The sequence below is a fragment of the Moschus berezovskii genome, chromosome 5 (genome assembly GCF_049115385.1).
Source record: "Moschus berezovskii isolate FMDL1 chromosome 5, NW_MosBer_1.0, whole genome shotgun sequence".
In the NCBI taxonomy this organism is placed as follows: domain Eukaryota; kingdom Metazoa; phylum Chordata; class Mammalia; order Artiodactyla; family Moschidae; genus Moschus; species Moschus berezovskii.
Window position 1 is genome coordinate 99700690 of NC_142464.1, and position 72089 is coordinate 99772778.

Sequence of the window (72089 nt, forward strand, 5' to 3'; positions counted from 1 at the left end):
ACAGGGAGGCCTGGCGTGCTGTGATTCATGGGGTCGCGGAGAGTCGGACACGACTGAGCGACTGAACTGAACTGAACTGAAAAGAAGCTTCAGGGATTTCCCTGGCAGTCCAGTGGAAACAGGACTCCATGTTTCTACTGCAGGGGGCACAGCTTCAGTCCCTGGTCAGGGAAATAAGATCCAGTATGCCATACAGTGCAGTCAGAGATAAAACAAAGTTCCATAACCACTAAGACTCACCCAACACGTTCCCAGCCCCTTGCAATCACCAATCGACTTTCCATCTCTATGGATTTGTCTACTCTGTACATTTCATATAAATGGGACCATGCTATAAGTGGTCTTTTGTAGGTTAATGTTTTTAAGGTTCATCCATGTTGTAGGACTGGTCAGTACTTCATTCCTCTTGATGGCTGCATAATATTTCATTACATGGCTATGCCACATTTTGTTTATCCAAATGATAAAATTAGGCTGTTTTCAACCTTTGGCTAATATGCATAAAGCCACCATGAACATTCACATACAAGTTTTGTGTAATACGTTTTCATTTCTCTTGGGTACACAGCTAGGAGTGAAATTGCTGGGTAATATGGTAGCTCTATGTTCAAACTTTTAGGCAACTGCTAGTCTGTTTTCCAAAGCAGTGGCACCATATCACATTCCCACCATCAATGTGTCAGGGTTCCAATTTCTTCACATACTCACCAACACTTTTTGATCATAGCCATCCTAGTGGGGGTAAGGAAGTGTCTCATTGTGGTTTTGATTCTCCTTTTCCTGATGGTTTATGATGTTGAGAATCTTGTTATATGGCTGGCAGATTTAAACCAGCAGACTCACTTTTGGGCTCTTTTCAGAACTTTTTTTTTAAATATTTATTTAATTTTGGCTGCACTGGATCTTTGTTGCTTTTGTGTGGGTTTTCTCTAGTTGAGGCAAGCAGGGGCTATTCTTCATTGCAGAGTGGGCTACTCTTCATTGCAGAGCAGGCTTCTCATCGCGGTGGCTTCTCTTGTTGCAGAGCAAAGGCTCTAGGTACATGGGCTTCAGTAGTTGTGGGGCACAGGCTGTTGCCTTGTGTCATGTGGGATCTTTCTAGACTGGAGGCCAAACTCATGTCCCTTGCACTGGCAGGCAGATTCCTATCCACTATGCCACCAAGGAAGTTCTAGATCACTTCTTTTAATTCTAAAATACTTGTTCTCTCTTCTACCAATAGAATATTTGCACACTTTGGTATCCTATTTTCTGCTTCGTCTTTGTTCTGCATACTTCCAACTATTCCAAACTTAGTCTCTAGCCAGACCCCCACAAACAGCTACTGTTTCTAAAGTAGCCCTTCCACGCTATATTTTCTTCACAGTATTGGGTTGGCCAAAAAGTTCACTCGGGAAAACCCAAATGACATTTTCAGCCAACCCAATATTTATTAGTGTCTTAAATTATCACATTTACCTGTTTATCATCTGTCTTTTCATACACACTCTGAAACTGTCAATCATCCCTTGGTATCTGCAGGGGTTGGTTCCAAGACCACCACCACCACCCCCACTTCATGGGTACAAAAACTCATGGGTACTCAAGTCCTTTATATCAAGTGGCATAGTATTTGCATATAACCTAAACACATCCCCTCATATACTTTAACTTATCTCTAGATTATTTGTAACAACTAATGCAATGCAAATGCTATATTGCTGTTGTTATTGTTTAATTGTTAAGCCATGTTCAACTCTTTCTCAAGCCCAAGTACTGTAGCCCACCAGGCTCCTTGCATGGGATTTCCCAGGCAAGAATACTGGAGTGGCTTGCCATTTCCTTCTTCAAGGGATCCTCCGGACCCAGGGAATGAATCCTCATCTCCTACATTGGCAGACGGATTCTTTATCACTGAGCCACCTGGGAAGCCAGCAAATGCTACATAAACAGCTGTAAATACAAAGTAAACGCTATGTAAATAGTTGCCAGTGTGCTGCAAAGTCAACTTTGCTTTTGGCACTTGCTGGAATTTTTTTCCCCAAATATTTTTTATCTGTGGTTGGTTGAATGCAGAACTCATGGATACGGAGGGCTGACTTGTATTAGCCCCATGAGAGGAAGAGACTGTGTCTATTTGTGAAGACACTGTATCCCAGTGTCTGGAATAGAGACATAGCAGAAATTCAATAAATATTTGGTGATTGAATGAATAGTTAGACTGTGGAGTTCCTATTTGATTTTGTTATGCTACATTGCACATAAACTTTTTCACAGCTTTCTGAAATAAATTGCATTTCCAAAGGACAGTCTCAAATACAGAGAGTGAAATCCATCGCTCTTCATCACACACTTACAAAATGAAAAGATATCAGCAACACTCTAAATGCTTAATGTCTATAAACTGAAATGTTGTGCAAGACTTTTAAACGATGCTTACAGAGAGATTGTACTACTTACTACAAGCCTGTTTGTTCCATTGCATGAAAAAGAGCAGATACAAATATACACGACACTATGGTTACAGAAAGGGGTCATAACGCCTGGAGAAGAGGATTGTGCGGCAATAATCCAAAATGTGCACAGGCTGGTCTTTGGGTGACATAATTCAAAGCCACTGGTTTTCTCTCCTCTTCTTTCCACTTTTACCTATTTTCTATCATGAATATGTGTTATTCTTATGATAAGAAACAAAAGCAATTTTAAGAAAAACTATGATCTGAATAGAAAACTCAATATGAAAAAGGAGACATTTTTACTGATTTTTATACAATTTTAAAATAGCTTAAAAACAAAACACCCACAATTGTTATTTACATTACCAAACTGAGGGGGCGTTTTCTCCTTATAGTTATGTTCAGGCTAATAAACAAACCACAGCACGCCAGGCCTCAAGATTGGCAGGAGAAATATCAATGACCTCAGATACGCAGATGACACCACCCTTATGGCAGAAAGTGAAGAGGAACTAAAAAGCCTCTTGATGAAAATGAAAGAGGAGAGTGAAAAAGTTGGCTTAAAGCTCAACATTCAGAAAACTAAGATCATGGCATCCGGTCCCACCACTTCATGGCAAATAGATGGGGAAACAGTGGAAACAGTGTCAGACTTTGTATTTTTGGGCTCCAAAATCACTGCAGATAGTGATTGCAGCCATGAAATTAAAAGACGCTTACTCCTTGGAAGGAAAGTTATGACCAACTTAGAGAGCATGTTAAAAAGCAGAAACATTACTTTGTCAACAAAGGTCCATCTATAGTCAAGGCTATGGTTTTTCCAGTAGTCATGTATGGATGTGAGAGTTGGACTATAAAAAAAGCTGAGTGCAGAAGAATTGATGCTTTTGAACTTCAGTGTTGGAGAAGACTCTTGAGAGTCCCTTGGACTGCAAAGAGTTCCAACCAGTCCATCCTAAAGAAGATCAGTCCTGGCTGTTCATTGGAAGGACTGATGTTGAAACTGAAACTCCAATATTTCGGCCACCTGATGCGAAGAGCTAACTCATTTGAAAAGACCCTGATGTTGGGAAAGATTGAAGGCAGGAGGAGAAGGGGACAACAGAGGATGAGATGGTTAGATGGAATCACCAACTCAATGGTCATGAATTTGGGTAAACTCTGAGAGTTGGTGATGGACAGGGAGGCCTGGCGTGCTACGATTCATGGGGTCACAAAAAGTCAGTCATAACTGAGCGACTGAACTGAACTGAACCAAATAAGCAAAAGATGAATAATAATCTTCAAGCCCTAATATATACCGGATCTAAGACATAACACTGACTGTCTATTATGTGTCCCCTTATGACCAACCTAGATAGTATATTAAAAAGCAGAGACATTACTTTGCCAACAAAGGTCCGTCTAGTCAAGGCTATGGTTTTTCCCGTGGTCATGTATGGATGTGAGAGTTGGACTGTGAAGAAAGCTGAGTACAGAAGAATTGATGTTTTTGAACTGTGGTGCTAGAGAAGACTCTTGAGAGTCCCTTGGACTGCAAGGAGATCTAACCAGTCCATTCTAGAGGAGATCAATCCTGGGTGTTCATTGGAAGAACTGATGCTAAAGCTGAAACTCCAATACTTTGGCCACCTCATGCGACGAGTTGACTCACTGGAAAAGACTCTGATGCTGGGTAGGATTGGGGGCGGGAGGAGAAGGGGACGAGAGAATGAGATGGCTGGATGGCATCACCGACTCAATGGACATGAGTTTGAGTGAACTCCAGGAGTTGGTGATGGACAGGGAGGCCTGGCATGCTGTGATTCATGGGGTCTCAAAGAGTCGGACACGACTGAGCAACTGAACTGAACTGAACTTTATGGAAAAACACAACGTAACGTTCAAGTAGTCTTGACAAAAATTTAGCTTAAATCTGATCAAGCTTCTAGATTAAGTGAAGTGTTAGTTGCTCAGTCACGTTCAACTCTTTGAGACCCTGTGGACTGTAGCCCACCAGACTCCTCTGTCCATGTGATTCTCCAGGCAAGAACACTAGAGTGGGTTGCCATTCCCTTCTCCAGGGGCTCTTCCCGACCCAGGGATCAAACGTGGGTCTCCTGCATTGCAGGCAGATTCTTTACCATCTGAGCCACCAGAGAAGCCTAAAATCTATTAATCTTTTTATTTTTTTAACCATAATTTAAAATTCACATGTAGATTGTGTTTTATTTCTGCGGCAGTACTGATATTATTGGGGCTTCCCAGGTGGCGCTAGTGGCAAAGAACCCCCCTGCCAATGCAGGAGACACAAGAGACATAGGTTTGATCCCTGGGCTGGGAAGATCCCCTGGAGGAGGGCACGGCAACCCACTCCAGTATTCTTGCCTGGAGAATCCCCAGGGACAGAGGAGCCTGGAGGGCTACAGTCCATGGGGTCACAAAGATTTGGACACAACTGAGTGACTAAGCATGGCACAGTTCATTTCTCATTGCTTTAGGTATGACAGTAGCATTACGGTTATGTTTTTAAAATAGTCTTTATCTTTTAGAGCTATATCTGAAATATGTAGGGATAATATAATATTGAGTTTCCCTGGTGGCTCAGATGGTAAAGAATCTGCCTGCAATGCAAGAGACCCAGCTTCTATCCCTGGGTCAGGAAGATCCCCTGGAGAAGGGAATGGCTATCCACTCCAGTAATCTTGCCTGGGAAAGCCCATGGACAGAGGAGCTTGGCCACCTACAGTCCACGGGGTCACAAAGAGTCAGACATGACTGAGTAACTAACACACACACAGTATATCTTGACTGAGATTTGCTTCAAAATAAAGTGAAGGGGAAAGTAAGTCAGGATATAAAGTTAGCCATGAGTTGGTCATGGTGAAACTGGGCAATGAATATGGGGTTCAACTGCTTCACTTTTACATGTTTTAAATTTTCCACGATAAAATGTTAGGAGTGAAGGCAGCTACAACCTTAGCTTACTGGCAAGAAGAGCAGGATGGTGAGTAGTCGGCCAGGTCACAGACCCCCTCAGCAATCATGCCTCATCAGACGCCCTCATTACCCACCCCCACCCTCCCTCCGTCTTCATCCCTCTGCGATGCTCACACTCCTTTCCGTTGCTTACCTTTCACTTTGGATATTCAACCTTGACTTAACTCTCCTATCCCAGATCCTCCGGCTGATGGACCTTAACTTTATAATTCAGTTACTATTGTTGGGTAACAAATCACCTCAAAACTTGTATTTAAACAATTATTTTCTTATCTCTCATGGTTCTGGGGTTTGACCAGGTTGAACTTGGCTGTTCTCACTTACAGTCTGTCACATAGTTACAATAAGTTTCCCTCATTCCTAAATCTGGCAATCAGTGCCAGCTGGTTGTTGGCTGGGATGTCTGCGGAGGTTGTCAGCCAGAACAACTACACGTGGGCTCTCATGGGCTCACATAGACCCATAGCATGGTGGTGAGGTTCCCAGAGCGAGCATCCCTATAATATCCCAGGTAGCAAGTCTATCAGCTTTTTGACCTAGTTCAGGAAACATCACTTCAACCACAGTCACTAGTCACACACGTTCAAGGGAAGAAAACTAGGTCCCTTGTCTTGATGAGAGGAGTGTCAATGTCACATTGGGAAATGAGCATGTGGAATGAAGATTTCTGTTGCAGCCATCTTAGAAAATTCAATCTGCCATACTTTGGGTCCCCCTTGGCATGCACATTTGTTTCTCTGGCTCTGATCAGTTCCCAATTACTAGCAAGCCAAACGGCACTTTGCCACTCAGAGGGCTTGTCCATCTGGCCCTACTCAGCTTGCAGATTTCCCTTGCCACCAAAATTTACATCATTCCAGCACCAGTGTTACCTGCTCCCAGATTTCCACCTCCACCCCTTACTGCTCACCATTCCGCCTCCCTCCTCTCTTGCCCTTTCCAAAACATATAGGGACACAGCTGCAGATAACACAGGCTGTATACTCTTGAAAATATTCCACCTGTACAAACCTGGCCCAAGGAATACAAACAGATATGAAGTATGATGGTAACAGACATGCTTAATTAAACTTTAAAACTATTCAAGACTGTGCACTCTTGTTGGTTTGTGTCATTATTATATAATAGATAATAAAAGGCCTCAATGTCAGTATCCTGAGAAGGCTCTTATTTTAAGTACCAGGTAGAAGAAAAATCATTCAGCACAAAACATTCCTATCGCCAGAAACATTGTGGCACCCTCTGCTGTCAGGAAACAAACTTGAAGGTACACTGGGCTAATTCTTCCTGCAGGCTTCTCCAGCATTTTTGTACCAAGGCTGCCAATCATCACAGGCAGATGTGAAAGCATAAATCAGAGAAGGGAAGAAAATTATGTGGTTTAATTTGAGCAAAATAGTAAAGAATGAAAATCCAATCAGGGTGTCTAGCTGGATGGTAATAAATAGGAAAGGGAAAAGGAAGCCAGGCAGAGAATCTCAAGAGGTAGCCAGGACATCATAATATAGTCGATCTTTGTTTAAACCCTTTACGGAAGTAAGGTTACTCTCCACAAATAACCCATGAAACACAGAGAGGTTAAACAAGCTGCCCAGGGTCACACTGCAAACAATGTCAGAGCCAGGATACAAATCCCAGTGATCTGTCTCCACAGTCCATGTCCTTAAACACTCCGCTCTACTGCCTAAGATACAACTGTGACTACTGTGGGGAAGGAGGGCAGGGAGAGTTATTTCTTTAAATATATCCAGAATTATTACTAGATGGTAGCTAAGACAGTAAAGAATCTGCCTGTGATGCAGGAGACCTAGGTTCAATCCCTGGGTTGGGAAGATCCCCTGGGGAAGGGAATGGGAACCTACTCTAGCATTCTTGCCTGGAGAATCCCATGGACAGAGGAGCCTGGCAGGCTACAGTCCATTAGGTCGCAAAGAGTCAGACACAACTGAGCGACTAACACTTTCACTTTCATTATTGCTTTTACTTAGGAGAAGACTGATTGCCAGGAAAATTACTTGTCCCAAGCTGAGCAGAGAAATTAAGAAGCAATCTAATCTCCTAACCACAATAAAATCATTCTGAAGTTTAGAAGATTCTCTCCTTCTAAATTTAGGGCTTTTTTTTCTTTTGACTAATCAGCATATATTACAATGACCCCAAAAGTAATGTCCCTCATCACAACCTCACTAAAACTCATCAGCTGCTTTTACAAAGAGAATGGATTTCCCCTATAACAAGTTCAAGGCCCATGCAATCTGACTGCTTCATGCACCAACCAATAAATCAGCTGAGCAGAGTCACTGAGTGTTCCAAATCTGAAGACTGGTTTACTTGGCAAGTGAAACCTGTATGGTGGGAAGAGGAGGAAAAAACCCTCCCTCAGAAAGGACAGAGCAAATGTATTCTTTTTGATGGCTGAGTAATACTCCATTGTGTATATGTACCAAAGCTTTCTTATCCATTCGTCTGCAGATGGACATCTAGGTTGCTTCCATGTCCTCACTATTATAAACAGTGCTGCAATGAACACTGGAGTACATGTGTCTCTTTCAATTCTGGTTTCCTCGGTGTGTATGACCAGGAGTGTGATTGCTGGATCATATGGCAGTTCTATTTCCAGTTTTTTAAGGAATCTCCACACTGTTCTCCATAGTGGCTGTACTATCAGTTCTAATGAGGTGGATGAAACTGGAGCCTATTATACAGAGTGAAGTAAGCCAGAAAGAAAAACATCAATACAGTATACTAATGCATATATATGGAATTTAGAAAAATGGTAATGATAACCCTGTATCAGTTCAGTTCAGTCGCTCAGTCGTGTCCGACTCTCTGCGACCCCATGAATCACAGCACGCCAGGCCTCCCTGTCCATCACCAACTCCCAGAGGACAGCAAAAGAGACACAGGTGTATAGAACAGTCTTTGGGACTCTGTGGGAGAGGATGAGGGTGGGATGATTTGGGAGAATGCCATTGAAACACGTATATTATCGTATGTGAAACGAATCACCAGTCCAGGTTTGACACATGATACAGGATGCTCGGGACTAGTGCACGGGGATGACCCAGAGGGAGGATAAGGGGAGGAGGGAGGTGGGAACGGGGTTCAAGAAGGGGAACACATGTACACCCGGGGCGGATTCATGTCAACGTATGGCAAAACCAACCAATATAATAATTAGCCTCCAATAAAAAAAATAAAGTTTTAATAAGTTCTAAAAAAAAAAAGGACAGAGCAACTCGGTTCCAGTCACAGGAGACTTGGGGATATTACTACAGTTCACTGGGAGCACATGCTGGAGATCATCTCAATACTGCAAACAGGAAGGGTATGAGCCTGGATGTCTACTGAAAGCCCAGTACACACAGGAACTGTTCTTAGTTTTAGACTTTTTATCTTATTTAAACCTCACCACACAATCCCTATGAGGCTGTCATTCAGTTCAGTTCAGTTCATTCGCTCAGTTGTGTCCGACTCTTTGCGACCCCATGAATCACAGCACGCCAGGCCTCTCTTTCCATCACCAACTCCCGGAGTTCACTCAAACTCACGTCCATCGAGTCAGTGATGCCATCCAGCCATCCCATTCTCTCTCGTCCCCTTCTCCTCCCGCCCCCAATCCTTCCCAGCATCAGAGTCGTTTCCAGTGAGTCAACTCATTGCATGAGGTGGCCAAAGTATTGCAGTTTCAACTTTAGCATCAGTCCTTCCAATGAACACCCAGGATCGATCTCCTTTAGAATGGACTGGTTGGATCTCCTTGCAGTCCAAGGGACTCTCAAGAGTCTTCTCCAGCACCACAGTTCAAAAGGATCAATTCTTCGGCAATCAGCTTTCTTCACAGTCCAACTCTCACATCCATACATGACCACGGGAAAAACCATAGCCTTGACCAGACGGACCTTGATTGACAAAGTAATGCCTCTGCTTTTTAATATACTATCTATTTCACAGAGAGTAGTATGTCTGGGAAGAACTGACCCAAGGTCACATGCAAGTATCTGTTAGATTGACAGAATGTGAACTGCTTTGTTTCTGCTTTCAAAGTTCAAGCCATTTCTTCTTTCATCCAGCTACTCATGCAACATACAACATAGAATTCAAGACATCAGACAACTAAAGAGTTGTTTCTGGCCCCCTCCCCAAAATTTTAGACTAGCCTGAGTTGTTTGGATATACCTAGACTTCAATGCCCACTATGACACTGGTTAAGTACAGCTTAGAGAAGATGCTTTGTTTATTCCTTCACGTTTCCTGTCCTCCGATATTCCTCATGTCTTACTTCTCCCAACCCAGATCATCTCTCCTGGTCTATATGTCTTGGGTTGGTGTTTATCAAAGAGGACAACCCTATTTATTACTGCCTCCAATGATGTACATTATACATAGCCTCAGAAGAAATACTGATGCAGAAAATAACAAACTTCTCCTTTGCAGGCCTTCATGGAAAGCTTGGGCAAGTAAACTGAAGTTTGCTGGCCTTCAGTTTGACCAAGCAAAATAAGAGTGGGCTGGACTATACACTCTTCCAGCTCTAAAGGCTATGATTTCACATTTAAAAAAAAAAAAAAAAGGTATTTATCTTTACAATGAAATAGCCCCAACAAGTACATAAACTCACAAAGAAGGTCAAAAGAAGGAGACAGACTAATTCTAATACTGCTCTTTGCCTAGAATAGCAACATGATTTGATTGAAAAAAAGAAAAAGTGCACAGACATTCTGTAGTAAGCACTGCTTCACTCTCAAGATGAGTGAAAGGTAGGTCTTACCTGGTATCACAGCCCACCATCCCTGGAGGTCAGGCCAATGGTGGCTCAGACAGTAAAGATTCTGCCTGCAATGTTTGATCCCTGGGTCAAGAAAATCCCCTGGAGGAGGAAATGGCTACCCACTCCAGTATTCTGGCCTGTAGAATTCCATGGAGAGAGGTATAGTCCATCAGACACAACTGAGCGAACAACACTTTCACTTCCCCTTTTTCATAAGAGGAAGAGGTTATTTATCTCATTCTCTACAAGTTCCTCCTTCATGGATCACAGCCTTGTTGTGAAGGGGTGTATGTAACTTAATGAAGCTACCAACCATGCCGTGCCAGGGCCACTGAAGACAGACAAGTCATAGTGAAGAGTTCTGATAAAACGTGGTCCCCTGGAGGAGGAAATAGCAACCCACTCCAGTATCTCGCAGTGATGAACAGATGTAGGGGTTAGGTGTGGTAGAGTGCCTGAAGAATTATAGACAGAGGCTGGTAACATTGTACAGGTAGCAGTAACCAAAAAATATCCCAACAAGACAAATGCAAGAAGGCAAAGTGGCTTTCTGAGACTTTACAAATAACTAAGGAAAGAAGAGAAGCAAAAGGCAAAGGAGAAAGGGGAAAACACACCCAAATGAATGCAGAGTTCCAGAGAATAGCTAGGAGAGATAAGGCCTTCTTCCATGAACAATGCAAAGAAACAGAGGAAAACAATAGAATGGGAAAGCCTAGAGATCTCTTCAAGAAAACTGGAGATTCCAAGGGTACATTTCATGCTAAGATGGGCATGATAAAGGACAGAAACAGAAAGGACTTAAAAGAAGCAGAAGAGATTAAAAAGAGGTGGTAAGAATACACAGAACTATGCCAAAAAAGTCTTAATGACCCAGATAACCATGATGATGTGATCATTCAATAGAGTCAAACATCAAGAAGTGTAGGTCAAATAGACCTTAGGAAGCATTACTATGACCAAAGATAGTGGAAGTGACAGAATTCCAGCTTTTTAAAATCCTAAAAGATGCTGCTGTTACAGTGCTGCATGCAACATGTTAGCAAACTTGGAAAACTCAGCAGTGGTCACAGGACTGGAAAAGGTCAGCTTTCATCCCAAGGCAAATGGGGAAATGCCAAAGAATGTTCAAACTATCACACAATTGCACTCTTTTTACCAGCTAGCAAGGTTATGCTTAAAATCCTTCAAGCTAGGCTCAGCAGTATGTGAACCAAGAACTTCCAGATATATAAGCTGTGTTTAGAAAAGGCAGAGGCACCAGAGATTAAATTGCCAACATTGCTGGATCATAGAGAAAGCAAGGGGAGTTGAAGAAAAACATCTACTTCTGCTTCATTGACTGTACTAAAGCCTTTGACTGTATAGATCACAACAAACTGTGGAAAATTCTTATTAAAGAGATGGGAATACCAGACCACCTTACCTGTCTCCTGAGAAACCTGTATGCGGATCAAGAATAAACAGAACCAGACAAGGAACAACTGACTGGTTCAAAACTAGTAAAGAAGTAAGACAAAGCTATATGCTGTCAGCCTGCTTATTTCACTTGCAGGCAAAGTACATTATACGAAATGCTGGGCTGGGTCAATCACAGGCTGGAATCAAGATTGCAGGGAGAAATATCAATAACCTCAGATATGTAGATGACCCCACTCTAATAGTAGAAAGAGGAACTAAAGAGCTTCTTGATGAGTGAAAGAGGAGAGTTAAAAAGCTGTCTTAAAACTCAACATTCAAAATAACTAAGATTTGGGCTTCCCTGGTGGCTTAGCTGGTAAAGAATCCACCTACAACGCAAGAGACCTGGGTTTGATCACTGGGTTGGGAAGATCCCCTGGAGAAGGGAAGGGCTATCCACTCCATTATTCTGGCCTGGAGAATTGCCTGGACTGTATAGTTCATGGGGTTGCAGAGTTTGACACAACTGAGACTTCCACTTTCATACGGCATCACGTCCCACCAATTTATGGCGAATAGAGGAGGAAAGAGTGGAAGCAGTGACATTTCATTTTCTTGGGCTCCAAAATCACTGTGGACGGTGACTGAAGACATGAAATTAAAAGACACCTGCTCCTTTGAAAGCAAGCTATAACAAACCTAGACAGTGTATTAAAAAGCAGAGCTATCACTTTGCAAACAAAGGTATGGAGAGTCAAAGCTACAGTCTTCTCAGCAGTCATGTACGGATGTGAGAGTTGGACCATAATAGAAGGTTGAGTGCTGAAGAATTGATGCTTTAGAACTGTGGTGCTGGAGAAACATCTTGAGAGTCCCTTGGACTGCAAGATCAAACCAATCAATCCTAAAGGAAATCAGTCCTGAATATTCATTGGAAGGAATGATGCTGAAGCTGAAGCTCCAATACTTTGGCCACCTGATGCAAAGAGCTGACTCATTGGAAAAGAACCTGATGCTGGGAAAGATTGAAAGCAAAAGGAGAAAACAGGTGGCAGAGGATGAAATGGTTAGACAGCATCACTGACTCAATGGACATGAATTTGAGCAAACTCCAGGAAAAAGTGGAGGACAGAAGAGCCTGCATGCTGCAATCCATTGGGTCACAAAGAGTTGGACACAACTTAACTAACTTACAGGACAGGATGTTGGCTCTTTACTACTTGCATTTATTTTGGTTTACAACCAAAATTTTTCAAATTAAAAGAAAAATATGTGTACAATATGAAAATAGGTTTTAGAAAAAAAAACTGAGTTCAAAATTAAAATCTATGACACCATGAACAACAGTACTACTGCAAATATGAAGTAAAGTTACTGTCATACAGAAATCCATATACGGGTTAAGAAAACTCTAAAAACTGCAAGAGGTAAAAAGTAAACAACTTGATACACATTTCGTCAGTGACAAAAGGGGCCAACAAGCTTCTATGCACCATGAAATTCATAAACACACTGAGTTATTGGTATTTAAATTAATATAATACATACAAATTCTGCAGCAAGGTATTCTTATTTTCAGGACAAATAATTCTACCATACCACCATACACAAGATCAGACTAAGCATTTAACATTCATTCCTACAAGCTTTCTAAAGTCTCTATGAACAAGAAAAGAATGAAGTTATCCATTGAACAACATGTTAACAGTAGTAATCTCTGAAAGTTTTTTTTTTACCTTCTTTTCCTCTTTCCTACAATTTCCTACAATATAGCTATTTTTAACTCAGGACAAGCCAAAACTTATTTTTAAGATTTTTCATTTTAAGTATTACATACTGAACACTAAGGGACTTATGCTTGTCAATGAGAACTGTTGAAGGATTTTAAGCACTGAATTGACATGTCATGGACAAACTCTTGAAGAAACCCTTGGTACCCTGACTTCAAAGGCATTTGAAAACTGCTTCATGCATGATTGGATGTCATAAACAAGCTTTTACATACCCAATTCTGCATTACTTCGGACAAATCTGGATTCTGAACCGAAGATATACCTAATCAGATTTAGAGTTAAAAGAAGACATCTAAAAATGAAAGGTCTATCAACTCAGGAGTTCCGGCATGACTTAGCTATCAAGAATAGTTCAGCAAAATGGAAGTTTGAATTAAAGGCAGCATGATATAGTAGGTTTGAGGTCATAGACTTGGACCTGATTCCCAGCTCTGAGTACCTTTCACTAACTCAAGCATTTCATCTCTGAACTTCAGCTTTCTCATCCATGGAATGAAGACAACATATACCCTACAGAACTATCATGATGATTAATGCTAATGCGTAAGACTTGTAAACAGCAGATGTTCCAATCAGAGCTTTGTTACTACTACATACTCACTGCTACTCACACAGCCAATAATTCTATGATTAAAAGCAATAGTATAGGGACATCCCTGGTGGTCCAGGGGTTAAGACTCCATCTTCCAATGCAGGGGGCACAGGTTTGACCCCTGGTCAGGGAACTAAGGTCTCATATGCTCCAAGGTGTGGCCAAAAAATTTTTATAACTCCGTATGATTTAAGTAAGTTTAGCAGATTAGATAACAGAAATAAAAAGTAACACAACTGGAAAACTAGTCTTTCCTTATCTGCACACTGACTTGTAACACCTAACAAGACAGCCCGTTACTAGGTTTGTTATACAGGTCTAAGCGGACACATTCTCCACTGACAAGATAATCTTGCGATTTCAAGTCATCTTTCTCTTCATGGTACAGAGAAGACCCTTACAAATGAAAACTTCCTTTATAAATGTAACTTTCCCTTAAAAACCTTAACTTCTATCTTTTCAGAGCTTCCACACAGCTCTTTCGCAAAAATACTCAGATCAAAATAATCTTTATGCCAAAAAGACATATTCTGTGATGGCGTATTCTGCTCTCCTTCACTGTATAATAAATCACCTAACACTTAGTGCCTTAAAAAGGAAAAATAACAAAAGATATCCCATTCCTTCCCCAAATCGAGATCAGCACTCATGCTCTGCCCAGGCCAAGGAAACAGACCAAGGGAGAGAACACAAAAAAAGCAGACAATATAAAGATCTGGGCCCAAAACTGGAAATAAATGCTGCTGCCTTAGTCAGGTAAAGAGATTTCAACAAAAGAAATAAATGTACAAGAAATATGAGGATTTTTAAAAAGCCACTTTCCTTATACACAGGAGATTCAACTAGATCAAAGCTGGAAACATAACTGGTGTTTAATAAAATACCTGTCAATCAATATATACACATTTTACTTCCTATCCAAAGCTTTTTATAAACAAGACTAAGTAGATACTAGGACACTGGTATAAAAAATTTCATTTCAGTTGCTCAGTCGTGTCTGACTCTTTGCAACTTTTTCCCAAGAACAGTATAAAAGGCAAAAAAAAGCTGAGGATCAAATATTTTTGTGTACCATGTTTATGAATTAAGAGGTATATTCAATTCCATCACGAGTCCCTGAAAAAGTTACATTCTATGCCACTTTGACTCATCCATACCTACTTTCAAGCACTGAGAAGAAAGAACCCATCCCATTCACAACAAAGATAACCACTGCATACATAAGAAAAATAAGGAAAAACTAGTCAAGTATGAGGAACATTAGAATCTGAGGGCAGGAGCTTTCATCTCTATTGTTCACTGTTGTCTCTATATTGTCTAGAAGCATACTCAGCACATAATAGCTGCTCACTAAATACTTGCTGACTGAATGAATACATTATTCTTTGAAAAAATAATTTTGCGCAACTAAAACAATTTTTTTCAACGTTGATTGTCTTAAGGCTTAGAAGAGTTCTGTTATTTTACATTTTTCCCATTTACTCTTATGGAAGAATACCTCACAACAAAGAAAAATGGATTTCTTTTACATCATTAGACTATAATGCTCTGAACCAAAAATAAACAACATTGGAAAACACTTTCTATAAAATACAGTTTCAATATATTTTTATTAGCAGTTATTACATCAAAATTCACATTTACAGGATCCAAAGGACTGTCTTAAAAATTCGAAAGTATATATAATTAGATTTTAACAGTAAGATAGAACATATCCTCATTATAGCACAGGCCTTAAAAAGTCAAGGATAATACTGAGAATTAAGTACAGTTCTATCAAGAACTAGAAATGAATTCTGTATGCATAGTGTCACTTAAAGTTCCAAGGAAGTATAAGAAGTCTATGGATGTGAATTTCAGTGGCAAACATCACTGACTTCCAAACAACTGACACCAAAGAAATTTTAAATCAAAACACAAGCATGGTGCCTTTCGTTCAATGTAGAGCTATGATAATTCTATAAAGAGACCCTGAATCCTGAAGTCTTATAATATGCTTTTATGCTGTGACACTAACACAAAACATGTCAACTCTAATGCATAGATTGTGATGCATTATGACAAAAAGATAGCCTTTTTCTATCAGAAAATCCTGATTTTTCCAGTGCAATATAAGCTGTTCATTGCTGATCTATTGAAATTCTACATCTTCCAGCCTGAGCGGTATTATAGGATTCACAAATGTTACACTTCATGCCTAATATATGGAACTGAACTGTAGATCTTCCATTGCAATCATTGCAGAGAATCTGAAAAGAGATGAATTCAAATTAAGTAAATTAAACCTTATCAAACGAAAGTGGTACTGTCTGTTCAAAATAATTCCTCAGAAATCATATTGAAGAGGTATCTTCCTGGCAGTCCAGTGGTTAAGATTTCACCTTCCGATGCAGGGGGTGCAGGTTAGATCCCTGGTCAAGGAACCAAGATCCCACACACCTCACAGCCAAATAAAACCAAAACATAAAACAGAAGCAATGTTGTAACCAACTCAATAAAGACCTTAAAACTGGTCCACATCAAAAAATCATTTAAAAAAACCATACTGAAGATGTGAAAACACACATATGTAAGTCTAAGTATTTCCATAAATAGAATACCTTTTATTTATTCACTGGAAATTGTAAGAGGCTATTAAGGTGGCTCTAAATTTAGAAAATGAAAATGTGGATTTGCACTAAGAAGTCTTATTTTAAAAGTTCCCAAATAACATAAATAGTATTAGTACAAAAATTAACACAGGAATAATCAGATAAACACTTATAATTCAAAACAACACACAATTTCATTATTTTTTCACTGACACTTAGAAAATTATCTTAGTCAACAATTTTTACATATTTATAATATTTTTGCTTGTTAATATATTAAGTTCCGGTCTTAGATGCCTCAAGAATGAATTAAAGTCCCAAAGAGTACTTTCTAAAGTTGAACAAAGAAAAGTTTTTGGTTCGTCCCTAAAACAACAGTAAGATGCCACTTAGGAATTAGTCTCTTCTCATACTGAGATCTTAAAAAATAAAAAAAGGTGTTAACCTGAAAATAAATCAGTACATTACTATGTGAGAAAAATATTAACTTTAGAAAAGCCACACCATTATAAGTAGAAAACATCCAAATTTTCTCTAAATTATAATTTGGAAAGTAACTTTTTTTTTCCTTTAAAGATTTTTCTTTGGACCGTTTTTAAAGCCTTTATTGAATCTGTTACAATATTGTTTCTGTTTTAGTTTTCTGGCTGTGAGGCATATGGGATCTTAGTTCCTCAACCAGGGACTGAACTTGCACACCCCTGCACTGGAAGGCAGGCAAAGTCTTAACCACTGGACCGCCAGGGAAGTCCTCCTGAAAATTAATTAAGAATATGATCTAAATGGAGAAGGTACTCACTTAGAGGATTAAGGAATGACTGCTAATGGTTACAGAGTTTCCTTTTGGGGTGGAGAAATATTTTAAAATTGATGGTGGTTATATCTCCAAGAATACACTAAAAAGCACCGAACTCTCCATTTTAAATGGACGAGTTGTACAGTATGTGAATTAGATCCCAATAAGGCTGTTACTTTAAAAAATGATCTAAACAGAATATAGTACGCTATAGCCTCTAGTAAAACATAACACAACTATCAGTGTTACAAAAATGATCTTTAATCGACCTAACAGTTATCCACACAAATTATGAAATGCTCCAGTGTAAATTACACAGAAAGTCATTTTTATTTGACTTTGTTAAGGGGTTTTTATCTTTTTGTGTAGAAATATCTGAAGATTTTTGAAAATTTTTATGTCCAAAAATTATTAAAGCACCAGAAAGCTATTTACTTTCCAATTCTAATCTGTAAATGAATATGCTATGCTGAGACTAGACAGCAGCACATCTCAATTAATGGAGAAAAGATGATCATTTTCCACAAGACTAAAAGCACAGAAATACTTCTTACATTTTAAACTGCAGGCTAAGACCAAATTAAAAAGTCTTAGAATATAAAGCATGATAAACGTTAAAAACCAAAAAGCAATCTTCAAAAAAAAAAGTAAACATGCTTGCCTTAAATAAAATTTAAAATTAAAACATAATCAAAATAAAATAGCAGATCAATAATCCACCTCTACTCAGTGATTATCAATTGATTCTGTTAAGTAATAAGTAAATAATTTAGAATGAAGTTTTTGCCTGCCATCTAGTGTTGGCAAGTATTCCACAAAGATAATCTTAGATTTTCTTTTTTCCTCTGAGTTCAGAATAACTAAAATTTAAAGATTATTTGATTCCTCCCATTAATCATCACGGTGACATCTATGCTGAAATAGTACTTTTCAGACAGATTTGAGCAAAAGGGCAAAAATAAACATGAGCATCAACAAGGAACCTGAAAAGTCTTTTTAGGCATTGATTCTACTCACATCCACAGTCATGTTCTGATATTCTGAGGGCATCGGAGTCTGTGCCACCTCATCATCCAGTTGTCTCCAGTGCCTACTCATATCTAAAACAGAGTGCATACACAATGGACATCTGTAGTTTCTAGGAGATATAAAAATATGAGTTATTTTCCAAGTATTAAATGGAGAGTGTATCAACTCAGGCTAACTGGTACATAAACCATCTAAAACAAGCATTATTCTATACTTCAAGACCATCTCACAAACCTTTTCAATTAAATCCTACCTATACCATAGGGTATTTTTTAAACCTACTTCTTTTTCCTCAGTTCTATAAAGTGGAGAGGAATTTCTTACGATTCTTTGTAGAATATACACAATATATTTTAAAAACCAATTAAACTGCTTTTTAGCTGAACAGCCTCATTTCTTAATATATTCAAGCAAAGAAAAGATTGTATTCCTTAAAAATTATTCAGATCATGTTATTTTCTTTCTAAAAATTCTGAAAATGTTCCCTTTTATCTGGCTCTTAAAATTTCTGCTCATCATTTTGCAGGACCAAAATACATTTCCAAAATTTCCTCTTTTCTAACTATCTGCATCTCACTTTAGCATCCTTTCCCCACAACAAAATTAGCATTAGATAAATGTTGGTAAGAGTTTTAGATTTTTTGGCAACTCATCATAGTGGGCTAATAAAACAGCTAATAATTTTGAGCAACATGTCTCAGCATTTTTATTTTTTACAACACTATGATTGTCTCAGGCAGAGACCAAGCTCTCCAGTTAGTAGCCAGAGAATGAAAGGTATCTGTCTCAAATTGCAAATGAGATATGGCATAACAGAAACATGAGGACAAAGGCAAAGTCCAGTGTTTCTCTCCCAACATGCTCTGCCCCATTTAACAGTACTCATCTACCCTACCCATCCCAAAGGAAATATCCACTATATCCAAATATAGTATAAGTAACTGGGAGGTTTGCCCATTCCCTTCCCCACTCGCCTGCAAAATAAAAAAAACAGACATCTTACAGTAACAATTTTTTATAATCCCATTAAACACTCACTCTTTCAACATGTCTTCATAACACGTTCTGAAAGAAAATATAACATTATTTTAATAAAGCAAAAAGTATCTCCACCATTTCCAAACATTTTTGAGGAAAAAAAACAAAGTTACTTTACTTATGTAAAAGATGTCCACATGGCAAGACGCGAGCAACAATACGAGATGTGTGAATGTCCTGTAAAAGCAAATAAAGAAGGTGGTTAATTACATGAACACAATATAAATACCCAGTATTTTAAATTCAAAAGGGGATATTTCCAAAGCAAAAAATATTTTAAGCTCACCTCCAAACATATTGGACAATTCTGCCGGGAAACATTTTCAATACACTGTTTAAAAGCAAAATTAAAATTACCAAAAGTTTAACTAGATGTTAATTATATAACCATAGCATTAATAACAAAAACTAACAAAAGAAACAATACCAACTTACTAAATGTAATAATGAACATTAACATGTTTCTTGTATGTCAAACAAGAACTGAACAGTTAACTCTCACAACTATTTCAGGCTTTGCACATTACCTGAAACATTAAGATGTATTGCCTAATACATCTTAATTATTCAAATTATCTTCATTTTACAGATAAAGAAATAGTAATAGTTCATATTAAAGAGATTTTACTACATGCCATATGTCAAATTCATTACCTGTATTATCTCAATTAATTCCCACAGCACTGAAACACACAATTATTTACCCCATTTTACAGATGAGGTATTTGAGGCCTGTACATGCATTCAAGTGTGCTCAGTCATGTCCAAGGCTTTGTGACCCCATGGACTGTGGCCTGCCAGGCTCCTCTGTCCATAAAATTTTCCAGGCAAGAATACTGGAGTAGGTTGCCATTTCCTTCTCCAGGGGATCTTCCTGACCCAGGGATTAAGTCCACATCTCCAGCACTGGCAGGTAGGTTCTTTACTAACACTGCACAACCTGGGAAATCCCTCTGAGATCTAGAGAAGCTAAATAACTCCCCAAATTACATGCTATCAAAAAATGGAAATACATGTGTGCTCCAACAGGCTGCCCATTGAACCTGAGTTCTTAACTTGACAAGACAAGGTCTGATTAAGTGTGATGCAGTAAGAGAAAGCATCAAGCCATAAATGATACCCAGTTTTTTAGCAAACACCTGAGTAGATGATACCACCACTTACTAACACAGACAATAAAAAATAACCAAGAAACAAAACAAAACTACCACAAGAGAACTGAGTATATAGTTTTCTAAAGACAACATAGCATATCTAAAGGCAACACAGCATAGTTAATCAGCCTAAACTCAAGTCTGTAAAACCAAATCCAATCTTTTATCATCTCCTACAATCTATTAATAAAGTACTTAAAGCCAGGACTAAAATCCTTAGGAGTCATCTTCATTCAGCCCCCATTCTCTCTCCCTTATACTTATCACTATATTCCCTATTTTCACTGTTCACCTCAATTTCTCTTATTACCTCAGTATTTTAGGCTAGCTATTACCTAGTAGGGCTTCCCTCGTGGCTCAGTTGGTAAAGAATCTGCCTGCAATGCAGGAGACCTAGGCTCAATTCCTGGGTGGGGAAGATCCCCTGGAGAAGGAAATGCCAACCCACTCCAGTATTCTTGCCTGGGAAATCCCACAGACAGAGCTGGGCAGGCTAACAGTCCATGCGAACGCAAAGAGTAGGACACAACTGTGTTAACTAACTTTCACTTTTTCATTACCTATTTATCTTTTCAAAAACACCCTCATCAGATTCTCCATTCTCTCAATTCTTGGACAGAATCAGTACTACAAGCGATAGCTTATTAGATTTTCTCCTAAATAATGAAAAATAATTTTTAAAAAGCCTAGGACCATGATATAAAATTTCTACATCCAAGTTAAAAATATTTTTATTGAAAAGGAATACTGAATTATCTAGGAATGCTATATTAACAAAAGGTTACACTGCTCTGTATTTCTCCTGTACCATACATTTTAAAAGCTATTCTCAAAACCAGTTCCAATGATAAGAATCCACAGGCTAATTTAGAGGCTGTCTACGTTATACTAATAACTGATGTTAAGTATTATTACACACTATAGAGAAGAAAAGGGAACTGTAGATCAGATATTCTAAGGTCTGTACTTTAGAACACTTACTTAATACCGCTTAAAAATAAAAAGCAACATGACTATACTCAGTAACATCTGAAAGTTAGCATGCTTTTAAACAAATTAGGATTTTAGCTGTTTTCAAAAATAAAACTTTTTAAATCATACAAACCGAAGTACATACCTTGTGCTTCCCTTGGAGATTCATTGCAAGGCATAAGTTACATTTCAAACAGTGGAAAAAATCTTCCTTTGGACCAATCCTAAAAAAAAAAAAGTGAAAATGAAAGATTACATATGTTTTTATTACATATTTACTCATTATATGTAAATTCAGATTCACTATAAACAAAGTTCAAACCACACTGAAGAATATGAGGTGAATCCCTACCTCCCCATCATCATTCCCCAAATGTAAGCACTACAAACAGAATGGTATCTATCTGAGTATTTTTTTCTTCTATAAAACTGCATACACACAACATACAGATACACATGCTTCGAGTTTTATTTTTTACATAAATGGATTCTGTCTATCCTGTTTTGCAACTTCTTCACTTAACAGTATTCCTTGAAGAGTATTCTATGTAACATAAAGAACCACTTTATTCTTCAAAGTTACATAATATTAAATGATATGGATATATCTTAATTTTTTAATATTCTTTTATTGATAAAACTTACTATCTTTAGCTAAAGCAATGATACAATAAATACCTCTTATAGACATCAGTCAACTATATATTGATAATTTTTCACAAAATTCCGAGAAGTGGAACTGTACGGTCAAAGGGCAGTGCATCATCAGTTCTGATACTGCCAAACTGACCTCCAAAGATAGCACTAATTTATACTCCCTCCAATGTGTAACAGCACCCACGTTCCCCACACCCCAGCCAACACTGGTTACCTATATGACAAATAAAAACATCACTTTAACTTGAATTTCTCAAATGATACACAGAGCATATTTTACTATTTATGAACCATTTGGACTTCTCTTGTGGATTGTCTGTTCACGTGCTCGGTTCATTTTTCTAATAGGGTATTTGTCTTCTAAAATTTTAAAGAAGCTCTTTAACTCAAGTACATACTTAATTTACAATAGTATATTAAGTTTCAAGTATGTAGCATATGATTCAGTATTTTTATACATTATACTCCACTTAAACTTACTGCAAAATAATGGCTACTGTTTCCCTGTGCTGCACCACCTGGGAAGCACACTGTGCTTCCTTAAGGCAGCTCACTATAGTCAGTCCTGTCCGATTCTTTGTGACCCCATGGACTATAGCCCACCAGGCTCCTCTGCCCACGGAATTTTCCAGGCAAAACACTGGAGTGGGTTGCCATTTCCTACTCCGAGGATCTTCCCAACCCAGGGATCGAACCCACATCTCTCATATCTCCTGCACTGGCAAGCGGATTCTTTACCACTTAGCACCAGTATATTCTTGTAGCTTATCTATTTCATTGACAGTAGCTTGTATCTCTTAATCCCTTACCTCTATATCTTGCCCTCTCTGCTTCTCTCTCTCCACTAGTATCTACTAGTTTGTTTTCTATAACTAAGTCTGTTTCTGTTTTGTTATATATATTCACAAAAATTTTTTTTAAAAGATCCCACATATAAGTGATAATATACAGCATTTGTCTCTGTGACTTCCTTCACTAAGCATAATACTCTTTAGGTCCACCCATAATACTGCAAATGGCAGAATGTCATTCTTTACTATCCTGAGTAATATTCCAGAGTGTGTGTGAGAGATAGTGTGTGTGTGTACACTACATCTTCTTTATTCGTCTGATGGTGAACACTTGCATCGCTTCCACATATCGGCTACTGTAAATGATGCTATTATCAACTCGAGCAAATGTACCTTTTTGAATTAGTGTTTTCACTTTTTTTGGATATGTACGCAAGAGTGGGGGCTTCCCAGGTGGCACAAGAGTAAAGAATCTACCTGCCAATGCAGGAGACACAAGAGACTCGGGTTCAAATCCTGGGTCAGGAAGAATCCCTGGAGAAGGAAATGGCAACCCATCCTGCCTGGAAAATCCCATGGACAGAGAAGGCTGGCAGGCTACAGTCCATGGGGTTTCAAAGAGTTGAATAAGACTGAGCACGCAAGTGCACACACACACATAGCACCCCAAGAATGGAACTACACATGGTATCATATGATACTTCTACTTTTAATTTTTTGAGGAACCTAAATTAAAGGAGTTCTTTATATATCCTGGCTTCTCTGGTGGCTCAGATGGTAAAGAATCCATGTGCAACGCAAGAGACCTGGGTTTGATCCCTGAGTCAGGAAAATCCCCTAGAGGAGGGCATGGCAACCCACTCCAGTATTCTTGCCTGGAGAATCCCATGGACACAGGAGCCTGGTGGACTACAGTCCATGGGGTCACAAAGAGTCAGACACAACTGAGATCAACACTTTTATATATGCTGGATATTAACCTTTTTCACTTGTAAATATTAAAATTAATTTTTTGGTATGCCAACTATCTTTTTCATATCTTTTGTCATACATTCATTTTAATTTCTAGGTAATAAAAAGACATGATATTTCAATTTATGGCTTATGCTTCTGCCCCTTTTTTATTATTAATCTTTATATTTTTTTTTGAAGGATAAAATTGCTTTATAGAATTTTGGTGTTTTCTGTCAAACCTCAACATGAATCAGCCATAGGTATACATATGTCCCCTTCCTTCTGAACCTCCCTCCCATTTCCCTCCCCATCCCACCCCTCTAGGTTGATACAGAGCCCCTGTTTGAGTTTCCTGAGCCATACAGCAAATTCCTGTTGGCTATCTATTTCACATAAGGTAATGTAAGTTTCCATGTTACTCTTTCCATACATCTCACCCTCTCTTCCCCTCTCCCCACGTCCATAAGTCTATTCTCTATGTCTGTTTCTCCACTGTTGCCCTGTAAATAAATTGCTCATTACCATTTTTCTAGATTCCATATATATGCATTAGAATATAGTATTTATCTTTCTCTTTCTGACTCACTTCACTCTGTGTAATAGGTTCTAGGTTCATCCACTTCATTAGGACTCAACTGCGCTCCTTTTATGGCTGAGTGGACTTTGGCCACCTCATGCGACGAGTTGACTCACTGGAAAAGACTCTAATGCTAGGAAAGGTTGGGAGCGGGAGGAGAAGGGGACGACAGAGAATGAGATGGCTGGATGGCATCACCAACTCTGTGGACATGAGTTTGAGTGAACTCCGGGAGATGGTGATGGACAGGGAGGCCTGGCGTGCTGTGATTCATGGGGTCGCGGAGAGTCGGACACGACTGAGCGACTGAACTGAATATTCCATTGTGCATATGTACCACAACTTCCTTATCCATGCACCTGTCGATGGACATCTAGGTAGCTTCCATGTTCTAGCTATTGTAAATAGTGCTGCAGTGAACAATGGGATACATGTTGTCTTTTTCAATTTCGGTTTCCTCAGGGTATGCCTCTTATTTTGAAAAAACTTTTGAAACCGACTGATCATACTCTCCTATATACTTCTAATAATACAGCTCATGATTTTTATATTTTTCTTTCATCCATTTGAAATCCACTATGTAGAGTAAAGGTAAGACTGCTAGTTGTCCCCAAATTTCTCTTATCCTCTTCCTGCACAATATTAGCTGGGCACAGGGCTGTACTGAATAAAAACTACTTCCCACCTTCCCTGGACGTGTGAACAGAAGAGACAAATGAGAATTCTGTCCTGTGCCCCTCGGAGAAAAGGGTGTCCCTTCCCTTCACCTATTTACCCCTTTCCACTGACAAGAATATGAGTTCTTTTAAATTGTGTAGACAAGGAAGTATCTTATGTATAGCAGGGCAAAAATAAGAGAAACCTGGGCTTCTGTTTAACTAGCTGGTTCAGACTTTTCCCTGAGAAACATAAATGTCTTTTTTGAGCCACCTGTTATTTAGCATTTCTGTTACAACATGCTAAAACCATATTCTAATGAATACATAGAATTTTAGTAATCAATTTTTTGTTTCCTGAATGGATCATCAGTTATCTTAGTACCTGTTCTCCTGATCTGAAATGCCATTTTTGCTATAAATTCATATGTTAAATATGTGAATCTGTGTGTGTGCACACGCACGAACACACACACACACAGTTTTTCCCTTTATTTGTCTATTCCTATACAAAAAATATACCATTTAAATTACTCTCACTTTGTCATGCTTTGGTTATGTGGAAAGGCAATCCCCTTGTTCTTCTTCCTTTTCAAAATCTGCTCAGCTCTGTATATTTTCTCTTTCAGATGAAATTTACAATCAGTCTGTCCAATTCTACAGGTAAAACCCTGCAGGAGACTTCCACTACTGCCCAAGACAGAATAACAGACAAGAGACTATGTACCCTCTTACCTAAAACTATTACCATGCAACCCAAACAAAACGTATGAAACAAGTTTCACAGAACATCAAGCAATGAAAGACAGCGACCTGTGAGATACAGGAAACAAATTAAGTGAGCCCTAAAACTGCCCTAGTTTATTGCCTAGAGCACTTTCAAGCAGTAGGACAAGTTGGAGGAACAAAAGCACAGCCAGAAAGACTTGCTGATGAGAAGATGAGCTGAGAGTCCAAGGAATCCAAGACCGTTGCAGCTCACGGGACAGAGTACCAGAGAGGACAGAGCTGCACAGGGGAGCCCCTCAAGTATTTAGCAGGATCCACATCAGCTCATGCGTGGGAAGAAGCCCCCCAAGGCCAGGGAGAGAACCATTCAAGAAAACTAGAAGGAACAGTGCTCAGCACTCAGATACAGTCAGTATCACTGTTTAGTCCCTTTAGCTGGACTGGAAAACCTCAGAATTCATGGGGTACTGGGCTCAGTACTCAGGAAGGTACTGCCTCAGTGGTGAGGAATAATTACTCTTGGAATAAGCACACCTCCAGATCCATCTAACAAATTATAAAAGCAAGTCCCAGAAGTACCAAACTGTTCAAAGTAACTTAACTGCATCCCAAAATAAAGCTCAAGAAGATTTGCAGGAATATGAAAAGTTCCCAACAAGGTAAAAATCACAATGTCTGGTATCCAACAATGACCAACAGTCACCCAAAAGGCAGGAAAACCAACTGAAAAAATAATTGAACAATCAAAATCAATCCAAACTGACAGAGAGGTTAGAGTTAGCAGAGAAGATGAAACCAATTATTATTACTACATTTTACATGTTCAAAGAGTTAATACAGATGTAAAAAATTTAAAAAGACCCAAGTCAAATTTCTAGACATAAAAACCAGAAAAGGGGGTTTGCTTATGATTGTCACATCTTTTGGTGTATTTGTTATCCTTCCTTAAAAACAACTACCTTAAGGGACTTCCCTGGTGGTCCAGTGGTTAAGACTCCAGGCTTCCAACACAAGGGGCACGAGTTCAATCTCTGGTCAAGGAGCTAAGATCTCACATGGCACAGCCAAAAAACAAAACACTACATAAAAATGGAAAGTGATTTAAAATTCTCCAATAGAAAGGAGGAGAAAGGACTGACATAGGACACTTGGAGCTCCAACACTGGTCACAATCTAATTCTTAAAAACAGTAGTTCAATGTATTAGTATACTTTAAAACATACATTTGTTACATATATGCTTCTGGACACATCCTAACACTTTAGGATTTTTAGAAAGAAAAAAATTCCTATACACCAACATGTCAACAGTAGCTTGTCAGTGGGTGGCTGGACTGAAGACTATTTTGTTTTCATTCTACTTTCCTGTGTCATCCAATTCTTAGGCCTATGTTGATTTTATAAAAACTTGTGATAATTTTTTAAACTAATTTTCAAAAAGGAAAAATCTACCCTAATTTTCTACCTCAGCCTCCTACAAGCCACTTCACATAAAAGCATAATTTCTACCCCAAATTTAAAATTTAAATAGCCACACAGTTGTTGATGGGCTAGTTAAATGATGAAGGCATGAAGAAACTTTTAAGGCAATGGAAATTTTTTTTAACCTTGATTTGTGATGATGGTAACAGAGTAGACATATTTGTCAAAAGTTACTGAACTGAACATTTAAAATTAATGCATCCCATAAGATGTAATTCTGAAAGTCCTCTGTCCATGGAATTCCTCAGGCAAGAACACTGATGTGGGTAGTAGTCATTCCCTGACATAATTATATTCCAATAAGATGATTTTAAAAACTATTATTGCTAAGATATATTAGAAATAATTTAAAAAGAACATTTTACATACAGTACCTACAAATTCCACAGTTTTCACAATGATACTGTTTCTTGTCTTTGTCAAACAGATGGCACACACTGCAATAATATTCTCCAAACAATGTGCTACACTCCTCACAAGTTTGTTGTGCCTAAAAAACAAAAAGTAACTAAAATTATACAATTTACCAAAACATTTTGAATTACTAACTTAAACGTCCAGATTTTTTCTTAATGTACATGCAGTTTTATCTTTACGTGTTTTCCTACAATTAAACCCAAGACACTGCATACTTTAAGAGCTAAAGTTGTATTTGCAATATTCTTGATTAAATTTCTAAAACCACCTTAGTACACGTTTAAAAAAAATAGAAATATATAATAAAATCTTACACGCTGAATTTTTTCACAGTTTATGCACTGCACTTCCTTTACTTTAAAGCGATCTAGCTGATGATCTTCACTGTTATCATGACACAATCGGCAAGTATAAAGCTTGTCACAGCAAGGTGCCTAATCCCCAGGTGAGAAAAAAACAAAAGTATAAGAAGCAAGACAAGGTAAGTTTGAAATAATGCAAAAAGAAATTTCTTTCCTTCTCCTCCTCCTGGAACAAGGTCAAAGGTTACAACCAATGGATCATTTGGTAAACTGATAACATAACATCTCACTGTTTTCCCTTCAACATCTAGGTCTCTATCAAGTTGAACACAACCTTACAGTTCAAAACAGAAGAATTATGAAAGATGGCCGTCCCTAAACTGAAAAGTTAATGCCACGATACCCTAAACTCATCCTCAGCATTAAGTAGCAGGCAGACAATTTCTACTTAAGACATTCCAATTAAATTAATTTACCAACTTTAACGCTGAAGCATTAAATACTATAATGATTATATTTTAATCCACTTAAGTTTACCACACATCAACTCTGTGTCTTAAAAGTCTGGAGGACACAATAAACGTAAAAGACAGTCCTTGTTTTCAAGATTGGCAAAGACTGCCAGTTGTCCAAGACAAGAAAGTCGACTCTCGCCTTCTTCCTGGACACGTGACTGCCCAGCTACACTACTGTTTCCTTGCTGTTACTTGTGGTCAAATGACTTAAGTTCTTAGCAACATAATACGCACAGAACAAAATCTGTGCCTCTCCTGGGCCTGCGTATTAAGAAGCTAGCATACCTCTTCCCCCATGCTCCCTTCTCCCTTTCCACCAGATGAAACCTGGACATGGCAGCAACCCAGTTGATGACTAAATGCCCTCAAACATGGTTAATAACACAATAGAGAAAATATGTCCAAGGACTGGTCACGTGAAACAGCCTCATTATCAAACTAGATCATTCATTCACCTTGAATTGTGAGGTAAGGAGAAATAAACATTTTATTCTTTAACTCACATTACTACTGGGTCTTTTTGTTACAGCACCTTAGCTTTACCCTAACTGCTGCTGCTAAGTCGCTTCAGTCGTGTCCGACTCCGTGCGACCCCATAGACGGCAGCCCACCAGGCTCCCCCAACTAGTACCTCAAAAAGTCTCTAGGCCAGTAAGCTAACCTTGTATTATACCTTCCAGTACACTGTGAACTTTAAGATCCACTCATTTCTGAAGACTTCCTATAACACAGTTCATTCCTTCCGCTTACGTTTTCTGCCTGGCAGACTTAGGCATACTCACGCTAAAACGAAGCTGGCAAGCTACAAAACTTACTACAGGAAATGAAAGTGTATTCCGAGTCTCCACTCGCTTACCCGCCTTCCATTATTTCATCACACACCTGAAAGTGATCCTGGGAAAAGCCAGCACAGGCCCGGGGCTGCCTCTGTCTACTTCCAGCACCAAAAAACTAAATACATGAACCCCCTGATAAGGTAACAGATGGGCAAAGCCAGGTTTTTGCCAAGCAAGAACTCTGCTTGCAAACTACAACACAAAGGTGGGACCAGTGGTCGCCTTGACAAAACACGCTCTTTATTGCAAGAAGCCAGTCAGAGGTGAAGTTATCCCGACAATAGCTTAGCCCGACAACAAACTCAAGCCCAAGTTTCACCTCCCGGTCCACTCCACCCCCAGCCCGGCGGAAGCTCTTAAGAGCCCAGTGAAATCGTCACCTTCAGGAGACATCCCCTGTCATAGTGCTCGCAGCCCCGCCGCCTTTGGGCTTGCCCGCGGGCGCCATCTTCCCGCGCCGAGGACGCCATCACCTCCACCTCCCCTCCAACTCCACGACCCCTTCCCCCAGGCCAAAAGCTACGCCCAGAGCAGCAGCGCCGCTCTAGCCCACCCCGTCCCAGCTGCGGCGGCCCCCGGAGCCAAGATGGCGGCAGGGCACGTGACCCGGGGCAGCCGGATTTCCGGCGCCCGGGACCCCGGGGCGGAAGCGGAAGGAGGCGCAGTCTCGGTTGTCGTCGTTAGCTGTTGCCTTCACCGCTAACGGTAATAATTCTTAGGTTGCCTCCCCTTTCCCCCCGCCCCATCGCTACCCGCCCACACCCTGGGCGCGGTTCGGGGCACGGAGGACCGCAGCGGCGCGGAGACGTCAGGTGGCCCCTGAGGAAGGGCCGCTCTCCGGCCGCGGCGACACCTGACAGGGCGGCCCCGCCCTCTCCCGGCCGCGGCCGTCGCCTCGAGAAAGGGGCGGAGCTCTTGCCTGGCCTCCCGGCTGGGAGCGAATCCTAGCGCGCGCGCGGCGACGGCCGAGCAACCAGGCGCCCGTCAGCGCCGCGAATGCCTTTTTGTCCCCTTCATTACTTCCTCTTCATTCCTTCAGTAGAATATTAACATTTACTATGTGCCAGTCACCAGCTATGCCATGGGAACGAAAGTGACCAAAAACGGTTCTGGGAACTCAGACTGGTGAAGGAGAAAGAGAGCCCACAGACACCCTGAAATAAATGTAGGTTTACAGCTTGGAGAAGTGCTAGGAAGGGAAAGTGTGTGTTCCCTGAGAGCTAGTACTAGAGGGAATCCGACTTAATCGGGTGTCAAGGAAGGTTTCCCTGAGGCAGCAACGCTTGAGCTGAGAGCTCAGGATGAGCGCTCTAAGGCGTCAGTGTGCCAGGATCTGGTGACAGAGGGGACACGTGCCTGTAAGAAGTGGTGGGCAGGAAATGTTCCCCTCCCCGAAACTGACATAAGGCCTAGCTGAATATGACCTGCCTTGTTAAAGAGCCAAACCCCTAGAAAATTTTATGAGCAGAGCTGCGGGTTTTGAAAGAAAATATTTGCCTTTGGCTTTCTAACCTCATGTAATGTTACGTGGAACGTACTGAGAAAGGTAAATATGTACTCCTTAGCTTTGAAGTTACTTACGCTTCGCCCCCTTAATTTTCTTTCAGTTCTGGTATGAGTTGCTGAAACCATGGTGAAATGTTGCTCGGCCGTTGGATGTGCCTCTCGCTGTTTACCAAATTCCAAGTTAAAAGGACTGACATTTCACGTGTAAGAGTCTGCTGTAGTTAAGCCAAGTACCTTTGACTGTTAAAAGAAGCAAAAGGTCTACTTAAATCTTCAATTTTGCAGCCAGTTGCTCTACCCCTGAGCTATACCCCCTAGATCTTCAATTTTTAACTTTAGTTCTCAACTTCTTTTTTAATAACCTTTTTAGCTGAATTTGAAGTGACAATAATAATTTTACATTTTTATAATTAGTTCAGAAGCTTAACATACCTGCAAAGGTATCACTGACTGATTAACAAAAATATCATCAAACCTTTTTGCTAATATTACTATTTTGCATTTTAACATACCTTCAAAGAAATTGTGTTGTTTACGAGTAGTTTACAATCCAAATCAAGGATCTTTGCTCAAATATATTCTGTCCTTTAGAAATAAATCAAGCTTATGTTTATGTTGATGTTTAAAAATAGATCAAGCTTATGTTACAGAGAAAAAGGTATAAATTACAACTTCAGACCAAGTTTAGCTGTACTGCAGATAAATCAAGATGATCCTAATTTAGTATTTTAGTCATTCTTCTGACAGCATAGGAAAGAAGGAGCAATAAGGTTTAATAATTATTCATTTGTTGAAGTTTTATTTTGTTGCTTTTGTGCCAAGCACTGTGCTATGTGCCAGAGAAAGATCTGCCAGCAATTTTGCTAAGTATAAGGTAATCAAAAATGAACATGTGTACCCCACTTTATTCCAAAAAAGACTTGAACCAGCTTGGAAAATTGGAAAATATATGGCTGTTAACCTCCAGATCTCAAAATCATTCTGATCTCCAAAATTCCAAACTCCACAGGTGTTCTCTGCATTCATTCACCAAGCATTTATTATACCCTTTTTTTGTATTAAATGTTGTACTAAACAACTTTTTGATGCTGATTAGAAGAATGGAACTACAAGTGTCTCTGTTCATCTGGGATAAATTCATCAGATAAGAAAAGGCCCAAGTGATATTCTTCATCATCTATAGATGAAGAAAAACCTTCAGTTGTGAATTTTACTCTAAGGTATTAAATGTCTTTGGAAGCTTTTCTTCTTTATAATATGAGAAAGAATTAAATGAGGGCTATTTGCCTACAGCATGTTTGGTACAAAAATCTGAGTATTAAAACTGAAAGTTATAAAACCATAAATTGCAGTGGTTTCCCAAATATTCCAGTTCCCAAGAGTAATAACAAACCAGTTAAAGAATCGATTTAGGCACAGCCTTTTAATTCAAGTAATATGTGTTTAATTTTAAAATACTTAATGTATTTTTTTCTAGATTCCCCACAGATGAAAACATCAAAAGAAAATGGGTATTAGCAATGAAAAGACTTGATGTGAATGCTGCAGGCATTTGGGAGCCTAAAAAAGGAGATGTGCTGTGTTCAAGACACTTTAAGAAGACAGATTTTGACAGAAGTGCTCCAAATATTAAACTGAAACCTGGAGTCATACCTTCTATTTTTGATTCTGTATCTCGCTTACAGGTTTGTTTATCAGATGCTGCTTACTATCATTACTCACTGTTTATGGACTATTTAAGAACCTTCACCATACTTGCTGTGAGTTTTTACTGTTTGCTTATTGATTTGAAAACCATTCTTTAAGTTTTTTTTTAGATTTGTAAACTGCTGTGTAAGCTTTTATAATGAATAGTAAGTGTTTTACCAGTAGCCCCTCAGAAATGTTAATATCTGTACCTTACTAAGGTTTGGTGAAGCAAACGAGTTAGTATAGCTCAAGATTTGGGTCTAAAAATTGGAGGAATGTTAGAGTTGAACTGAAGTTCCAAGCTGGCAGGGCTCCTCACACTGGAGCAAAAGTCAAGGGCAGAGCCGCAGCAGACACAAAGTATACTTTGAGAGCCACATACATTCACTTAAAGCCTAAGTAGAACTGGAAGGTAGAAAACCAAAAGATGAGAAGGAAAGAAGAGGTCAAAAGAAAAGAAAAGGATTGTTTAAGGAAACTCTAGTTGTATTCTGTGGCTTTTCTCAATGATTTTAGTGCCATAGATGAGATGCTTCACCCTCAGTATCTCTCTTGACTTCGTATACCTGAACGCATACTCACTTTCAGAAACTCTAGAGATTGACTGATTCCAATGTGGAAAATTCAGGAAGAGCCTGTAGTTCCCACACTAATAGGAATGAACCTCTATTGAAAGGTATCTCCTTCCTGACAGCTGGAAACAGAGGAAGTAGTTCAGAAGATGTCTACTCCCATAGGGGTCTTGGTCACATTTGCAGATGTTCGTATCTCAGTACTTGAGTTATAAAGTGGAAACTGACTCCATTTCTTTCATGTTAATAAGTGTACAGTATCTTCTGCAATTTGCTTTAAAGGGTTTGTTTCCTATACCATGGTATCATCCATAATGTTAAGCAGACCTTAAGAAATATGGACATAATAAGTCAAATTAACAATAAATTACTAACTTCCAAAAGTTATTTCCTAATAACAAGGAAATCACAGAATCCAGAAGTAACACTGTTAACACTCTATGTGGATCTTTTCTGTCATTTGTGTATGTTTGTATATAAATACATGTATATTTATATATTCTTACAAAATAGAATTATATTGTATATCCTTTTTATTATTTGCTTTGCTCTTTTTTTAACATTCATCCAGTGCTTACTGTGTGCCAGGCACTAAACTAAGCACTTTACATATATTTTGATTCTTCTAGTTCCCCAAACTACCATAACAGTCAAATAATCTTATTCTCATTTGACCACTTGAGAAAATTTAGACCCAGAAAGCTGGAATACATTCCCCAAGTCACACTGCTGTTAAATGGCAGAGGCTGGATTTAAACCGAGGTATTTTAAGCTCCAAAGTTCACTCTTAACATTATAATATTTTCCATGATGTTAAATATTTTTCTATAACAATGGCTTTTAAATTTAGTCTACCTAAATATTATCCAAGGAGCTTGGCTTAAAATGCAGAATCCTAACCCCCTCTCCCAAAAAATTTGATTCAGCAAGTTTGCTTTGGAGTCTAGGATCTGCATTTTCTAATAGGCACCCTGCGTGATTGTGTTGCAGCTCAATGGATCACATTTTTAAGAGAAACCTATATGGAACATCAATTTTAACTAAACTTAATACTGAAGTCAACATACATATAACAAATGCACACATCATAAGTGTATAGACCAGTGGACTGTCACAAAGTGAATACACTCATGTAACTCCTCTCAGAACAAGATGGAGAAAGTTATCAATGCTCCAGAAGCTACCCTCATGCTCTTTCCCAGTCCCTACACCCTCGAAAGTACCACTACCCTGACTTTTATCACTGTCAGTTATTGTAAATGGAGTCATATAGTACATACTCTGTACTGTGGCTGCTTTCGCTCAACATTTTGTTCTTGTGATTCAGCCACATTCCAGCATGTGGTACTAGTCCATGTATTTTCTTTGCACTATAATATTCTATTGTATTTGTGTTGTTCAGTGCTGTCATGTCTAACTTTATGTGACCTCATGAACTTCAGTGCACCGGGCTTCCCTGTCCTTCACCATTTCCCAGAGTTTGCTCAAACTCATGTCCATTGAGTTGGTGATGCCATCCAGTCATCTCATCTTTTGCTGCTCCCTTCTCCTCTTACCCTCAATCTTTCCCAGCGTCAGGGTCTTTTCCAGTGAGTCAGCTCTTCACATCAAGTAGCCAAAGTATTGAACTTCAGCTTTAGCATCAATACTTCCAATGAATATTCAGGGTTGATTTCCTTTAGGATTGACTAGTTTGATCTCCTTGCAGTCCAAGAGACTCTGAAGAATCTTCTGTAGCACCACAGTTCAGAAACATCAGTTCTTCAGCACATTGTATAAATAAACTATAATTTCTATTCTACTGTTGATGAACATTTGGATTTTCACTTTGGAGCTATTTTGAATGGTGCAACTACAAACATTTTTGTCCATGCCTTTTGATGCACTTAAATGTACACATTTCTACAGAGTATATGTACATTTCTGTTAGAAGTGGAATTGGTGGATCCTAGGATCAGCAGGATCAGCTTGAGTAGATATCACCATAGTTTTCCCAAGTGGTTTTGCCAACTTACACCCCCACCATCAGCTTTTAAGAGTTCCTATGATTCTATATCCTTTCTCATATTTAGTGGTATCATCTTTACAGTACATTTTTAATGACCATATAGTGGTTGATCCAATGTATGGACAATAAATACTGTATGTAATCAGTCTTTACCATTGTATATAGATTATCATCTTTCACTGTTTTAAAAAGCATTACAGTAAATATTATTGTAGCTGAATCTATGTACATATCTTATTTCCCCAAATTAATTTCCTGGAAATAAAATAGCTAGAACAAAAATTACACACATTTTTTAAGTCTTTTGCTTTTGATGCAAACCTTCCAAAAACCCTTCGTAAAGTTTGTCTCAGTCTACTGCCCTACTAATAGTTATACATTAAAGTGTCTGTCCATCCTAATCCTCAGTGTAAGTTGTGTTTTTAACCTTTGCTGAAATTAATAGGCATAGATGGCATCTTATTGTTTTAATTTATCTTTGACTATTAGTGCATTTATGCATTATTTCCTGTGTTCATTAGACATTTTTACTTCTTCTTTTGTGAATAACTTATTCAAGTCTTCTAGTTTTATCTTTTTCTAAGCTGTGGACAGGGAGGCCTGGCGTGCTGCAATTCATGGGGTCACAAAGAGTCGGACATGACTGAGCGACTGAACTGAACTGAAGCTGTTTTGTAACAATAGATATTGAGGATATGAATCATTTAACTATGTTGCAGTTACTTTTTGTTCTTTGTCTTTAGTTCTAATTATGGTATTGGTTTGTTTTGTGTGAAATACATTTTTTTAAGTAGTCCTATATTTTCTCTTGTGCTGTCTGATTTAAGATTTTATAAATATTTCCCATGTATTTTTCTACTACCTCATTGTTTTCATTCTTTCATGAATTTTCATTATGTAGAAATTCATTGTGATTTATTGTACATGAAGAATATAACTATTTTTCATAATTAGTTCATTTTTCATGATTTACAGCCTTTCTCCACTTATTTAGAATGCCATTTTTTATCCTGAAGGCTCTTATCTACATGATCTACTCATATTTTTCTTAGAGAATAGTCTTCTGACCCAAGGCTAGAACCCATATCTCCTGTGCCTCCTGCTTGGCAGGCAGATTCTTTACCACTGAGCCATCTGGGAAGCCAGAAGAATAGTACACTATCTTAAATGTTGTTACCTTGTAGGATATTTTTATTACCTTGTAGGATATATTTTCCCTCATTATCATTCTTTTTTTTTTAAGGAAAGTTCATGTTTCCAGGTAAACTTTAAAGTTATTTTAGGGAAGTTACTTTAAAGTAATCTCAGTGAATTTAAATTTAACTGACTTTTAAAAGCAATTTCCATTTAAAAAAAAATAATTTTACTACAAAAAGTTAAGAAGGTTAAAAATTTACAAAAGGACAGAAATATCTATAGTGATTGATTAACAATTAACTATTCTTAACAGGAGAAAAGAGAAAAGCTTCATTATAGGAAAAACTTCACCCTCAGAGCCCTTCCAGTTACAAACCACAGTCACAAGCTTGTTGATGCTTCCTCGTGTGTTGAAGAATTCCAGTCCCAGTTCATTTTTGTAAGTAAAATTACTTACTGAGCTAAAGTTGATATTTTTAAAATGAACATGCCCTCTCCATTAGGATTAAGCTTTTTAAAATCTTACTGAAAAACTAGGAGTTCAGGTTTTTGAGATTTTTTTTTTAATATGTAATAACCAAAAGTAATATTGCTTCCAAGGGCCACTGTAATTTATATGTACATATTTAATTCAAAGAATGCTTTCACAAAAATATTTCAACCAATCAGTTCAGTTTAGTTCAGTTGCTCAGTTGTTTCTGACTCTTTGTGATCTCATGGACTGCAGCACACCAGTAAGCCTGTCCATCACCAACTCCCAGAACTTGCTAAAACTCATGTCCATCGAGTCAGTGATGCCATCCAACTGTCTCATCCTCTGTCGTCCCCTTCTCCTCCTGCCTTCAGTCTTTGCCAGCATCAGGATCTTTTACAATGAGTCAGTTCTTCGCATCAGATGGCCAAAGTGTTGGAGCTTCAGCTTCAACATCAGTCCTTCCAGTAAATACTCAGGACTGATTTCCTTTAGGGTTGACTGGTTTGATTTCCTTGCAGTCCATGGGACTCTCAAAAGTCTTCTCCAACACCACAGTTCAAAAGCATCAATTCTTCGGTGCTTAGCTTTCTTTATGGTTCAACTCTCATATCCATACATGACTACTGGAAAAACCGTAGCTTTGACTAGACAAACCTTTGCTATCAAAGGTAATGTCAACTAATAAAATACAATAAATAATTCCTCCCTTTAGGTATTGGTATTGTAGGTTCTATGTGGAAATAAATAATTTTAAAAATAGTTATGTCTTTAGGTTTTCTTGAAGGACTATCATACATACACAGTATTGAAGCTTGCATTTATTTAATTGCTTTTTCATGTTAGAATCAGGCCTGGAATCCAGATGTGTTTTACTATCTTAATTACTATAGTTTTACAATAATGCTTAAAATCAGGCAGTGTTTATCAGTGTTAAAACTTCCAACTTTGTTCTTTTTCAAAGTTGTTTTGGATAGTCTTGGTGCTTTGCATTTTTATATGAATTTTAGAATCATTTTCACAAATTTCTATAAAATTCCTGCTGGGAGTTTTGACTGGGATTCTATTGAATCTACAGATCCATTTGGGAAGAATTGACATCTTAATGAGACTATTTTAAGTCTTCCAGCCCATTACTTCATATATTTAAACTTTTAAATTTTCTTAGCGGGGTTTTGTCATTTTCAGTGTACAGTCTTTTGGTCATTTTGTCAGGTTTATCCCTAAGTATTTTGTATGTTTGGATGCTATTATAAATGTTTTTGTTTTAATTACTGTTAGTCTATGGAAATAAATTGACCTTGGTATATGAATTTTGTATCTGTCAAACTTGCCAAACTCACATGTTAATTATCAAAGCTTTTTTGTAAAGGCTGTCAGGTTTTCTACAAAGATAATCATGATGTCTGTCATTAAAAACAATTTTAATTCTTCTTTTCCAATGTAAATACCTTTCATTTCTTTTTCTTGCTTTATTGCACTACCTTGAGCCTCCAAGTGTATGCTGAGTAGAAGTACTGAGAACTGATCTTTATGCTTTGCTCCTGATTTTAGGAGGAAGGCATCAGTCTTGCACCATTGAAGATATTCATATGATGTTAACTGTGGATTTTTCACAATTGCCCTTTATCAGACTGAGGAAGTACCTTTCTATTTTATTCTTTCAGTTTTAGTGAGATATAATTGACATACACCACTGTATAAGTTTAAAGTGTACAGTAATGATTTAATTTACATTCATCATGAAGTGATCATCACAGTTTAGATGAACATCTATCATCTTATATAAGCAAAACTAAGAACTAGAAAAAACTTACAATATGTGAGTTGAAAAATATATTGGAGAGAATTAATGACATGTTTGAAGGCAGGAGGAAAAGGGGATGACAGAGGATGAGATGGTTGGATGGCATCACCAACTCAATGGACATGAGTTTGAGTAAACTTTGGGAGTTGGCGATGGACAGGGAGGCCTGGCATGCTGCAGTCCATGGGGTCTCAGAGAGTTGGACACAACTGAGTGACTGAATTGAACTGAATGGCATGTTAGATATTTCAGAAGAAAAGATTAGTGAAGGTAAAGATATAGCAGTGGGAACTATCCAGAATGGACTACAGAGAGAAAAGGGAATATTTAAAACATGAAAAACATTAATAGAGCATCAGTGAGAAGTGGCACAACTTCAGGCAGCACAATATACATGTAATTAGACTCTCCAAAGGAAAAGGAAGAAAAGTTGAAATAGAAAGGAATATTTGAAGAAATCATGGCCAAAATTTTTCCGGGTTTGATAAAAACTATAAACCCACAGATAAAAACTCAGCAATCCAAAGCACAAGAAACATGAAGAAAACTAAACTAGGCTACATCATAATCATAATCAAATTATTCAAAACCATTGGAAAAGAAAATTCTTATGTATTGATAAATTAACCCCTTTATTGTTAAGAAAAGGCCTTATTTATCCCTTTTTTATCAAAGTAATATTCTTTGCTCTGAAATCTACTTTGTCTGATAGAAATATACCCACCGTAGTTCTCTGTTATTGGTGTTATCCTTGTTGAAACCTTTCAGAGAAGGCAGTGGCACCCCACTCCAGTGTTCTTACCTGGAGAATCCCAGGGACAGTGGAGCCTGGTGGGCTGCTGTCTGTGGGGTCGCACAGAGTCAGACATGACTGAAGCAACTTAGCAGCAGCAGCAGCAGTTGAAAGCTTTAGTTTCAACCTATTTGTGTCTTCTTATTTTTAAGGTGTGTTTTTTCTTGGCGGCGTGTACTTTTGGGTCTTGATTTTTTTAATATAACTTGGTTATTTATAATCACTAATCTTTTCTATATATAATTTCTGTCTTTGGATTATTTAAACTATTATAATAATAATATGATTACCATATTACTTTATATCAAATTATCTAATGGGATATGGTTTGGTTCAAATCTGTCATCATACTTACTTCCTATTCCATTAGTGTTCTCATTTTCTTCTTTTTTTGTCTTCTTTTCAATTAAATTTTTTTATAATTCCATCTTGTCTCCTTTTCTTGATTCATTCACCATAACTGTTAGTTGCTTTTGAATCTTTTATTATCCATTTTTAAATTACCACAGGCTACCTGATAAGTGATATTATTCCACTTAGCGTATAGTATACATATCTTACCATAGTATACTTTTATTTCTCTTCCCCAACCTTTTTGCTACAGCTGTCATACATTTCACTGTACATATGCTATGAACCACACATTACATTGATATTATTTTTGTTTAAGCAGTAAATTATCTTTTAAAAATATTTAAATAATAAGAAAAAAAGGTATATGCTACCCATGTAGTTGCCACTGCAGGACTTTTCATTCCTTTGTGTAAATCCATATTTCCATCTGGTGTCATTCTGCCTGAAGGGCTTAATTTTAATACTCCTTATAGTGCAGCTATGCTGGTGATAAATTCTTTCAACTTTTATAAAATCATTACTTATCATTACTAAATAGTCATTATTTAGTCTGGAAAAATCTGAACAATCATTATTTAATCTTCATTTTTTAAAGATATTGACAAATTCTGGGTTGACAGTTTGGGAGTTTGTTGTTTTTAGTTTTTTTAAGATGTTGCTCCACTTTATTCTCATGTGCATGCTTGCTAATCAAAAATCTACTATCATTCTTATCTTTTTCCTTTGCTAAAAATTTTTCTTTGCTAATGGTTTTAAATAATTTGATTATACCATAGTTTAGCTTTGTTCATGTTTCTTATGCTTGGGATTTATTGTTTCTTTATCTGTGAGTTTATAGTTTTTATCAAAGTAGGAAAAGTTTCGGTCATGATTGCTTCAAATATTTCTTTCTTCCTCAACTTTTCTTTCTTTTCCTTTGGGGAGTCTAATTACACGTATATTGGGCTGTCAGAAGTTGTGCCACCTCTCACTCATGCTCTGTTCATTTTTGTGTTTTTTAAATACTCCCTTGGGAGCAATTGGGGGTAGGAGGAGATGGGGACAACAGAGAATGAGGTGGCTGGATGGCATCACCGACTCGATGGACATGAGTTTGAGTGAACTCCGAGAGTTGGTGATGGACAGGGAGGCCTGGCGTGCTGTGGTTCATGGGGTCACTAAGAGTTGCACACGACTGAGCAACTGAACTGAACTGAACTGAACTTTCTCTCTGTAGTTCATTCTGGATAGTTCCTATTGCTGTATCTTCACCTTCACCAATCTTCTGAAATTTCTAATCTGCCATTCAGTTCAGTTCAGTCGCTCAGTCGTGTCTGACTCTTTGCGACCCCATGAATCACTGCACGCCAGGCCTCCCTGTCTGTCCATCACCAACTCCCAGAGTTCACTCAAACTCATGTCCATCGAGTCAGTGATGCCATCCAGCCATCGCATTCTCTGTCATCCCTGTCTCTTCCCACCCCCAATCCCTCCCAGCATCAGAGTCTTTTCCAGTGAGTCAACTCATAGCATGAGGTGGCCAAAGTATTGGAGTTTCAGCTTTAGCATCAGTCCTTCCAATGAACACCCAGGATTGATCTCTTTAGAATAGACTGGTTGAATCTCCTTGCAGTCCAAGGGACTCTCAAGAGTCTTCTCCAACACCACAGTTCAAAAGCATCAATTCTTCGATGATCAGCTTTCTTCACAGTCCAACTCTCACATCCATACATGACCATGGGAAAAACCATAGCCTTGACTGGACGGACCTTGGTTGGCAAAGTAATGTCTCTGCTTTTTTTTTTTTTTTTTTAATTTTTTTTTTTTTGTAATTAATTTATTTTTTATTGGAGGCAAATTATTTTACAATATTATATTGGTTGGTTTTGCCATACATTGATATGAATTTGCCCCGGGTTTACATAAGTTTCCCCTCCTGAACCCCCCTCCCACCTCCCTCCTCCCTTTATCCTCCCTCTGGGTCATCCCCGCATGCCAGCCCCGAGCATCCTATAACATGCATTGACCCTGAACTAGTGATTCGTTTCACATATGACAACATACGTGTTTCAATGCCATTCTCCCAAATCATGCCAACCTCACCCTCTCCCATAGAGTCCCAAAGACTGTTATATACATCTGTGTCTCTTTTGCTGTCTCGTATACAGGGTTATCATTTGCATCTTTCTAAATTCCATATATATGTGTTAGTATACTGTATTGGTGTTTTTCTTTCTGGCTTACTTCACTCTGTATAATAGGCTCCAGTTTCATCCACCTCATTAGAACTGATTCAAATGTATTCTTTTTAATGGCTGAATAATACTCCATTGTGTATATGTACCAAAGCTTTCTTATCCATTCGTCTGCAGATGGACATCTAGGTTGCTTCCATGTCCTGGCTATTATAAACAGTGCTGCAATGAACATTGGAGTACACGTGTCTCTTTCAATTCTGGTTTCCTCGGTGTGTATGCCCAGGAGTGCGATTGCTGGATCATATGGCAGTTCTATTTCCAATTTTTTGAGGAATCTCCACACTGTTCTCCATAGTGGCTGTACTAGTTTGCATTCCCACCAACAGTGTAAGAGGGTTCCTTTCTCTCCACATCCTCTCCAGCATTTATTGCATGTAGACTTTTGGATAGCAGCCATTCTGACTGGTGTGAAATGGTATCTCATTGTGGTTTCGATTTGCATCTCTCTTCTCTGCTTTTTAATATGCTATCCAGGTTGGTCATAACCTTCCTTCCAAGGAGTAAGCTTCTTTTAATTTCATGGCTGCAATCAGCACCTGCAGTGATTTTGGAGCCCCCAAAAATATAGTCTGACGTGTTTCCACTGTTTCTCCATCTATTTCCCATGAAGTGATGGGACCAGATGCCATAATCTTAGTTTTCTGAATGTTGAGCTTCAAGCCAACCTTTTCACTCTCCTCTTTCACTTTCATCAAGAGGCTTTTGAGTTCCTCTTCACTTTCTGCCATAAGGGTGGTGTCATCTGCATATCTGAGGTTATTGATATTTCTCCCTGAAGTCTTGCTTCCAGCTTGTGCTGCTTCTAGCCCAGCGTTCCTCATGATGTACTCTGCTTATAAGTTAAATAAGCAGGGTGACAATATACAGCCTTGACGTACTCCTTTTCCTATTTGGAACCAGTCTGTTGTTCCATGTCCAGTTCTGACTGTTGCTTCCTGACCTGCATACAGGTTTCTCAAGAGGCAGGTCAGGTGGTCTGGTATTCCCATCTCTTTCAGAATTTTCCACAGTTTATTGTGATCCACACAGTCAGTCTGCCATTAGTTCTCTTTAATATATTTTTCACCTCACACATAGTAATTTTTAAGTCCAGGTGTCCTATTTGATTCTTTTTTCTTTCATGTCTCTGCTTAACTTTCTAATATATGATACAGTTTTAATAATTTCATTAATTTCCTTGTCTTCTGATTCTAACATTTGCTAGTTCTGGGTTGGTTTCTATGGATTGGTTTCTCTGTTATTATGGCTCATATTTTCTGCTGTTTTGCATGCCTGGTAAATTTTGTGTGGTAAATACTGTGGATTTTACTTTACTGGATACTGGATATTTTTGTGTCCTATATGCTTGAGCTTTGTTATGAGGTGTAGTTGTTTGGAAACTATTTGGTCCTTTCAGGTTTTGCTTTTTTTAGGCAGGACCAGAGGCAGGACCAGAGCAGTGCTCAGCCTTGGGCTATTTGTTCTCCACCACTGAGGCAGGACTCTTCTGTGCACTCTTCTCAGTTCCCTATGAATCTGGCCTGGCTGGTGGGAGTAAAATCTGTGAGCTCAGGGTACTCCTGATCTTTTCTGGCCACTCTTTCCTCAGCCTTGAGCAGTTTCCTACACACATACTCTGATCTTATTCAGGGCAATACTTGACAGGGAGCTTCTGAAGATCTCCAGGTTCTCCTCTCTACTATTGATACTTTGTTCTGTAAACTGTAGCCACCTTGGTCTCCCCAAATACTTTGCACTACCTCAACTCTGACTAACCAGCTCTGCCTGGGTTTCCTCTCCTTGCACTGAGGCCTAGAACTCTCTCAAGGCAGTAATTTGGGCAGTCATAAGGCTCATGTCTTTGTTTCCCATCTCTCTGCAACCTCTGCCTTCCTTGCCTGATGTCCTTATGTGCAAAACTTTTTTATACCTTTTGGCTGTGTGTTGAGGTCTTGCTGCATCTTTGTCACCACACACAGGCTTTCTCTAGTTGCAGTGAGCAGGGGCTACTCTTCATTGCAGTGCACTGGCCTCACTGTGGTGGCTTCTCTCTTGTTGCAGAACACAGGCTCTAGGGCACTTGGGCTTCAGTATTTGCAGCATTCAAACTCAATAGTTGCGGCTTGCAGGCCCTAGAATGCAGGCTTGGTGGTTGTGACACATGGGCTTAGTTGCTCCACAGCATGTGAACTCTTCCCAGTCTCCTGCCTTATCAGGCAGATATCCTTTTATCACCAGGGAAGTCCTGGGTTTTTTTAATCAATCCAGTCTCTTATTTCATCTTGGCTGAAAGCAAAGTCATTTTCACTACTTTTAAGTAACAGTTTTTCAAAATTATTTTATGTTTATATGTCAGTGGTGGTTTTCAATGAGAAAAGTATACCCAACAAACATACCATAACCAAAATAAATACTGAGCATTTAAATTATCTCTTTATAAATCCAAGACCAGAGTCCTCTCTAAATCCATAACACCCATCCTGAGGACCTGCTTCAGTGCTTTCCTGTCATCCCTTACAAAGTGAAATATTCATCAAATAAAGCAAGTCAGTTAAAAGGTTAAAAATGTAAGTTTTTTTCATAGATAAAACTTAAACTTAGCAGCCCACACTTAGGGACCAGAACTGTTACGGTCATTGTGAGTGTCATGCTGTTTGTTCATAAGCAGATGCCTACCTCCAGGTGAGAAGTGCCTTCCACCCACAGGATTCTGCCCTCCTTGTGTATGCCTGACCTTAGACAAAGATGGGGTCTCTAGGCACCTGAAATATCCCCGTACTCTCCCTGTGGTCTTTGAACCTCTTAGTATCACCAACTTAAAAATGTTCTCTAAGCATAGTATTTGGAGAAATAACTGAGGCCTAGTTATAACTTTTTTATCTAACTGCTTGTCTGTCTGGTTTACTAACTTGGTGTTTATGTTTTTAGGAACATAGCTACAGTGTGATGGACAGTCCAAAGAAACTTAAGCATAAATTAGATCATTTGATCAGCGAGCTAGAGGATACCAAGAGAAGTCTGCAGAATGTTCTAGACCGAGAAAAACGTTTCCAAAAATCATTGAGGAAGACAATCAGGGAATTCAAGGATGAATGTCTCATCAGTCAAGAAACAGCAAAAAGACTGGAAGCTTTCTGTTGGGACTGGTGTCAGGAGAGCATAGAACAAGACTATATTTCATGAAATAATTTCATGTTATGTTCTACTTAAAATTTGTAAAATTGATATTAGCTTTTATAATTCTCACTTACCATCATTAAATAATGTCCATCATTTAGAATTCCCTTTGGGTCCTCTGCAGCCTGATGCATTAGAGTTATTATCCAAAAGCTTTTTTTAAAAGATAAAGCAAAAATTTTGTGTTATCATGTTTTGGAGTAACTTGTGAAAGTTATGTTTTTATAGTCCTAAACTATATGGGCTTCCTTGCTGGCTCAGAGGTGAAGAATCTACCTGCAGTGTGGGAGACCTGGGTTCAATCCCTAGGTTGGGAAGATCCCCTGGAGAAGGAAATGGCAACCCACTCCAGTATTCTTGCCCAGAAACTTCCATGGACAGAGGAGCCTGGTAGGCTACAGTCCATGGGATCGCTACTAGTTGGACACGACTGAGCGACTTCACTTTCATTTTTCACTTTCACGCATTGGAGAAGGAAATGGCAACCCACTCCAATGTTCTTGCCTGGAGAATCCCAGGGATGGCGGAGCCTGGTGGGCTGCCGTCTATGGTGTCGCATAGAGTCGGACACGACTGAAGCGACCTAGCAGCAGCAGCAGCAGTGCCAGGTCACTATTTTAAAATGTTAAGAGATCAAGAAATTTCCGTAGGACTAAGGAAATGATTTTAGATCAGCTACAGTAAGCTTTAGTAGTCAAAAGTGGACACTTCAGCAGCATCAGAATTTTGGCTTCAAAGGAGTATCTTTGCTTATAACACATGTCCATCTAGAATCCAATTCAAGGTGCTTTTATTATCAATAATACCAAAAGATGTTTTTACAAGGCATCCCATGGTAGTGACCTTGAAAACAACATATGATGCAGATCTTTTGGCTTTTAAGGTTGTTCTGAGCCAAGTTAAGAAGACCCCTGATGAGGTCTTATTTTTTCAATACAGTACATAATTTCTCCTCACTAGGAGCACTTTGATGTAAACCAGCATCACTTTAACAAATTTTTTAAGAGGATCAAAAATCTGATTTTTAAATGGTTACTGACAGTTCTTCTGAACATGTTGTTTCATGACTGTTATTTCATCATAAAGGTATATCTTCAAAATCTGAATGCCGATAGTAACTGGATACTTTTAATGCTATTTTGTATTTTACAGAAAGTAGCATTACTAACTTTTTTAAGGTACAAAATATAGAAACCATTAAAAATAATGATGTGGCTCTTCTAGTTAAAATAGGAATTAGAGGGCTATAATATTTTCCTTTAATTAGGAGACAAGATTACTATCCGAGATTTCATTTAGAGAAATAGATAAGCAACAATTTTAGAATAGCTTCTTACTGAATTTATAGAAGAATAACTTTGTTATTTTCTGACTGATCCAAGAGTCAGAATTTTAAGTTTATCTCCTGATTTCTTAGTAAAAACAACTGAAATGAGTCATAAATACTGTGGGTTAGAATAAAAAGTACTAGCCCCAAAGCAAATTCTACTTTGAAACATGTGTATATACATAAACTCCATTCATGTCTGTGCTATAATAGTTAGAATTTGAATATCAGTTATTTCAATATGTTAACTAGAACTACATTTTGTGTTAAAATGTTCATTATTTTATTTGTGTTATATTAATATCAATAAGGATACGGTCACTTGAATTTTTTATATTCAAGAAATAGATAATGTATGTTATATTTTTATGTAAAATTCCAAACCTTCCCTCTAAATGGGATTTAACCCACATTTGAAAGATTAGCATTATGCTAAGAAATCACTGAGGTGCTATCTTTTTACTACCTTTAAAGTATTCTTTAACTACTCATTATTTATTTGAGTTATTTAATTTTGCATTCATGGTGGACATGCTAATGGAAGTTTGGGTATGATCCTAGGTTTTTAAAGTAGTGGGCAATGGAGAAAAAAGGATAGATCCAAATAGTGTGTGTCCAAATTCTAGATCTCTCCTGGCTGCTTAAATCAAGCCCAGCAGACTTTTCCGAGAGTCAGTTCCCAGTTTCTGCCACTCTCATCACAGTTACTACAGTCACTTTTACTTCCGGTGTTCCGTGTTCACAGTGAACTAAGATTTTGTCTTCTTTTTCATTGATCTTAGTGTAATTGAGAAAGAGTGAGCTGTGGGCAAAGTATTGGTATCGTCAAGAATCCAGAGCTGCCCATTTGCCCTTATGGAGAAAGGATTACCAGTAGAAATGTGACTTAAGAAGTAGAGTTCTCCCCACCTACCATCCAGGCAAATGCCTGAATGTGTACAAACCTCAGTTCCCTATAGCTCAGATGTAAAGACTCTGCCTTCAATGCAGGAGACCTGGGTTTGATCCCTGGGTCAGGAAGATCCCCTGGAGAAGGAAATGGCAACCCACTCCAGTATCCTTGCCCAGAGAATCCCATGGACAGAGGAGACTGGTGAGCTATAGTCCATGATATTGCAAAGAGTCAGACACAGATGAGCAACTCACACACACACACACACACACACACACACTGTTCCCAGAGATTCCAGCTTAGCCTCAGGACGAGCCGTCCTGTGCAAAACAGAACCAGGCACCCCTCACCCCCATCCAGAGGATACTTAAGCAGCCAAGGTCAACCTAAAGGTTTCACTTTGCTTTCAAGCTTACAATAGCCTCTGGATCCTGGAGCAAACCATTACACCAGTTCAACCTCAGCACCAAATCAGGTACAATGGACTTGATAACAGTGTTTTTCTGATATCAAGTCAAACGTCTGGAAATAGACTTTGGTTGCTAAAAGATAATCACAATTATACCATTGTCATTAATTTAAGAAAAGATGAAACTATTAATATTTATATTTAATCTTAATAAAAAGATAAAAGAAATAATTGAGGGTAAAGAATCCATTATGTATTTGAAAAATAAAATATTTTTTCTAGTAATGTGCTCTCTGTGGTTTTAATACATTCAATTGTTCAATAAAATGAGCAGAGAAAAATCAAGAGTATGTATAAAGTGGTTTTCCTTTAATTTCGCCTGCATCTTTCCCTCCACCAATAGCTCGGCTGTCTTTTACAGTCTGTTAGATTAGGTAACCCAGGCAGCAGACCTGCTTCCACCACAGTATGCATCTGCCATAGACCCCTTTCAGCCTCACTCAAAACTGGCAGCCTTCATGTCACCAATAAATAGGAAAGGGCAGTATCCTTAGATTTGAAATGTGCTGCCATCAGAACCTAGAGATGCTCATTAAGCATCGTGCTTCCTTATTCATAGTGGGGGGCTTCCCTGATGGCTCAGATGGTAAAGCGTCTGCCTACAATGCAGGAGACCTGGATTCAATCACTGGGTTGGGAAGATCTCCTGGAGAAGGAAAAGGCAACCCATGCCAGTATTCTTGCCTGGAAAATCCCGTGGATGGGAAAATAAGCCTTCCTCAGTGATCAATGCAAAGAAATAGAGGAAAACAACAGAATTGGAAAGACAAGAGATCTCTTCAAGAAAATTAGAGATACCAAGGGAACATTTCATGCAAAGATGGGCTCGATAAAGGACAGAAATGGTATGGACCAACAAGCAGAAGATATTAAGAAGAGGTGGCAAGAATACACAGAAGAACTGTACAAAAAAGATCTTCATGATCAAGATAATCACGATGGTGTGATCACTCACCTAGAGCCAGACATCTTGGAATGTGAAGTCAAGTGGGCCTTAGAAAGCATCACTAGGAACAAAGCTAGTGGAGGTGATGGAATTCCAGTTGAGCTATTTCAAAACCTGAAAGATGATGCTGTGAAAGTGCTACACTCAATATGCCAGCAAATTTGGAAAACTCAGCAGTGGCCACAGGACTGGAAAAGGTCAGTCTTCATTCCAATCCCAAAGAAAGGCAATGCCAAAGAAAGCTCAAACTACCTCACAACTGCACTCATCTCACATGCTAGTAAAGTCATGCTCAAAATTCTCCAAGCCAGGCTTCAGCAATACGTGAATCATGAACTTCCAGATGTTCAAGGTGATTTTAGAAAAGGCAGAGGCACCAAAGATCAAATTGCCAACATCCACTGGATCATGGAAAAAGCAAGAGAGTTCCAGAAAAACATGTTTCTGCTTTATTGACTATGCCAAAGCCTTTGACTGTGTGGATCACAATAAACCATGGAAAATTCTGAAAGAGATGGGAATACCAGACCACCTGACCTGCCTCTTGAGAAACCTGTATGCAACAGTTAGAACTGGACATGGAACAACAGACTGGTTCCAAATAGGAAAAGCAGTATGTCAAGGTTGTATATTGTCACCCTGCTTATTTAACTTATAAGCAGAGTACATCATGAGAAACGTTGGGCTGGAAGAAGCACAAGCTGGAATCAAGATTGCTGGGAGAAATATCAATAACCTCAGATATGCAGATGACACCACCCTTATGGCAGAAAGTGAAGAGGAACTCAAAAGCCTCTTGATGAAAGTGAAAGAGGAGAGTGAAAAAGTTGGCTTGAAGCTCAACATTCAGAAAACTAAGATCATGGCATCTGGTCCCATCACTTCATGGGAAATGGAGAAACAGTGGAAACAGTGTCAGACTTTATTTTTTTGGGCTCCAAAATCACTGCAGATGCTGATTGCAGCCATGAAATTAAAAGACGCTTACTCCTTGTAAGGAAAGTTATGACCAACCTAGACAGCATATTAAAAAGCAGAGACATTACTTTGCCAACCAAAGTCCATCTAGTCAAGGCTATGGTTTTTCCCATGGTCATGTATGGATGTGAGAGTTGGACTGTGAAGAAAGCTGATCGCCAAAGAATTGATGCTTTTGAACTGTGGTGTTGGAGAAGACTCTTGAGAGTCCCTTGGACTGCAAGGAGATCCAACCAGTCCATTCTAAAGAGATCAATCCTGGGTGTTCATTGGAAGGACTGATGCTAAAGATGAAACTCCAACACTTGGCCACCTCATGCGAAGAGTTGACTCACTGGAAAAGACCCTGATGCTGGGAGGGATTGGGGGCAGGAGAAGGGGACAACAGAGAATGAGATGGCTGGATGGCATCACCGACTCAATGGACATGAGTTTGAGTGAACTCCGGGAGTTGGTGATGGACAGGGAGGCCTGGCGTTCTGTGATTCACAGGGTCGCAAAGAGTCAGACACGACTGAGCGACTTCACTTCACTTCCCTAGTGGCTCAACTCATAAGGAATCCACCTGCAATGCGGGAGACCTGGGTTCAATCCTGGGTTGGGAAGATCTGGAAAAGGAAACAGCTAGTATTCTTCCCTGGAGAATCCCATGGACAGAGGAGCCTGGCAGGCTACAGTCCATGGGGTCACAGAGTCAGACAAGACTGAGCAACTTTCACATTCACATTTCACATTCATAGTGGGAGATAGCAGTTGTACTACTAATTTGTCTTTTATTCAAAGAGGATGGTCTAGCGTGCCCCTGGTCACTGGACTTCCCCCGCCTCAAATTTTCCTGGTGTAGTTGAGTTCAATCGCTAAATCGTGTCTGACTCTTTGCGACCCCATGGACTGCAGCCTGCCAGGCTTCCCTGTCCATCACCAACTTCCAGAGCTTGCTCAAACTCATGTCCATCGAGTCAGTGATGCCATCTAACCATCTCATTCTTGGTCATCCCCTTCTCCTCCCGCCTTCAATCTTTCCCAGCATCAGGGCCTTTTCCAATGAGTCAGTTCTTAGCATCAGGTGGCCAAAGTATTGGAGCTTCAGCTTCAGCATCAGTCTTTCCAATGAATATCCAGGACTGATTTCCTTTAGGATCGACTGGTTTGATATCCTTGCAGTCCAAGGGACTCAAGAGTCTTCTCCAACACCACAGTTCAAAAACATCAATTCTTTGGCACTCAGCTTTCTTTATGGTCCAACTCTCACATCCATACATGACTACTGAAAAAATCATAGCTTTGTCTGTACTGGCCTTTGTCAGTAAAGTAATGTCTCTGCTTTTTAATATGCTGCGTAGGCTGGTCATAGCTTTCCTTCCAAGAAGCAAGAGTCTTTTAATTTCATGGCTGCAGTCACCATCTGCAGTGATTTTGGAGCCCTCAAAAATAAAGTCTCTCACTGTTTCCACTTTTTCCCCATCTATTGGCCACGAAGTGATGGGACCAGATGCCATGATCTTAGTTTTCTGAATGTTGAGTTTTAAGCCAGCTTTTTCACTCTCCTCTTTCAAGAGGCTGTTTAGTTCCCCTTCACTTTCTGCCATAGGGTGGTATCACCTGCATATCTGAGGTTGATATTTCTCCTGGCAATGTTGATTCCAGCTTGTGCTATCCAGCCCGACATTTTCTCTTGGCAATGTTGATTCCAGGTTGTACTTCATCCAGCCCAGCATTTCACATGATGTACTCTGATGCTGGGAAAGGTTGGGGCGGGGGAAGAAGGGGACGACCGAGAATGAGATGGCTGGATGGCATTACCGACTCTGTGGACATGAGTTTGAGTGAACTCCGGGAGTTGGTGATGGACAGGGAGGCCTGGCGTGCTGTGATTCATGGGGTCGCGGAGAGTCAGACACGACTGAGCGACTGAACTGAACTGAACTGAACTCTGCATATAAGTTAAATAAACAGGGTGACAGTATACAGTTTTGATGTACTCTTTTCCCAGTTTGGAGCCAGTCCATTGTTAAATGTCCAGGTCTAACTGTTGCTTCTTGACTTGCATACAGGTTTCACAGGAGGTAGGTAAGGTGGTCTGGTATTCCCATCTCTTTAAGAATTTTCCACAATTTGTCATGATCCACACAGTCAAAGGCTTTGGCGTAGTCAATAACGCAGAAGTAGACATTTTCTGGTGTGGTAGACCCCTGAATTTCATGAGTTTCATTTCACCCTCTAGAGCATACTTTACTTTACTGAGGCTTCATATTTACTAGACACAGCTTGTTCATCCCATTTGATTAACATAATCTATCAATAAAGTGATTTTCTACAGAATGTCTACATGGTCTAGGTCTCTTTCAATTATAACAGAAGCAAGAGAGTTATAACCTAGGCTGTTAATGTTGCTTTTCATTAGTTCCATGTTAATATGATCTGTTTTCTGATCCTGTTTTGTTTTTTTGTTTTGTTTTTTTCAGTAGGGATGGTAAAGCAGGCACCCAGCTGATCACTGGGTCACCTACCATGGGCGCAGAGCCATGTTAATCGACTCTAGCAAGATGTCACAGCTGGTACTCAGCCATTGTCAGGGCTACTTTTTGGTTGAATTTGCTTTAGTCCTCTGCCATCCTGCAGCCTCTGTCTAAATTTTGCAGGAGCCAGAGTGGTGAATTAAATGGAGATAAGATGGGAGCCACTCTTCCTACATCCTGTAAGATCTGTAAAGGTTTTACTAACCCCACCCACGAAGCAGAAGCTAAGGGGTCTGAAAAAGGGGATTAACATAGCAGGTCTGAGACTGCTACCCTTAGACAGGCCTGATTGTAGAATTGACTCTTGGCTAGCATCTGGGAATTTGGATTTCAGGAGGATTTCCATCATCCCCTAACTGATAAGAGGGCCTCTCTGTGCCTTAACAGTTTATAGACACAATGTGGTTTATGAAGAACACCTGCTTTCCTTCTGGGAGTCTGGAATTTGACAATGTTCTAGGCAAAGAGTGCCTATATAACAAGCCTCCAGTAAACCTTATACACTGAATCTTTCATGAGCTTCCCTAGTAGACAGAGTTTCATACATGTTGTCACAATTCCATGCTACACTGAAATGATTATTGGAGGCTTACACCTGATTACCTCCAGACTTTGCCTCCTCAAACTTCATTTCACCACACTTCTAACACTCAGGAGAAACAACAATGCCCATGTTCCCACATCCCTTACCTTCCTCCCAGCTGTACTTCCAATCACAGAAGTATACCCGATGCAAAGCAGGAGTTGGAAGAGATGAAATTGGCAGAAGAAAACACTGGATCAGGACCAGGGAACCCAGGAGCAGCAGCCAGATACAACCATAGTAAGAACCGCATGGGGGTCCATAACGAGTATCAGTAGCAGCAGTTTAAGAGGAAGTGCTGAGAACTTAGCACAATCAACAATTTCACACATATTTTTCAGGTTTCAGGAACTGAATGCCAGAATATACGGTAGGCACTAGATAGCCAACAGAGAAAAGACCAGTTCTGTCCTCAAGGTTGGAGACTAGTAAGAAGTTCCAAAAGCAATAATCTGAGAATGCCAAGGAGTGCATTTCAGGAGAATGGGCTTCCTGGCGCCTTTCTCCTCACTGTGCACTGCTTTATTATTAATAGTAGATGCACGAGTGCAATAGAATTCATACCACAACGTCTTAAAGTTTCAGTGTTTGAGTCTCACTCTCCTTCATTTACTATTTACTTCAGCTGGTGGCTCAGCTGCTAAAGAATCTGCCTGCAACACAGGAGACCTGGGTTGGATCCCTGGGTTGGGAAGATCCCCTGGAGAATAGAACGTCTACCCACTCCTATATTCTGGCCTGGTGAATCCCATGGACTGTGTAGTCCATGGGGTCGCAAAGAGTCAGACATGACTGAGTGACTTTCACTTTGACTTTTTAGGCACATAAAGAAATTTATAGACTAGCAAATTTACCATCATAACCCACTGAGTGTGCTGCTTTCAAAGCCCCATACAGTATTGTGAGGGATGCAAAGATGACAAGGTGAAGTCATACGCAGCCTACAGGGATGCACACGTGTATGACACAAACAGAAGTAAGCAAAGTCACAGGACCGTGGCAATTAAAGTAGGTGACTATGAAATGTATGGAGCCTCCAAGCTCCAAAATGGAACTCAAATGTGTCAATTTAGACACTTTTAAACTTCTGTCACAGGACAGGGACTCTGTTAGCAGCCTCCTCAGATGTAAGAGTAGGAGACCAAACCACCTGGGGAGAATCAGAGAGACCCAGGTTCAAGTCTCAAGCCTGCCAGTTTACAACATATGGGACCTGGGCCAAGTTACTGAACCTCTATCAGTATTTACAAAGTAGACAATATACCTTCCTCACCCTGTTGATGAGAATTATAGTTAACTAGTTGTAAAACATAGATCATACAATGAGCTTTCCATGCATTGTTTTTCTTTCTTTAAATCCTATGGCAGGATAATGGGGAAAGGAGATAAGAACAGGAAGAAGGGCAGAGCACAAGAGGGGAGAAAGGCTCTTGATCGGGAGTAAGAGTAGTACAAGCAGCAGTGGCCAGGTGATTTACTTGTGCCTTAAACAAACCTTCCCTCTCTGTGGCAGCTCAAGGACGAGCAAGGAACATCGTCCCACTGAAAGTAAAGAAAATCTCATTTAATCACATCCTCCCATGTCAACTCTGAAAAATCACTTAATCCATCTTAGATATGTCTCATTCATTAATTCATCTATTTCATAAAGCACTTGAGACAGTGCTACTCATCACGTGGTCAGAGACCAGTGTCCAGGTAAAGGAGTTCACATAAGAAAAGAAGTCAACTACATCGTCAAGCCCACTATTTAGTCAACACATTTTCATAGTGAGATTTTCTCCATGAATAAAGCAATGTGTTTTTAGGATATATTTGTTTATTTTTTGATCAGAGCATGTGAGATCTTTGTTCCCCAACCAGGGATTGATCCATACCCCTTGCATTGGGAGCATGGAGTCTTAACCCCTGGACCACCAGGGAAGTCCCACAAACTACGTGTTGATCTACATTCTAGGACAAGCACCTCATCTCACTCTGAACTGGCTACTTTGAGTTAGCACTGTCTCACAGTATCCGGTCACTTACTAAATAGATACTTTGAACTTAAGCTTGGCTCCATGATTTGTGGTCAGTTGACAGCCGAGGAGTCCCCAACAGATTTGTGTCAGATAATAAATTTCCCAAATCCTTGTGGTAGACCTTGTGCTGTGGAAAAAAAAAAAAATACATAAGATCACATCTGCCTCAGCAAATCTAGGTCTCATGCTTTTTAAAATGGATATGTTTTATTAAACAGAGATAGTGAAGCATCCTCTGTTAGTGCAGGACACTAACCAAATACTGGAGATGAGCACCTTGTGGAGACAGGCACCAGCTGCAGACTTGCCAGCAAAGTGTACTCAACGTACAATTTAATTAGACGTAAAGGGTCAGTCAATCAGTCAGTTCAGTCGCTCAGTCGTGTCCGACTCTTTGCGACCCCATGAATCACAGCACGCCAGGCCTCCCTGTCCATCACCAACTCCCGGAGTTCACTCAAACTCATGTCCATCAAGTTGGTGATGCCATCCAGCCATCTCATTCTCTGTTGTCCCCTTCTCCTCCTGCCCCCAGTCCCTCCCAGCATGAGAATCTTTTCCAGTGTGTCAACTCTTCACATGAGCTGGCCCAAGTATTGGAGTTTCATCTTTAGCATCAGTCCTTCCAATGAACACCCAGGACTGATCTTTAGAATGGACTGGTTGGATCTCCTTGCAGTCCAAGGGACTCTCAAGAGTCTTCTCCAACACCACAGTTCAAAAGCATCAATTCTTCGGCAATCAGCCCTCTTCACACCAGTGCTTATAAAAGAGGTAGGCTTTATGATGGTACAAAGTGTTGCCAGCCTACACAGATGAAGGGAACTACCTCTGAAATCCTGAGCATTTTAAAAAAATGCTTTGGCTGCCACTCTCTCTCTGACACTTGTGGGTAGGTCTTAAGAGTAGGGAATTCCTTATTGAGATGTACGTTTCACCTTTCTGTGGCCTTCACCATTATCTGGGTATATCCTTGTTGAAAGGATACGAAATGACTTTAGCCAGCAATAAAATGTGGCTATCCAAAGAATCCAGCCCACAAAGTGCCATAGGGACCAGAAAACTAGAATGAAATGAAGATGTATTCTCCAATTTAAATCTAAAAGCAATTTCAGCAAGCTACTTTTAAGTGTACCTTACGGCAAATGCACTCTGTGTGCGCCCTATGGGAGGATTGTTTATAAGAGCACAAAATGGAAAGGAACTCAAATTCCATCAGGCAGTGAATCGATAATTAAAACTATGGTGCACCCATACAAGGCAATAGTAAGCAACAATTCAAAAGAGATCCATCTATATGAATTGGCATGTGAATAAATGACATTTAAGTGAAAAGGAAATAATTTAGAAGGCAACTCAAAATATTATCCCATTTATAAAAATATTTTTAAACCCACCTGCAAAATAATTTTTGAGTGTGTGTGAATACATGGAAAAAGGAATAGAAGGATATGTGGCAAACTATTAAAAAGTGGTTAATTATTGGACTTCCCTGGTGGTCTGGTGGTTAAGAATTCACCTTCCAATGCAGGGTACATGAGTTCCATCCCTGGTCAGGGAACTAAGATCCCACATGCAGCAACTAGAGAGAAGCCTACACACTGCAGCAAAGAGCCTGAGGGCCTCAACTAAGACCCAACGCGGCCTAAACAAATAAATAAAATGTTTAAAGTGGCTGGTTCTATAGAGAAGGAAGAAGATACTTCCTGTAGGGTAGAGGGAGTGGAAAGAGAACGAAGGTGTGGGGAGAAGGAGACAGAAAGGAGAGGGAAGGAAACAACAAGTTTTAACAGCGTTCTACAAATTTAAATCAAAACCATGCCATTTCTGAATAAACTAGTAGCTGCTTGTCACCATTACCCTCATCATCTCCTGGAGACATTGGTGAATGTTAGATACAAGTCTTAAAGTATTACCATTTCCTGTAATTCCTGAATCTTTCAAAGAACTCTCTCAAACCCCTGCCAGTTTAACTACTGCAATTTATAGAAACCATTGTCTGGGTAAGTATGATGACAAGATTTTAATTAGCTTGCCTGTGACTAGCCACCTAGCAGAAACCTAAAGAAAACCCCTTTCATTCCCTGTTGAGAACCTTCCCATTCAGCTTTCCAACTGACCTCAGAAAATTAAAAAACAGGACTTCAGAGTACTGCTGTGTGAGAGGTATTGCACACGCTCACAAGTCACAATTTTCATAAATCCTCATGTTCTGTGTTTTCTTAGTTTTGTTTCAGATATCCAGGTTCTAGAAGAAACGTCTGTCTGAAACAGAAAGTTATTATTTTTCAAGAGTAATTATAGCTAATATTTACAGAGCCCCAATTTCCATTGAAAGCGTTTAAATGGCATTAACTCATTTAAACTCACAACAACCCTGTGAGGCAGGCACTGTTATTATTCTCATTTTATAGAGGAGGAAATTAAAGTTGGGTAACTTGCCCCTTGGTCTTACAGCTTGTATAATGATACATATTCTTGTCAGTTCTACAAAGAGATACATTGTTATCAACCCTAATCTACAACCCAGAGATTTCAATTCACTAAATACTGAATTGCTCATTGAAAACACCTAAAAGCCAGACTTCACTCATTCCATTCAGGAGCTCAAACTGGGGCAGTTAAAGGTTGAAGGATAAAATTTGAACACACCGTGTCTGAAGTTGGGGAAAGCCCATAGTGACTCATCACCACAACCTGGATCTGTCTGATGCTACTGCCAGGCATAAACAGGGCGGCTGAGTACACAGGATGAAGTCACCTGACCGCATTCTTAGCCAAGACACTCAGGTATTCACAGTTTCCACCTGTGGGGGAGTCTGTCTAGTTACCCGGTTTCTCTCAGCTTTCAGGAAGAATGCATGGAATGATACAAAGAATCATCTTGATTTCTTCCAATGCCTTTCCTTACCCAGCCACTGGAACGGATAGTTTTCTACTGCCTGTCTACTTCTGTAGTTTGTAAGCAAATACACCAATATAAAAATTAATAGCTCTTCTTTCCATTTAACAAGCAACACTAGACTAGAATCTTTATTCTCTATGCGATTTGCTACCATAAGACTGTGCTGGTAATACTTTAGAATCAGTCTTACCATATCACATGCAGTGCACTGTGTATGTATGGCCTCAGGTATAGCTGGATCCAGGGGATCAAATGATGTCAGAATCTGCTATCTCTCCAATTGGTTTTATGGCGCAGACTCTCTCTTTGTGTAGGAATGTCTCTCCCCAATTTGAAGTCCAAAGGCAAAATTTATGTGCCTCTTTTCCAGTCACTTATACAAAAGTTCCAGGATTGGTTTTGACTGGGCCCCAGTTGATTTGGCTTGAGTCAAATGCCCAACCCTAAACCAATATCTGTGGCCATAGAAAAGCAATGTGATTTGCAAGTATAGGATACAGACAATCCTGAAGCCAGGGAACTTTAGGCTAATCAGTAGCACTGGGACAGATGTTGGGCAGGGCAAGCAAAAGATAACAGCAGTGGAACTCAGAGAAGTGTTGTCTCTGAGAGGTGTGAACAGTGGGGATCTGGCTTCAGAGTAGAGGTCTTAGTAAATCTTTTCGTGTATTTTGTCTACCAGGATAAGGCAGGAAGGTGTAGGAGTATTTTGGTCCTTATGATAGTGATAGATAAAGATGCCTTTAAATGCACAATTTGGTTAACTGGGAAACATACAGAATCATTTCATCATTCTGTTTGACCTAGAAATTAGATTCTGTTTCCGATCTTGTGACAGACTGGTTCTCCAACTCATCATGGGCCAGATTCATTCACATTCACTCATCCACATGCTCATGCACTCATGCAGGCCAGAAGATCCACTAAGAGTCTGCCATGTAGGAAGCACTGGGGTCACCCTGAAATCAATGGCACCCTAGAAGGGGAATCTCCGAAAGAGCATCCGACCCCCTCTCTCCCTATCAGCTGTCATTCTTCCCACCAGCCCTGCAAAGTAGGTCCACTGGGGCTTTGACATCATAAACCCAAATACACCCATCACCCAGCTTAAATCATTATTAAACATGGACAGTCTTGCTTCATCTATACTCCCATTCCCCATCCTCTGATTATTTTGAAGTAAATCCCAGACAACATATGACCTGTAAATATTTCAGCAACTATCTCTGAATCCATCTTTATCTTTTTGTTAAAATCATTTATTACCATCATATTTACAATAATTACTTAATATCATCAAATATCCAGTCAGTGTCTACATTTCCCCAGTTTTATCTTTAACAATTTGTTTATTTGAAGCAGAACCCAAATAAGGTCCAAATGTTGTAATTATTTATGTCTTCAGTTCAGTTCAGTCACTCAGTCGTGTCCGACTCTTTGCGACCCCATGAATCACAGCATGCCAGGCCTCCCTGTCCATCACCAACTCCCGGAGTTCACTCAAACTCATGTCCACAGAGTCGGTGATGCCATCCAGCCATCTCATCCTGTCATCCCCTTCTCCTCCTGCTCCCAATCCCTCCCAGCATCAGGGTCTTTTCCAGTGAGTCAACTCTTCGCATGAGGTGGCCAAAGTGTTGGAGTTTCAGCTTTAGCATCAGTCCTTCCAATGAACACCCAGGACTGATCTCCTTTACGATGGACTGCCTGGATCTCCTTGCAGTCCAAGGGACTCTCAAGAGTCTTCTCCAACACCACAGTTCAAAAGCATCAATTCTTTGGCACTCAGCTTTCTTCACAGTCCAACTCTCACATCCATACATGACCCCCGGAAAAACCATAGCCTTGACTAGACAGACCATGTTGGCAAAGTAATGTCTCTGCTTTTTAATATGCTATTTAGGTTGGCTATAACTTTCCTTCCAAGGAGTAAGCATCTTTTAATTGCATGGCTGCAATCACCATCTGCATTGATTTTGGAGCCCAAAAAAATAAAGTCTGACACTGTTTCCACTGTTTCCCCATCTATTAAATCTCTTTTAATCTGCAAGTTCTCCCTCTACCTCTTTTTATTTATTTAAGCCTTGAAAAAACATTATGTTAACAACCAAGACTTTTGTCCTACAGTGCATGCCTGAATTTTCAGGATACTTTCACAGAGCCTTTATAAAAATAAGCTGACAACCAGGGGGTCAGAGTCCACCTAGCAGAGCGATTAGAGCATGAATTCTAGAGCCTAACTGCCTGTGTTCCTATCAAGGCTCTGCCACTTAATAGTCATATGAATTGACCTCTCTGTGCCTCAATTTTCTCATCTTTAAGTGGGGTTCACAATAGTACCTTCCTCATTGGGTTATTTTGAGAATTAAATGGCTTGATATGTGCACAATAATTAGAACAGTGATGCATAGAACACAGCAAATGATATATTAAACAGATGAAACTGAGTCAGTCAGGCTGACAGGTCCAAGGTCTCACAGCTAATGGGTGGTGAGGCAGAGACTGGAACCCTGATTTATCCCACTGGTTTGATACTCTTTCAGACCATTGATAAATGAGAGCTCTCACGTGGTGGGCATCACCCCACCCCTGGCCAGGATTTTACTGCCTTTCTGTTGTTAAATCACTGGGATGACCAGGAAACTTCTCCAGGTCTCATCTCAGTCTCCAGATCTGCAAAGTGGTGGAGGTGGAGATATGTCTCAGGTACTTGCAATCCCTTTTAGGAGAAATCCCAGCAGAAGACGCCCTTAGCAAGCCTAGCAAGAGAGTCATACAGTCTGCTCCACACTGGCGCCAACCACAGAACCCCATAGATTCCCAGAAGGAGTGTGTGCCTCAGTGCTCCCAACACAACACGCTGATCCACCCCCAGGCCTCCAGGAAATGAGCCTCATAGCGCTAGCCGCTACTCCCTCAGCCTGACTCAGGGGGCAAGCTGGTACCCATCACTCTCCCCAGGTTATCCGTAATCCTGACTCACGGCGGCCCTGATGGCAGCTTCCCGGCTTATTCACACGGCCAGGTAAGGGGAACGCCTCCCCCAGACAGCTTCAGGGGTTTCTGCAGCAGGAAACCAGCCTCACTGGATGTTAAGTGTGTCGCGCCTTTGCTTCTCTAAGGCCTGGCAGCAAAACAGGGACTTCATCCCATCAGGACTGCGGAGCTGAGTGGGGCTAGGTACTGCTGATCAGCCTCAAGCAGTCCTGCTGGGGTCCTTGAGTGTGTGATAGATGGCTCTGCAGAGCACCTATCCAGTCGTTCTCAACTTGTAAGTTCTGAACAACAACATGCAAATATGTAAGGCTGTCAAGACTATACACACCAGCAGTAAAGATATGTTACAGGGATTTCCTGGTTGGTCCAGCAGCTAAACCTCCCCGCTCCCAATGCAGGCCACCTGGGTTAGATTTCTGATCAGGGAACTAGATCCCACAAGCTGTAGCTAAGATCCAGTGTAGGGCTTCCCTGGCAGCTATCTGAAAAAGAATCCACCTGCTAATGCAGAAGACACGGGTTTGATCCCTGGTCCTGGAAGATCCCACATACCATGGAGCAACTAAGCCCATGTGCCACAACTACCGTGCTCTAGAGCTTGGGAGCCACAGATTCTGGAGCCTGGGCACCGTAGAGCCTGTGGTTGCCAACAAGAGAAGCCACTGCAATGAGAAACCGGCACAGCATAACTAGAGAGTAGACCCCTACAACTAGAGAAAAGCCCACAGGCAGCAAGGAAGACCTAGCACAGCCAAAAATAAAAAAAATTTAGAAAGATGCAAATGATAACCCTGTATACGAGACAGCAAAAGAGACACAGATGTATAGAACAGTCTTTGGGACTCTATGGGAGAGGGTGAGGGTGGGATGATTTGGGAGAATGGCATTGAAACACGTATGTTGTCATATGTGAAACGAATCACTAGTTCAGGGTCAATACATGTTATAGGATGCTCGGGGCTGGCATGCGGGGATGACCCAGAGGGAGGATAAAGGGAGGAGGGAGGTGGGAGGGGGGTTCAGGAGGGGGAACTTATGTAAACCCGGGGCAAATTCATATCAATGTATGGCAAAACCAACCAATATAATATTGTAAAATAATTTGCCTCCAATAAAAAATAAATTAATTACCTAAAAAAAAAAAGACCCCGCTCAGGCAAATAAATAAATAATAAGTTTTTGTTTTTTTTTTTAAGATATGTTAGGATTTTCGGTCAAATAAAAATTCGATGAGGGACTTGGCGGTCCAGTGGTTAAGACTCCGTGCTTCCAAGGCAGGAGGCATGGGTTCCATCCTTGGTCAGGGAACTAAGATCCTGCATGCTGCTCAGTGCAGCAAAAAAAAAAAAAATACAGAACTGTATGAAACTTTAAACATTTTTGTTCTTTTTGAAGTTTTATTTCTTTACTTCATAAACTTCAGGACAACAAATGCAAACAGAAAAAAATTCTATTACCATTTTGCTTTTGTTACTTATTTTCATCAACATTTCAAATGAAAGGTCATCAGAAATCCAATACAAAAAGAAAGAGGATCAGAAAAAATAATACAAATATCCATCATACAAAATGGTTGGCTAAATAGTTTGCAGTAAATCCATAAAACACAATACTGGCAGTATTACATTACAGTAATATACTACAGTAGTATATTACAGAGAGTATGTGGATCTAATTTTATTGGCATGGCAATGTCATTCTAATACAGAATGCAAAGTATTAATAGTATATGTAATACACACCCATTGGCGTAAAGTTACGGGTATCTCTGCTTTGCAGCACCCAGTGCTTTTTTTATCTTAACCCTCAAGCCTTTTCCTGTCATTCCTTAATTAATATTTAATGTCCCTGCCAGACTAGACACTCCATGAGAGCAAGAACTCCATCTTTAGCCCAAGCACCTATACCAGGCCTAGACGTGGCACAAGACATGTGGTCAACAGAACAGAACGGTGGAATCTAAGGAACTAAGCTTGTCCCTGCTTCCTTTCCAAACTGCTGACACATCATTGACTTAACTATCTATTTCTAGAATTTTTGCCTAGGATTATTATCAAGTCTGTGGAACTTAACCATTCTTCTAGTTGGTGAGTGTTTGCATTCTTATTCACTTTGGTTCTCAGTTTGCACAGTCTCCCTCATTAGATTGCCAGCCTTTGGAAGCCAGGGACTGTGTTCTGTTTTGTTCTTTCTGCAATGGCCAGGAAAATGTTCTGCTCAACCATTAGATCTTTGAGCAATCAAATGAGTTGGCAAGTATAAGCTCCCAAGAGAACAAAGAATTGAAGTCACTGTAATTTAGCTGCAACCACAACAACTCCCTTTCTTTTTTTTTTTCACTTCTGTATTTTTATTCTTGTTACACCTTTTATTTAATATTCATTTGCAGAGCCAGTGTGGGCAGGAAGAGGGGAGATAGGCTTTGGATTCACACCAACTTAAAAATCTCAGCTCTGCCACCTCTCAGTGGTACAACTTTGGATAAATTGCTTGAGTACTTCTCTGGGCCTTGGTTTCAGTGTAGGTAACATGAAGATGATAATATTTGCCTCACAGATTATGGACATTCAGTTATACAATGCAAGCTGCATGCTTAGCACAGTGCCTGACACATAATAGATGCTCAATAAACGTTATCAGTATCTATATTGACACAGCAGAAGACGTTCTCTTAGCCAGTTCAACAGCTTAAAGGAAGCTTCCAGTCTTTATACAGAGCAGTCTGGTGAGTGCCTGCAGCATGTTGAACATTTGAAACCAGAAGCTTCTCTGTAGCGCCTTCATGTACATCTGCTCCAACTACCTGAATTGTTTTTGTCTCCAAACCTGTTATGTGTTGTCCTCAAATCTCTTTATGCCAGCTGAACTTGTCCTTGTAATTAAGTAATTTTTTTAACTAATTAATTTATTTGGGATGGACTGGGGAGGGAGGTGGGAGGGGGGTTCAGGATGGGGAACACATGTGCACCCATGGCTGATTCATGTCAACGTATGGCAAAAACTACCACAATATTGTTAAGCAATTAGCCTCCAATTAAAAACAACTCCCTTTCTCATGCCGGGCACTGTGGTTGGAGTTCTGTGTCAATTATCTCTTTTATTCCTCACAACAATCCTCAGAGGGAAATACTACAAGCTCCATTTTACCGCTGAGGCTTCAAGTCACCCACCTAGCAAGAAAAGGAATCAGGGCTGGAACCAGTTTTTCCTGACTCTGAAGTCCATACCTTTTTCAACCTTTATTTGATTTAAGTATAGTTTATTTACAATGTGTTAATTTCTACTATACAGCAAAGTGACTCAGTCATACACCTATATATATCACTTTTCATATTCTTTTCCATTATGGTTTATCACGGGATATTGAACATAGTTCCCTGTGCTACACAGTAGGATCTTGTTGTTTATCCATTCTATATATAAGTTTGTATCTGCTAATTCTAAACTCCCAGTCCATCTCTCCCCCAATGCCCCACATCCCCTTGGCAACCACAGATGTGTTCTCTGTGTTTGTGAGTCTGTTCTGTTTCATAGATAAGCTCATTTGTGCCATATTTTAGATTCCACGTGGATTTCAAACGATATTTGTCTTTCTGACTTACTTAGTATGATCATCTCTAGGTCCTGGGTCCATGCTTTTAAACACTTGTGACCATCCCCTCCCATTCCTCCAGTAGCTGACAGGAAACAAACTGGGCATCTTTGGGGCAATTTGATGAATCAGAGGGAGTCCTGAAAGGACAACTCACTAAGTTAATCTCCCAAAATTTTCGTGTCTGTTTAGACAACGACCATGATGGCTACTAGAGAAGACAGTTTTTCAGCTGTTGCTCTTGGCTCCTGAACGAAAGCAGAAAAGACCTAATCCCTGATCTGAAACCTGTGAACAGCCTCATCAAACCACTTCAGTTCTTGAGCCTTTGGAAAACCCCCTCCCCATCCTGTTTGGCTTTGTGATGTAAGCTATACAGAAGGAAACAGTGTGGAATATTTCCTGGACAGATCCTTTCTCTTGCTGAGGAAACCTATACACACAAGTAAAGAGAAAGCACTAAGAGAAAAAGATTTGAAGGAATTAGAAGTATAGCGAGGGTGTGATTGTCCACCATCCAACTCCAGTCAAGGATGGAAAGATGATGTTTGGCCATCATTATAAGAGGCTCTGGTTGATAAATACTGTCTGGTATTTCCTTGCTGACTTCTTACCCTCACACCACAAGCCCTGATGGCTGTGGTCCATTATGCAAATACAACTCCCTAAATTAAGCTGTGGGTGACTCACCCACCCCCTTTAAAGCCACGTTGGGTTCGAGGCAGCAACTGCTCAGGGTAGAAGCCATGGCTCACAGACCCTGCTTTTCCTACTGGCTATTGGTCTGCTGGTTGGTGGTAACTGTGGCAGAAGGTAAGGGTTTTGCTTTTATTCTCCTGTGGGTCCATTAATTAATAAGCTATGTAAAAAGAATGAATTTGGCTCCATGATTATACATATCCATGAATGGAAATATTTACGTCAACTTCCATCAGCCTATGTGGTTAAAGAGAAAGACATTGAATTTTATCATCGGAAGATGTTGGTCCTAATCTCAGTCCTAGCTGTATGACTTTAGATGCACTTAACTGCTCTGAAACGGAGAAGGCAATGGCAAGCCACTCCAGTACTGTTGCCTAGAAAATCCCATGGATGGAGGAGCCTGGTAGGCTGCAGTCCGTGGGGTCGCTAAGGGTCGGACACGACTGAGCGACTTCACTTTCACTTTTCACTTTCCACTTTCACACATTGGAGAAGGAAATGGCAACCCACTCCAGTGTTCTTGCCTGGAGAATCCCAGGGACGGGGGAGCCTGGTGGGCTTCCGTCTATGAGGTCGCACAGAGTCGGACACGACTGAAGTGACTTGGCAGCAGCAGCAGCAGCAGCAACTGCTCTGAAATGCATTTCCTCTTGTGTGAAGTGACAGCATGAATGACATCCATTATTATGGGGGTTGTTAGGACCAAATGAGCTATCCTGCAAAAAAAAGCTCTTCAAGCTTCAAGTACTATATGAATACTAGTTATTATTGTTGTGGAGCTAACAATTTCCCCCCTGAATTACAGCAATGTCCACCTCTTTGATTCCCCAATAGCGTGGTAATTTGCACATGGTGGGTGTTCAGTTTCTGTTTGTTAATGCTTTAATCACATCTAGTCCTGGTGCTGCTGAGGTGAGCCTAGACTTCTTGCTTTGAGATTCTATGAGATTCAATTTCTCCACTGCTTCTTTCTCTTTCCTTTTCCCCCACTACAAAATTTCCAGGTGGCCGGAGCCAAAGAATTGGTTTGCAAACCCTGGGGACAGGCAAGAAAAGGAGGAGAGCCCCAGGAGTCATACCAAGCCCTCCACCCCTTTCATGTGGCCCTGGAACTTTGCAAGGGTGTAGCCAGACCCTAGTACACCCTAGTCATCCCCCAACCAGTTCGCTGTGCCCATGCACCACAGCTCATAACAGAGTGGAGAGGAGCAGGGCCATTGGAGCTGGTGGTTCCAGAAAGTGAACCACCCTTCAGGATACCCTACAAACATGTAGCTAAATAAGTTATAATGAAATTAGAGGTTTATTCACTTTTTTTTAAGCACCACTAAAATATGTTTTCTGTTTTGGGCTCCCTCTTCCTCACTGTCCCTCAGACTGGCCTCAAAGTCCTTCAAATGCAGCTTCCCTCTCTCCAGGCAGCCCTGGTTCCAGGTCATCACTTGCTTACACCTGTCCTGGCTCTACCAGACAGGATCACGTGTGGATCCCTGAACTCACCCTGTCCTCTCTCATCTCCGTGGCAGCAGCTGTGGCTAGCCCCCTCCCCTGCTTTCACCTGTTTATTACAATTCTGCTTCATATGATGTCGTTTAGTGTCACTATTCTACTACCTTCACAACAGTTTTCTTAAGATACGTGGTTTTAAAATTGCAATCCCCCTCTATCTGACATTTTTGAATTCTTACAGCAATTTGCACATCGCCCATGGTACTTACTGGTTATGCTCTGTATTATGGATCCGTGTATTTGTAGCATCTCCCCATTGGTCCTGTTTCTTCATCTCGGCCTTTGCCACAGCTCCTAACACAGTAACCTGTACACTGTTGAGTCGACTAGACTCACAGCATAGGACTGAGAGGCCTGTGTGAACTTGTGTGAAGTGGGCTCCAAAGTCTTAATCTGTAAAATTAGGGACTTGACCAAAATAGCGAGTCATTCTGTGAGTCCATGCAGTGAATTAAGTTGCAGTTATTGTGAGCAAGTTAATCACGGGGCTTATATTTCTTTCTGGCTCGCCTCTGAAGGCACCTGAGAATGTATAAAACAAGAACTGCATACTTACACATCAAGTATAAAGCTTACTTCTCTTAAAAATCAGGGTAGCTCACTACAAAACAGCTCTTGTCTGCCCAAACAACCACAGACTACAGGTAATTATATTTTCTAAAAAGAGGTCATCTCATCCTTACTTTTTTTTTAAAGTACTAGTTGGCATACTATGAATTTCATGTCTAGACTGTAATAAACCCACTTAAAATTGATGAACAAACTCCAGCAATAGTTTGGCTTGATTATTTTATTATCCCCTAATTTTGAATGTAAATTATTTTTGCAAATGTTATGGGTTTGGCAGGATTTCCTTGGCACTCCAGTGGTAAGACTCCACATTTCCACTGCAGGGCACATAGCTTTGATTTCTGGTCTGGAATATAAGATTCCACATGCCATGTAACCAAAAAAAAAAAAAAAAAACAATTTTTAAATTTATTTTTTCTGAGACTAAAATGAAATACTCACTTAGACTTGCAAAAATCTACAGAAATGAACTCAATATCCATTAATACAATCCACACCTGCCTGCCTGGCCACTCATTCAACTCATCTGTTATGTACTGGACATAAGTACTCACACTAAGCCAAGGACTGTTTATAGCAATGACCAATAGGGGCTTCCCCGATAGTACAGTTGGTAAAGAATTCACCTGCAATGCAGGAGACCCCGGTTCGATTCCTGGGTTGGGAAGATCTGCGAGAGAATAGAAAGGCTACCCACTCCAGTATTCTTGGGCTCCCCTTGTGACTCAGCCGGTAAAGAATCTGCCTGCAATGTGGGAGACCTGGGTTCGATCCCTGGGTTGGGAAGATCCCCAGGAGAAAGGAAAGAATACCCACTCCAGTATTCTGGCCTGGAGATTTCCATGAACTGTATAGTCCATGGGGTCGCAAAGAGTCAGACACAACTGAGTGACTTTCACTTTCAATGACCAATAGAGTCAACAGTCCTCCTCATCTTCATGGAGGTTCAATAACCTAGTAGCTCAGTTCAGTTCAGTTCAGTCGCTCAGTCATGTCCCACTCTTTGCAACCCCATGGACTGCAGCACAATAGGCCTGCCTGTCCATCACCAACTCCCAGGGTTCACTCAAACTCATGTCCATTGAGTCAGTGATGCCATTCAACCATCTCATCCTCTGTCATCCCCTTCTCCTCCCGCCTTCAATCTTTCCAGGCATCAGGGTCTTTTCCAATGAGTTGGCTCTTTGCATCAGGTGGCGAAAGTATTGGAGCTTCAGTTTCAGCATCAGTCCTTCCAATGAATATTCAGGATTGATTTCCTTTAGGATTGACTGACTGAATCTCCTTGCAGTCCAAGGGACTCTCAAGAGTCTTCTCCAGCACCACAGTTCAAAAGCATCAATTCTTCAGTGCTCAGTTTTCTTTACGGTCCAACTCTCACATTCATATCTGAGCACTTTACATATCTTATTTTAGACACTACAACAAGCCAATAAGTAGCATTATTTTCTCCATTTTAACAAATAAGGAAAGGCAGACTTGGAGGAAGCTGTCAATTAACTTATGGAAGCTGTCAATAGTCACACAATTATTAAATGGCAGAGCTCATATAAGTCATAGAGCTCAGGGATTCTATGCTGTTTTTAGAAATTATGAAAGTAGGATAACATTTACAGGTGACTTGGAAAATGCAGAACAAAGTTACATATAGTTCCACTGTATATTACAATTATTTTTTAAGTAGATAAATTGAGATTTTTAGTTGGAGTTAAAATAGCAAACTCTCAAAAATTAATAGAATGAATATACAGAAAAGTAGAAGGAGGTAGTGGACCTGAAAAGCATTATGAACAAATTCAACATAATTATGATTTATACAATTTTCACACAACAGCAGAACACAAATTCTATTCAAGTTCCCATAGACTGTAAACCAGGAGAGACTGGAACATATCCAGGGGTGTAAAACAGGATGCAAAAATTTCATGGTCTAAAGGTACTGAAATCATACACAGTCTGTTCTCTTAACGGATCCTGTGCTTTTAAACACTATGCTATTCTGCCTCTCAAAATGTTTCCAATCTGCATTTAAATATTTGACTGACTTTAGTCTAATTGAGGTTACAGAAGCGCTCTCATTTTTTATATTCCGTATCTTTGGTGTCATGTCAGTATGCTATATAGTGAGAAATATTTGCTTGTTAATAATCACATTATCCCTGAGAGGTAGGAACATGATAACTTTTGCAATTATGAAAACTGAGATCTCTCTCAGTCTGATCAAGTCCACTGTAGGCACAGTACTAGCGATCAGGAGACCAGGTATGCACGATGATCTCGCAGATACATCAGTGGAGGAGGAATACGACCACTGAATACTAATCACATAACCGATAAATACGGTGAAAGTGGACTCACAGGGTGCTATGGAAGCATATTGCTAAAGGCCTTAAGCCAGCCTCAGGGGAGGGAAGACCTCCTTGAGGAAATGAGACGTGAAATCTGCATAGAGATAAACCAGGCAAAGAGAGCAGAAAATGATGTTCTTGGCATCCGGAACCAACTTTTTAAAAGCCCAGGACCCTTGATGATTGTTGTGAAAGTATTTGTCAACATTTGCCAGAAGAGAGCATTGACTAATACTGGACAAAGCAGGGATTTCTCTGGTGGTCCAGTGGTTAAGACTCTGAGTTTCCAAAGTAGGGTGCACAAGTTCGATACTACTGACAACACTAATAGTTATTTGTGGGATGGCGGAATCAGAGTCAGATTCCTATAGATTAAATATGTGGGGGAAAGGATTCAGAGTGTGTAGACTTCTCTTTGAAGTGAAAGAAGTAGAAACAAAGAAGTTCGTGGCAGGTCACTAAAGTTTTCTCTCTGAAGTATGAAGCAAAGTAATCTGCTTAGAAAGGTCATGAGAATTGTGAAGAGAATTCTTCAAATGAATGAAGAAGGATGAAAATGTTGAAGGGGCTTTGAGGAGACTATGGAAGGTTTAGAAGACAGAGAGAATGGATCAGAACAAGGACAGACAGAATTCAGGAGCAGTATTAACTCTTTGGAGACCATGAGTGGCATCAGCCCACTTACTCAGATGTATGGCCTGAACCTCGTAAAAAACCTGTGACAGTTCCCTAAATAACTCCCTAAATTTCCCATATGTTACAACACTTGAGCTAGCCAACCAGGAACCTGAAATAGTCACCACGTTTCTAGTCTGCTGGGAGAATGTGGTTTTACGTGAGCTAGTTACTGGGACAAGCATATATCTTGACCTTGACTCCCGAGAAATTCCTGGAAGAAGAGAGCATTGACTAATATTGGATAAACCAGGGACTTCTCTGGTGGTCCAGTGGTTAAGACTCTGAGTTTCCAAAGTAGAATGCACGAGTTCAATCCTTGGTCAAGGAATTGAGATCTCACATACTTCATGGCATGATCAAAGAAAAACAAATCAAAAAATTTTTTTTAATTTTAAAAAACACTAGACATCCCAGAGTCAAAGAAACACTAACGACTCTAACACCCCATTGTCAGGAGGATTTGGTGAGTGAAAAAACTTCTTCTAAGTTTTAAAAAGTAAAGTGAGCACAAAGGGTGGATGTTTTTAAAACTAGAATCCAATTTACTGAGTGGCAGGGCCTAAGACCTAGCTAAACCTGATCTGATAGCAAAATGTCCCAATGGAGCTCAAGAATAAGGCTAGCTTCCTCTCTAGCAACTGGATTCTCAGCACAAAGTTTTTATGTTAGAAAGGTTCATAATTAATCTGATTGTATAGGAGGAAAGAATGAGTGATATGGCATTAAGTCATCTTCTGTAGTTTGAAATGTCTTAATCCAGTTTCAACCATAACATTTTAATACTCAGTAGCCTGAGTGAATATAGGAGAAAGAGTCACCCATAATTCACCCATTAATTCACCCATTCAAGCTGGATTAACAAAATAATAGAGGTGATTATTATAAATATATTTCCAAGAAACTTAAGTACAGCCAGCCCTCAAAAAGACCAACCCTGGAAATTCAAGAGCCAAGGTTACTCTCACAATCACCCTGTTAGCACATAGGCACTTGTCTCTTTTTCTCTTTGAGAGCCCTTCCCCATTGTACAGCTATGGAAAAACTGGCTTGTCTGTTTATTCAACATTCAACTGGCCAACACCTGACACTCCAGCCTCTCCCCTACACCTTCTCCTTACATCCTCCACTGCGTCACTTTGTTGAAATTCTTGGATGAAATCTGATTTGTCACTGGCCAGTCAATGAAAGAGTTGAATGTCTAACAACAGTCCTGTGAGGAATTCGTTTTTTCCATCATTCACACTCAGCTGCCCTTTCCAGACTTGCACTGGCAAATTTCTAAAGGAGAGAAGGGACAATTTTCTAAAGGAAACCTTGCTATTTCATAGCCAATTTGATTCAATGATGCAGCTAGAGGAAAGACCTTGATATTGATCCAAATTTCTTCTCGGAAACTTGTCATCCTGGTCCTCAGCGCTCATTCCTCTGCTGCCTGTAGACTCTCCCTCTGTCCTCTGCAGGGAGCAATTCCACTGCTGGAGAAGTGAAGCAAGTCTTTCAGATTAAGAGCCTTCAAGGGGACAGTTACTTTTCTTAACATTACATTTTTTTCCACCAAATTTTCCTATTGGTTTATAATTTATGCACAATAAAAGGCACACATCTTAAAAATGCAGATGAATCACCTTTGACATATATGCATATGTGCATATAATCATATGTGTGTACACGTATATTTTTGTGTATATTTATATGTATGTGTATAAATATAAACATGTGTGCGTATCTCCATACTCATGTAACAACCACCCAGAACAAGATCAAAAGAATTCACTGGTTCCTTTCTCCACTAAATAACACCTACATGTAACCCTAAGGTGTTTTTCACTTTATTTAAAACAGTTCAGTTGCTCAGT

At 39.9% G+C, this 72089-nt stretch overlaps 3 protein-coding genes across 5 annotated transcripts in view; 2 read left to right on the forward strand and 1 right to left on the reverse strand.

Annotated features, from left to right (window-relative positions):
- Positions 1 to 15562: 15562 nt before the first annotated feature.
- On the reverse strand, positions 15563 to 30069 carry RCHY1 (ring finger and CHY zinc finger domain containing 1). 2 transcript variants are annotated; one of them, XM_055434518.2, is made up of 9 exons: positions 29847 to 30060; positions 28128 to 28247; positions 27771 to 27886; positions 21697 to 21775; positions 19712 to 19756; positions 19544 to 19602; positions 19426 to 19452; positions 18376 to 18496; positions 15563 to 16220 (listed from the first exon to the last, which is right to left on the reverse strand). In XM_055434518.2, the coding sequence occupies exons 1-9, from the start codon at positions 29934 to 29936 to the stop codon at positions 16092 to 16094; spliced, it is 786 nt and encodes a 261-aa protein (XP_055290493.1). In that variant the 5' UTR covers positions 29937 to 30060; the 3' UTR covers positions 15563 to 16091. The 2 variants fall into 2 exon arrangements, with proteins under 2 accessions (XP_055290493.1, XP_055290494.1); XM_055434519.2 differs by lacking the exon at positions 28128 to 28247 and having other exon boundaries at positions 29847 to 30069.
- Positions 30070 to 30097: 28 nt separating this feature from the next.
- On the forward strand, positions 30098 to 48155 carry THAP6 (THAP domain containing 6). 2 transcript variants are annotated; one of them, XM_055434520.2, is made up of 5 exons: positions 30098 to 30171; positions 31074 to 31176; positions 32450 to 32657; positions 36692 to 36817; positions 44949 to 48155. In XM_055434520.2, the coding sequence occupies exons 2-5, from the start codon at positions 31097 to 31099 to the stop codon at positions 45201 to 45203; spliced, it is 669 nt and encodes a 222-aa protein (XP_055290495.2). In that variant the 5' UTR covers positions 30098 to 30171; positions 31074 to 31096; the 3' UTR covers positions 45204 to 48155. The 2 variants fall into 2 exon arrangements, with proteins under 2 accessions (XP_055290495.2, XP_055290496.2); XM_055434521.2 differs by lacking the exon at positions 30098 to 30171 and adding an exon at positions 30206 to 30631.
- A 17017-nt stretch (positions 48156 to 65172) lies between these two features.
- The window catches only part of ODAPH (odontogenesis associated phosphoprotein), a 9713-nt gene continuing 2796 nt past the window's right edge, over positions 65173 to 72089 (forward strand). Inside the window, exon 1 of the mRNA XM_055434370.2 lies at positions 65173 to 65239. Within this exon, the coding sequence (XP_055290345.2) occupies positions 65173 to 65239 (67 nt within the window). The remainder of the gene's footprint in view (positions 65240 to 72089) is intronic.

Coding starts and splice junctions, on each gene's coding strand:
- RCHY1 (XM_055434518.2), bottom strand. CDS start 29,936: ATGGCGTCCTCGGCGCGGGAAGATGGCGCCCGCGGGCAAGCCCAAAGG. Junction 19,757..21,696: donor ATCTCCAAGGGAAGCACAAG/GTATGTACTTCG, acceptor GCTTTTAAACAG/TGTATTGAAAATGTTTCCCG. Junction 19,453..19,543: donor TGTGGACATCTTTTACATAA/GTAAAGTAACTT, acceptor ATTTTCTTTCAG/AACGTGTTATGAAGACATGT.
- THAP6 (XM_055434520.2), top strand. CDS start 31,097: ATGGTGAAATGTTGCTCGGCCGTTGGATGTGCCTCTCGCTGTTTACCA. Junction 31,177..32,449: donor AAAGGACTGACATTTCACGT/GTAAGAGTCTGC, acceptor ATTTTTTTCTAG/ATTCCCCACAGATGAAAACA. Junction 36,818..44,948: donor TCCAGTCCCAGTTCATTTTT/GTAAGTAAAATT, acceptor TTATGTTTTTAG/GAACATAGCTACAGTGTGAT.